The sequence below is a fragment of the Pinus tabuliformis genome, chromosome J, assembly GCF_031772625.1.
Source record: "Pinus tabuliformis cultivar Carrire ecotype Pingquan chromosome J, CPIR1, whole genome shotgun sequence".
In the NCBI taxonomy this organism is placed as follows: Eukaryota; Viridiplantae; Streptophyta; class Pinopsida; order Pinales; family Pinaceae; genus Pinus; species Pinus tabuliformis.
Window position 1 is genome coordinate 735,947,908 of NC_142295.1, and position 72,089 is coordinate 736,019,996.

The 72,089-nt window shown below is 38.2% G+C and overlaps 2 pseudogenes; both read right to left on the reverse strand.

Annotated features, from left to right (window-relative positions):
- Window positions 1–12,553: 12,553 nt before the first annotated feature.
- LOC149228826 (expansin-A8 pseudogene) lies at window positions 12,554–12,955 on the reverse strand (annotated as a pseudogene).
- Window positions 12,956–26,485: 13,530 nt separating this feature from the next.
- On the reverse strand, window positions 26,486–26,887 carry LOC149228827 (expansin-A8 pseudogene; annotated as a pseudogene).
- Window positions 26,888–72,089: the final 45,202 nt, after the last annotated feature.

Sequence of the window (72,089 nt, forward strand, 5' to 3'; positions counted from 1 at the left end):
TCCGTGTTGTGGTTCATCTACCTTGGGTTTCTTATCTTTGTCCATTGGGTTTAATATATTTCCCTTCTATTTACAATGTGTTTTGGTTTTTACTATTGATCCCTTTTCTTAATTGCTTCATATCAATGGTGATATTTTTTTATGGTTTACATACCTTGCTTTATCATATCAATTTGTTATGTTTGTTAATGTTTTCCACCGATATTTGAAGGGTTTAATATTTTTGAATGGTTTAGTGTTTATGCATGAATTTAAAAAATGATCAATACTTCTATATAAATCTTGTTGTTTCTTGCAATTAAAAAATTATCATGATAATTTCTTTGTCTTACATTCAATTTCTTTGTCTTGGTTTCTCATCATTTCAATATATTTGTCGATTGTAGAAGTCAAACAAAAGAGTGAGCCTTTTCAAAATATTACATGGGTCTTTTATTTCTTGGTTGTGTTTTGGTTGTTTGTTTGTTTACTGTAACTTGATTTTGGTCTCTTTTCTCTTGGTTTTTAATGCTCTTAGATTTATGCCCACTGCTTTTATTTTTTGTTTTGATAAAACAATATATGAGGGTTTATATACTTTTGTTGTATAATTTTAATGTTTTTTTTTTCTTTCTTCTCTCCATAATTTGAATTCTATTTTATTTATGTCGAAGAAATTGTTTATTTCCTATTAAAGAAAATAGGAAAAAGAAAATTTTCAACCTATTTTCCATTTCTTTATATTTGTTTCTTCCTTTGATTGTGCATTAATGTTTTTACTATCTTTGTCTAGTTGAAAAGCAGATATGGAAAACCATGATGGGATGTAATACATTGAGGCGATCAAATATATTACTTTAACATTAATTTTTGTTTCATATATTCACAAAAGGCTATATAAAAAGCATGGATTCCATCCTTTTATTGATGAGCATATTCGTGTCTTGGGTGTAATGAAATAAAATGTGCAAAATCAAATGTCCAAACGTTGTATCATTTGCACATTAGAGAAGTTGGGAGGAAAACTAGAAGGGTTTGGTTGGAGAGTGTTAAGTATTGTGATTATTTTCATGTTGATTTGAGCTAGTGTTTTTCTAATCATCATCCAGGGTGTGGTTTGGAAGAGGCTTGCATGAAATAATTATGTTTGTGAATTTGCAAATGTTCAAAGTGTGAAATAAATTTCCCTCTATATACAAATTTCAATCCAATGTGAATAATTTTTATATTTTCCGAGTTGAAATGTGAGAAAATTTGATTTCCTTGTGATTGATGTTGTCATGTGTTATATTGTTTGTCAATTTTATTTGGTTCTTGATTTTGATTTATAGGATAATAAACCCAACTTTTGCTATTGTGAAAAATATTGTTTCTCTCAACAACTTGACAATTTGAAATATTGTCAATGATGGTTCATTGTTGCTTTATGTCGACGATTGTGTGAAGAGAAAAATAAAGCATGGAAAACCATTGTCTGGAGTTCTATTGTGGAAAATCTTGTAGGAAAGTTGCTCAACCATACCCGACTTTTGCATTCTGAAACTTCTTCTTCGGTGCAAAATGTTTCGTTGTGAACTGTTGTTGAAGATGTTTATTTAGCTCTTTAAATATTTATGTCTTCACTTTATGAGATTTGGGCTTATGTTTACTACTACTCACTTGGGTTTATAATCCCTTTGGTTTTCGATTTTGATCCCATGGGTTTATTAATGTAATGATCCATATTCCTAGGATTTAATAATATTGATAGGGGTTATATTACTTGTCATTCAATTTAATATAAATATCTTGTGTTTTCAATCATGGTCAACCCCATGGTCAACAATGGTCCAATGTTACAATCATGGTCAACATGGTCAACCATTGTTCAATGTTGCATTATGATAAAGACTGTCTTTGGATTGTCGGCATGTGGAAATCAACCAAGGACAACGATGGTCAATCATGTATATTTTAGGGTTTAAAATATTTATCTTAGGTTTTGTATACCTCAAATTTATAATTTTTGTTTATTGGGTTAATTGTTCCCTTGGGTTCATTAATGTAAGGGTTCATATTGCTAGGTTTTAATATTATTCCCTTCGCTTTAATATTATTCCATTGGGTTTATAATCCCTTCAATTTTCAATATTAAACCCTTCGGCTTATAATCCCTTCAAGCGTCGTCAACCTTTCTCCAACGTCTCCATGTCAACCATTGTCAATCATGTATATTTTAGGGTCTACAATATTTATCTTAGGTGGTATATACCTTGGGTTTATAATTTTTGTCCCTTCATTTTATTATTCCCTTCGGTTTATAATATCAATCCCTTGGATATATTAATCTAAGGGTTGATATTCCAAGGGTTTATAATTATTCCCTTGGGTTTAATATTATTCCGTTGGGTTAATAATGCCTTCGATTTTGAATATTAATCCCTTGGTTTTGTAGGATAGTTTTGTGGAATGCATTTTCATTTATAGGATAGATTAGTCAACATGCATTTTTTAGGGTTTGTAATAATTATCTAAGGGTTTATATACCTTGGGCTTATGTCCGTTGGGTTTATTAATGTGAGGGTTCATATTGCTAGGGTTTAATATTATTCCCTTCGCTTCAATATTATTCCATTGGGTTCTCCATGCCTTCCATTTTCAATATTAATGAATTTAGTTTATAATGCCTTCAAGAATAGGGTTTATAATATTTATCTTAGGGTTTATATATGTTGGGTTTATCATTTGTGTCCCTTGCTTTTACTATTCCATTCAGTTAATAATATGAATCACTTTAGTTTATTAATCTAAGGGTTGATATTCCTTGGGTTTAAAATTATTTCCTTGGATTTTGGTATTATTCCATTGGGTTTATTCTTCGTTTGATTTTGGATATTAATCCCTTGGGCTTATGATATCAATCATGGTCAACCATGGTCAATCATGTTCAACCATGGTTGCTTGTCACATTGTGACAAAGATTGTCTCGACATGAAAAACAACCATTGCTAACCATGAGGACCAACATTAGTCATGGCCAACGAATGTCAACCATGGTAAAATGTCACATTATCACAAAGATTGTCATAATATGAAAGTCAAACCTATTGAACAATGGTACATTGTCGTATTGTGACAAACATTGTGTCGATATGAAAATCAACGAAGCATGGCAAACCATGCGGCAACACCGCATTGTGACAAATCTTGTCTCCATATGGAAATCAACCATGATCAAACATGGTCAACCATGTCTATTTCAGTGTTTATAATATTTGTCTTAGGGTTTATATACATTCGCTTTATAATTTTTATAACTTGTGTTTATTATTCCCTTGCGCTAATTACGAATATGATTAATATTGTTCCCTCTAGTTTACAATCGCTTTGGGTTTTAATATTCACCCCTTGGGTATATTACAAAACTTTGGTTTATAATATCAATTCCTTTGGTTTATTAATCTAGGGTTCATATTTGCATAAACTGCATTTATTAATGTGGTTGCTTAAAAACTCAATCTATGAATAGTAAAAACCGAAGGGATTAAACATTCATTAATAAACATTACTATAGATCAATGAACTTTAGTTAATATACATTGGTGTGCATACCAATAATGTACACACACTAAAGTGCATTGATGCACAATAATGTGCATTTAAATACATTATTATATAGATTAACATTTATATAGTTAATGTACATTAATGTAGATTTGATATATATATATATATATATATATATATATATATATGTGGACAGTAATGTATATTAATATTCATATTTATGTTTATTTATAAATGTGGTTGATATAGGCCTATCAACTTTTATCAACCATATTTATTAATGTGGTTGTGCTAGTATTAAAATTGTTTTATTGGACATCACCAAATAAGATCAATAAAAATGAGTTGTGTAAAGACTTAATTATTATTAAATAGATTGTAAAATTTAAATTTTTAGTCCAAGTCTCATCAATACTATAGCATGGCTTCTCATCAATTTTATTTCAATTTTAGCCAATATTTGGAGAAAATGCTTAATATTCCAATTTTCCAGTAAATTTAAAAATAATTTTGTAATTTTCTGAATCTTATTTCTAACCCTTATTCTTTGAACCAACTGTGTTAGAACATAATTCCCCTGTTTTTATTTTTAGTGCCTCACAAATAATTTTGTGAGTGGCCATTGCATAGGTGAGTGCTCTGGGGCTGTTATGCAATTGCATTGCCCAATGATGCTATAAATAACACTATTGCAGGTCTTGACCAGAAAAGGGGTTGAATGAGAATGAATCTCCAATTAATATATTATAACTCCTCTGATGCTAAATATATTTGCAAGATAACTCACAAACAATGGGTGCTCTCGGCACAGTCCTCGTCCCTCTTCGGCAAACTTGATAAACGCTCTAATGTAGAAGCAAACAATACCCCTTGCAGATCAGATGTGTGGTAGCTCAAAAATATGTGCTATCCCACGGGATGTCATATTCATGGAGCCATCACTAAGCTTTTTCTCATCTTTACCGCACACTCTTTTTAATTGGCCGCTCAGTGAAGGACTAGAATAAGACTTTGCACATTTACTTTAGATTAAATTAGATATTTAATGCAAAAATTCACGAAATAGGACACTAACGAAACACAATCCTCCAATTCAATCCCCACTTTCATGGAAAAGTTAAAATTTGCAGAATTTAAATCTTTACGAACTTGTTCAAGACAAGGTACAAAAACGATTAAAATTGGAACTTTCAGTGCATGAAAATAACCGGAGAGGCATCCTTTGCAGAGTTCAGAAACACAATAAATGACAAAGGCACCCTTTGAAAAGCTCAGGCATTCATTCTTCAGGAAAATAAAGTCTGATTTTTACAGAATATCGATGAAATCGATGCTTCACTCGGTGTAATTGCTATGCGTTTTATGTAAAATTATAGCAGAAGCAGATATCTCATGTCCTGTCAAAAGAGAAGGGGAGGTGTGTGGAGGCCTCTGCATTCCACACAGCGATTCCACCCAGCGCCACCTTGTCCAATTCTGAGTTCTAAGAGCCCGCCCAACAAACTTAATAGCCACTTCTTTACAGAATTTTGTACAAATTCAACCTAAAAATATCCAAAAAAAAAACATCCAAAATTATGATCGGTGTTTATATTAATGAAAGTTAAATGCATGTAATCCTTCAGTTCGATTTAATGCGAAAATGGAATTTGTCACTTTACGCATATAACCCTTCCGTTCTTCTTACTACGAAAAGGACATTTGTCATTGTGTAGAGTTGTTGAAAGGGGCATCTTTTGAAAGGCCTCTTCTAAACAATATAGAGGCCACCGGCCAAAATACTCGATGTCAAGCTGCAACGCACTTTCCGCACAATCAAGGATTTTTACTAGATATCCACCATTATTATTTAGTCAGTCATGTATAATGATTTGGATATTATTATCGAGAATCATATTATTATTGACACTATATCAGTTCTTCATTATTATTTACAAAGGTAATTTATGATAAGTATCACCAACCTTATGAAACAAAATTCAAAATAACTATATGGTCAAACAATCCAAATGTGGTAGATTTAACAAAATTTAAAATAAGTAATATTGCAATATTGTCTAGGTTTCCAAGAGCAGTAGAAACCCCGAAAATATAGAGAACTCGCATAAAAAATTTATGCTGTAAATTCAAGAAAATTCAACCTAACTAATATTTTCCAGTAAAAAATTAATATTGTCTAAGTATGAATGCGGTAAATTTAGCGAACTTGAATTCATATCAAAATTTTACAAGTGAACCTGAAATCACATCAAAACTTTACGAGGCAGAGTCCAGTCTAGTGTATTTGACCTGACATTACATTGGTTCTTCCTCATGCAAAAGGAACTTCACTTCTAACAAAAATTGAGAGACTGGTACTTTCTGCCTCTACCAATTGGCAAAAGAAAATCAATTTGAGTTATTAAAAAACGAGTATGGAGTGCCGACTCCACACAGATGTGGTTTTAATTGTCACTGCATATCTCCGCACTGTGTTGGGTATTTTCGATGGGGAAAATACCAAAACCAAACACACAGACACCACAGAGCCAATGCTCTGTTGCCACTGTTCCAGGATCTTTGCACAGCGAAGCTATTAAAAACAAATATGCTCATAACAGCTCATTACACAGCCACAAAAACATTTTCTATTGCTTAAAAATAAAAACTGTTACAACTTTCATCCTCTACGCAGAGAGGGATTCACTGGAGAAACTGTCTCCTTCATTTCTGGTCTTCCACTGCTATGGGTGTTACAAAACAGCTTCAAGCTACCTCTTGCTTTTGCAATGAGCAAGCAATACAATACAATTCTGTTTTAAAATGATTTCCGCACTGCTGTGCGTTTAAAACAAAAAAAAAATTACATGCGCACCGAGCGCAGCCACCACACTCACACACTAAAACTATCGCACACAGGGACTACACTCTAAACTACAACACATATAAAAAAAAACTGCATAACTATTGCCATACGCAGGCTTACATAGCGATATATAAAAACATATATAAAATGGGACGTGTGCCCATCACCATATTAAACATATGCCCATAACCATAATAAAGGCCGCCACCCAATTCTACGTAGGCACATTAAAAACCATTAACTTCATCACCTACGGCGGTCAACGCAAAAAGAATTCCACGCAAAATGTGATTTGACGTGGGCCCGTGCACCTTCGGGAAATCGACGGCAGAGATCGGGCGCCCTGATCACTTGGCTGATCCAACGAGGTTCGCACACCAACCTCGGGCAAACCAAACGACCTTTACCGTCCGGGGAAAGTGGTTTCGTCGTTCGTACTGGGGACGCGTGGCGGAGTGTGATTGTGTCGGCTCCCTTCATACGGAAACAGCCATTTGCCAAAGGCGGTGCGGGGAGACCGGGCGGATTCGTTCTGGCGGTTTTGGGTGTTGGTACGGCTGCTGAGTCGGCTGCCCACATCCGCCTGCTGCCTGCAGTTGGAATTAACATTCCAACACTCCCCTTTAATTTCAACTGCTGGGCATTCAGTTATACCCAAGCACTTCCTCACATAGAGGGATTCCTCAACACTGCTGTTACAAAAATATCATCCTCACATAGAGGGATTCACCAACTGCTTCTGATGCAGTTCACAAACAAACAAAGTTGTCTTCCTCTTAATAGAGGGATTAACCTGAAACTGTGCTTAAGAGCACCTTCCTCATGACAGAGGGATTTGCCAAACTATGCTAAAGAGCATCTTCCTCTCAACTGAGGGATTCACCAAATGACTGCATCAAATGCAGTTCCAAAACAAACAATCATTGCACTGCTGTGTGTGCAAACTCATTACAATGTTCTTTTATGCTGATGCATATTCTCTGTTGCACTGTTGTGCCATCTTCTTTACTGTGTCTACCCCACACTGCTGTGTCTACACTTGCACTGCTTGTGCACTTTTCAAAGACAAAATACTCTGTCTTTTCTGGAACAATTACTATGTCCCACCTTACAAATTTACACTGTTGTGTGTAAATATTTCTTACATTCACTGCTGTTGCATATATTGCATTTCAATTCAATGAACAACACATTCATTACACTTACATTTACTGCTGTAAACAAAATTTTCTTTTACATGTGCTACTGTCCATTACCTTTCATTTCTTCAACAAAACTTCATGCTGCTGCATTTTCTTATTTGCATTGCTGTGTGCTTCTCCTTCTTGCCATCATGCTGCTGTCCATAACTTCTTGCTGCTGCATTTTTCATATTCACTGCTGTCCATACCCATAACCATAGACTGTCATCCCTGGGTTTTTATTTGCTGCTGCGTTGCCTCTGCAATTTGCACTGTGGCTGCCTTTTGTTTCATCATACTGCTGTGTGCCCATACTCTTGGCACTTCATTCTCCACAAAAAAAATAACACGGACTGCTGCCTTTTCTTATGCACCCTTGCTTCACACAATCTTAGTCTTCATTTTTTTACACAATGCACTACTGTGCAATTCCTTTGGCTTTCTGCTGCCACACACATTCTTATACATCCAGTGTGCATTAAAAATCTGCTGTCCCTGTTTTTCTTTATGCATTTCTTTGCATGCTGCATTGCATATGAAGAAAAACATTACATTTTTCACTGTTGTGTATTATACTCACTCTGCTGTGAGTATGTTCTCTCATATTACATAGAAGGAAACTACCTTCCATTGCTATGCATTTCAATGCATGTGCTCCATAACAAAAATTTCCAAACTGCTGTTTTGTATTTTGTCTTCCCACTGCTGTGAGGGTTTCCATGCTTTGCATTTTTCTCTTATCTCACTGGTGCTCTTTACATTTCAGCACTGCCATCTTTTCTTCTTTATGCATTTCTGTGCATATTGCATAAAAACAAAGCAAAAACATTGTTGATTTCATCACTACTGCATATTACCTTTCAGAGGGATTAACAAAGATTTCATTTGCAACTGCTGCGCTGCAATACATCCTCCATCAACAAATGACTGTTAATACAGTTCAGCAAACAAAAAAAATTTCAAGCTCCCCTTTAATGTGTGCTTGTCTTCTTTTGGCAGACTCTTCTCAAAACAAATTTAGATCAGTTGGGGAGTTCAAGGGGTTTTCAGATTGCCTTTCCTTCCTTCTCCATACTTGTGTAACTTTCTTCTTTTGTGTGGGTCTAGCTTGCATAGCAGCCCATCTTAAGTTACAATCTCGTGCCATATGCCCAATGTTATGACACTTAAAACATTCTACATTTTTCATGAATAACATTTCATGATTCCTTCTAAAATTGTTTCTTGGAGATTTTCGGAGACCACAACATTTATCTTTATGAAATGCTCTACAGTCTTTTGCCATATGGCCAAAGTTTGAACAAGCATAACAATAACCATAAAATGAACTTTGGTACCTGGGAGATGGAGGTTTTCTTGATGTACTTCTGAAGCCTTGCTGCCTTGAGATCCTTTGATGATAACCATTGCCTCTTGCCTCTTTGACATCAGCTACATTTCTTCTTGGAGCTGGTTTTCCACTTGGAGCAGGATTTCTTCTATTGCTGCCTTCATTTTTCTCCTTGCCTTTGCTGGAACTAGGAGCATCACCATCTCTTTCTAGCTTCTTCACATCTGCTTTGCTTAAAGCATCCTCATGCTTGTTTGAGGGTTCACCTACATACCCAAGTCCTGATTTATCAGATGGAGATCTGTGATAGCTGAGCATGTCATCCAAAGCTTGAGAGCTCTTCATGATCTTGTTCATCCCTTCAACCTTCTTCCTGAGGAGGACAATCTCTTCTTCTAACTTTTCACATTCATTATTTTTCTTTGCTAGTTGTCCCTCAGTTTCTTCCTTGCTACGAGTAGCTTCAGCTGCTACTATTTTGAAGGAGATAATATCAGTCTTCATTTTGGAGACTTCTTCATCATTTGCTTGACTGCTCTTCACTTTCTTTTCAGCTCCTTGTGCCTGCTTCCTGGCTTCTTGTAGTTCTGACTTAAGGGAGGAGACCTCTACCTTATACTGTCCAATCTCTTCTACAAGCTTACTCACTCTCATGTGCCTTTGTTCAAGTTGACTTGACAAGGCGTCTTCTTGCTTCTTTGCTTCATTCAGCTGATTTGTCATAGATATGACTTCTTCATGATGTTTCTTCTTGCATTGGTCAAGCTCCTTCTTAAGCTTGGCAAGCTCTTCATCCCTTTCTCTTACCTGAAGCTTGATGAGGTCAACCTTCTCACTTTCAGCTTCCATGATGGGTTCAGAAATTTCTTCCTCACTGTTGGTCATGGTCAGTGCTCCCTTTGCATGAAGGTCATGCAGTCTGTCCCATATATCCTTTGCTGATGTATATTTTCCTAGATTCCTCTTCACAGAATCAGGCAGTCCATCCAAGATAGTCTTTGCTGCTTGTGCATCATACTCCATGGATTCTTTATCCATCTTGCTGTCATCAATCACTGACTCCCAGACTTCAATCCCCTCAGACATTAGGAAAGCCCTCATCATTATTTCCCATACATCAAAGTTTCCATCAAACTTTGGAACTTCAAATAGAATGTATTCTAATGGATTGCCTTTTAGTTTAGTAGAGGAGGGAGACACATTTTTAGCAGGCTTGGAGGCTTTCTTCTTTGACCTTGCCATTCTTAAATACTTGACTGTGTTTTTTTTAAATCACTGACTGTTTCTTTAACAAATAACAGAAAGGAAAGCTTTGAGAAATACCTTAACTCTTTTGGTTGTGGCTTCACACTGCTGGAGAGGTTTGACTGCTGCAACAACACCTTCCTTCAGCTTCTTTGAGTCTTCAAAGAGCCTGGACTAGCTCTGATACCACTGTTGGGTATTTTCGATGGGGAAAATACCAAAACCAAACACACAGACACCACAGAGCCAATGCTCTGTTGCCACTGTTCCAGGATCTTTGCACAGCGAAGCTATTAAAAACAAATATGCTCATAACAGCTCATTACACAGCCACAAAAACATTTTCTATTGCTTAAAAATAGAAACTGTTACAACTTTCATCCTCTACGCAGAGAGGGATTCACTGGAGAAACTGTCTCCTTCATTTCTGGTCTTCCACTGTTGTGGGTGTTACAAAACAGCTTCAAGCTACCTCTTGCTTTTGCAATGAGCAAGCAATACAATACATCTCTGTTTTAAAATGATTTCCACACTGCTGTGCGTTTAAAACAAAATAAAAATTACATGCGCACCAAGCGCAGCCACCACACTCACACACTAAAACTATCGCACACAGGGACTACACTCTAAACTACAGCACATATAAAAAAAAACTGCATAACTATTGCCATACGCAGGCTTACATAGCGATATATAAAAACATATATAAAATGGGACGTGTGCCCATCACCATATTAAACATATGCCCATAACCATAATAAAGGCCGCCACCCAATTCTACGTAGGCACATTAAAAACCATTAACTTCATCACCTACGGTGGTCAATGCAAAAGACTTCCACGCAAAATCTGATTTGACGTGGGCCCGTGCACCTTCGGGAAATCGACGGCAGAGATTGGGCGCCCTGATCACTTGGCTGATCCAACGAGGTTCGCACACCAACCTCGGGCAAACCAAACGACCTTTACCGTCCGGGGAAAGTGGTTTCGTCGTTCATACTGGGGACGCGTGGCGGAGTGTGATTGTGTCGGCTCCCTTCATACGGAAACAGCCATTTGCAAATGGCGGTGCGGGGAAGACCGGGCGGTTTCGTTCTGGCGGTTTTGGGTGTTGGTACGGCTGCTGAGTCGGCTGCCCACGTCCGCCTGCTGCCTGCAGTTGGAATTAACATTCCAACACACTGTGCATGGCATTTTGATTATTCTAAATCGATTCAGCAAAAGCGAGAGGAAATATTGTGATATGTTAAAGCAATGATCCTTACATCTCCACAAGTGCGAAGAAAGATACAATCCAAAATGCTAGAGGAAGAGGGATTTTCTAAAATATGTACCTTTTGCTTATCCATTATTTCCCTTAATTATTGTCAGTTATGAAGACATCATAACCATTTTTATATATCAATTATTCATAATTATGTTATATATCAATTATTCATAATTATGTGAGGGAAAAAGTGTTTGGGAGGAGCCATGTGCTAGAAGATGCATTTACTTAAAACCTCCACACTTCCACCTCCCTGGGTATATTAGTTATTACCAAATTTTTTAATCATGAAAATTAGTCGGTAATCAATATAGAGGCACATGATAGCGACTATTTACAGCCTTCAATTACTACCAAGCATTTTAATCTTGCAGATTAGTCATTAGGTGAGTTAAAGCATATTTGGTTTACTTACCACTGTAATTCTACACAACTCCCATAGTTGGTTGGTTAATCAACAAAGGAATGCTAACCCAAAGAAAAACAATATAAAACGTTATGTCTATTTAAGACGTTATGTCTATTTAAGACGTTATGTACCATTTGCACACTTGTGCATATTTGTACTAGTTTTCTTACTCATAAAGGGTCTATGTTCATTAAAAAACATAAAAAATGAAACTCATGAATTGAAAATGTCGAAGATCCTCTACAAGTTTATAGCCGAGTGGTTTTCTTGTGCTGAAGAGATTTATGATACCATGATAACTCATGAACCGAAAATGTCTAAGCTCCTCTCCAGGCCTCCAACAGAGCGGTTTTCTTGTGCAAAAGAGGTTTGTGATACCACAATAATGCATTTGCCGATTGATGGTGAAACGAATTGCTGTCTTCTTCAAGCAAGGGACCCTGCATGTTAATCCCACAAAAATTAATTAATATACAAACGTATACTGATAACGTTGTTTTCATAGGGATGATTTTATTGTTCTTGAAAGACACAAATATGAAATTTACAATAAAGTCACAAGCTACTTTGCTATAACGTTGTTTTCATAGGGATGATTTTATTGTTCTTGAAAGACAAAAATATGAAATTTACAATAAAGTCACAAGCTACTTTGCTACCATGCCCGACTGGTAAGAAAAATATTATTTTGATTATGTAGGCTACGAAGAATTGAGGTTTAGACATAAATTAGGAATGGGCTATCTAATTACTAGAGGATGGGGATGATCCCACTCTTGCACTTAGTGATCTTTTCAAATGCGCGTTCAGCGATGTCGGAGTACTGCAATAGTGGATTGCACCATCCACCATTGTTGTTGTGGAGAGCCTTCTTTGGCGGGCAGAAGTTTGTAGCAGTGACCATCATAGTCCGAAGAAAACACCATTGGGGATCATCATTATATTTCATTTCATAGCAAGCTCCGCAGCTGAACCCGTTGTTGAACAAAGAAACGCTAAGTGCAGCAGTATCGGTTTCAGAACCTTGGTTGTACAGATTCTGATATAAGCACACCCCTCTGGTGTTGGGTCCTTTATGTTTGAAGGAATAGTGCTCGCGAAGGATGTTTTGAACAAAACTTAAGAAAACATAGCACTGGAAAATCAAAGCCATAGTGAAATGTTTTGGATCTCGCACAATGGAATATAAGGGCATGTGTCGAAGAACTAGGAGTCGATTTTGATGCAGTCAATTGGAACTTGCGCAGTGGAATATAAGGGCATGTGTCAAAGAACTAGGAGTCGATTTTGATGCAGTTAATTGGAACTTGCGCAGTGGAATATAGGGGCATGTGTGGAAGAGCTAGGAGTCGATTTTGATGTAGTCAACAGAGAACAGAGGTAATAGCCGTAGGTATTGGAAAACCATGGATCAAGCTAGTGAGGTATCTAAGACTAAATCAAGCCATTGTGACTATAAAAGAAGACAAAAGGAAGCGAGAAATGCTACAAGGTTTAGATCATGTTGGGAATATTGTTGAAAACGTAATTTCAACAGCGTATGTACTGCGCCTTAGTTGACCCGTGAAGGAGCAGTTAATGCACCCAAAACTGCTCAGCAAAACCACCTATCAATTTCGGACCGCCTTCAATCAGCAAGCAGTTTTCGTATAATCGAGCCCGATCCAATTATCCTCAGCCACATGGTCCTCTATATACGTCAGCATAACTGACATTTCGGAGCCTAAAGTTCAGCATAAAAGGGGCTCCCGAAATCGCCGTCAACCGTCCGATTCAGCTCAGCATTCTCCACCGTCCATCAATCCAACTTTAAGTTTTAATTTTAATATTTTTATTTCTTACCGAGGTATGGGTAAGAAAAGCACGTAAGTTTTTTTTATTTGGTAGCAGATGTATAGTATATGAAATATGTTTTAATGTGTGTTGACCATCTTTTATATAATGCGAAGGCGAATATTGCATAGCAGTGCATAGGAGAAGAAGCAGGGGAGATTTTCTTCTGAAGTGAAGTTAATTTTTGTATGTGTGAACGCACAGTGCGAAACAAAAATCCAGGTTGAAATGTAATTTTTGCTGGTTGCCCAAATGAAGGGAAGAATGAAGAATCGTATGGTGTGAGTAAAGAATTTTTTTTTGTGAATGTAATGTAAAAATTTACTGCATATGTAAAATTATTTTTACAGCAGTATATGTAAAATGTTTTTCACAGCAGTGAATGTAAAATGAGAATTTTACCCAGCAGTGTAAAATCTCAGGAGAAGACAGAGTTTTATTTTTGTTGGCTGAATGTATTTTTGGTGAATCCCTCTCAGCAAAGGGGATGAATATGTATCAGGAATTTTGTTTTAATGAATAGAAATCTTTTTCTCGGTATGTAATACTCTGGTCTCAAATAATTTTTTTTTAAAGCTTCCCTGTGTCAAAGATCCTGTGGAGAGAAGGAAACAGAGCATTGCCTCTGTGTGTTTAGTTTTTTTTGTTTTTGGGATTTTACTAGAAAAATCCCCAACAGTGGTATCAGAGCAGGCTTAGGCTCTTTGAAGGTGTTCAAGAAGCTTAAGGGAGGAGTCTTTTGTTGCAGCAGTAAATCTTCTCCAGCAAAGTGAAGTCTCAGGCAAAAGATTCAGGTATTCTTCAAAGTTTTCTTTTTGTTACTGTTGAAATAGTGAGTGTTTTAAAATACACAGTCAAGAAATTGAAGCATAGTTGAGGATGCAAGGAATGGCTAGCACCAGCACTAGTATGTGTATGTTTAACACCCAGTTCCCACAGTTTAATGAGAAGAACTATGACTACTGGTCAATAACCATGAGAGCTTTATTTATCTCTCAAGATTTATGGGAATTAGTTGAATATGGGTTTTAAGAACCAGCAGATGAAAATCAATTTAACAACTTAACTCAGGCAGAGAGAGATCTGCTGAAGAGCAATAGGAAGAAGGATGCAAAATCAATTGTATTGTTGTATCAAGCAGTGGACCAGAGTGTGTTTCCAACGATAGCAGCAGCTAAGACATCCAATGAAGCATGGCAAACCCTCAATATAGCCTATCAAGGCATGGAGAAAGTGAAGACAACAAAACTACAATTACTGAGGAGAGATTTTGAAAATCTGAGCATGAAGAAGTCAGACACCATTGACTCATTTTTCACACATATAATTGGTCTGGTCACACAGATAAGGACTCATGGAGAAACCCTTGAAGAAAGGAGGATTGTGGAGAAACTGTTGAGGGTCCTACCCTCAAAGTTTGATGTGATTGTCACCACCATAGAAGAGACAAAAGATCTCTCAAACTTTTCAGTTGATGAGCTTCATGCATCACTGATAACACATGAGCAGATGTTGAGTAGAAATGAAAACTCATCTCTAGAGCAAGCCTCCAAGACCCAGATGTCTTTTGGAAGAGGAAGAGGTCAAGGCAGAGGAAACAAGAGAGGAAGAGGCAGAAGCCAGAACAGAGGTGGAAGGAACAGTCCAGCAAATGCTCAAGGAAGAGGCAGCAATCCAAATCAGAACCAAGGCCAAGGCAGCAGCCAACAAAGAGGACAACATCATGCTCAAGGACAAAGGTATGAAAAATCCAATGTCCAATGCTATTATTGTAAAAAATATGGGCATTATGCCAGTGAATGTAGGAAGAAGCAACATGATATGAGTAATAGACAAAATGCAAATGTCACTAGAGAAAACATGAGCCAAGATAATGTGTTGTTAGCTTGTAACATGGCTGAAACAAACAGTGAAGACATATGGTTTTTAGACTCAGGTTGCAGCAACCATATGACAGGAAACATAGCCTTCTTTTCTGCCCTAGATAAAAATGTGAAATCAGAAGTCACACTAGGAACTGATAGCAAAATTTCTGTTATGGGAAAAGGAGAGGTAAAAATATTTACAAAGCAAGGAGAAAAGAAAATCATAGCAGATGTCTACTATGTCCCTGGAATGAGATGTAACGTCTTGAGTATTGGACAACTTGTTCAAAAAGGTTACAATGTTTTCTTTGAAAATGATGTATGCACCATCATGGATATAGCACCCAGCAAACGATGCATTGCTGAAGTGAAGATGACAAGGAACAGGATGTTCCCTCTTAGAATAAGGGCAGATTTGAAAAACAAAGGAGAAATTGCAGCAGTCACCCAAGAGGCTTTCCAAAGTGTGTCAAAGGATGAAAATTTGTTGTGGCACTTGAGATTTGGACATCTCAATTTTGGAGGTCTAAACTTGTTAAGCGGAAAATGAATGGTAAGAGGATTACCATTGATAGAGAAACCAGACAACCTTTGTGAAGGTTGCATTTTGGGGAAACAACATAGAGAAAGTTTTCCATCAGGTAAAAGCATAAGGGCAAAGGCACCCTTAGAGATCATCCACTCAGTTTTATGTGGACCAATGCAAGCTCCATCATTAGAAGGTAGCCAATATTTCCTAACATTTATTGATGACTTTACAAGAAAAACTTGGGTATATTTTCTTAAAAACAAAAGTGAAGTGTTTGAAAAATTCTGAAATTTCAAAGCACTTGTGGAGAACCAAAGCGGGCTGCATATAAAAGTTTTGAGAACTGACAAAGGAGGTGAGTATATCTCCAAGGAATTCCTACGATTTTGTAGAGAAAATGGAATTCACAAACAGTTTACAGCTAGGTACACCCCACAGCAAAATGTTGTTGCTGAAAGGAAGAATAGGACTATCATGGATATGGCGAGGAGCATGCTGAAGGCAAAGCATTTGCCAAATGATTATTGGGCTGAAGCCGTAAATTGTGCAGTGTATATTTTGAACAGGTGTCCTACAAAACCAGTGTTGAACAAAGTGCCGGAAGAAGCATGGAGTGGGAGAAAGCAAGGTGTCACCCACTTGAAAGTTTTTGGATGTGTGGCCTATGCACACATACCAGATCAGCTAAGGAGGAAGTTGGACAGCAAAGGGGAGAAATGTCTTTTCATTGGATACAGTGAGGAATCCAAAGCTTACAGGTTGTATATCCCATCTACCAAGAAATTTTTTGTCAGCAGAGATGTTCAGTTCATTGAAGAGGAAGCTTGGGATGGAAGCATAGAGAAAACAGTGAATGTTAAAAACTGTTTGTCTCATGATGAAGATGATGAGGAGGTGGCTGAAATGCATCCCCAAATAGCAGCGCCAACACAAGGACGACAAGGGACACCATTGAGGATAAATGAAAGTGCTTCTCCAAGCACACCACAAGGAGGAAATTCAAGTGCATCTTCAAGCACTTGCACACCAAATGAAAGAGGTAAGAAGTTTAGAAATCTAAGTGACATTTATGATGAAGGAATGAATTCCTTATTTGCCTTGTATTGTCATGTTGATGATCCTATTCATTTCGAAGATGCAATTAAAGATAAGAAATGGATAGAAGCTATGGATGAAGAGATGAATGCCATAGAGAGAAACAAAACATGGGATTTGGTTGAGCTACCAAAAGGTAAAGAGGTCATTGGAGTTAAATGGGTTTACAAGACCAAGAGAAATGCTGAAGGTAAAATAGAAAGACACAAGGCAAGGCTGGTTGTCAAAGGGTACAAGCAGCAATATGGGAGAGATTATGAGGAGACTTTCGCACCGGTTGCAAGAATGGAAATCATGAGAGCAGTGCTGTCCATAGCAGCACAAAACAAGTGGAAAGTTTACCAAATGGATGTCAAGTCAGCATTCCTAAATGGAGTGTTAATGGAAGAGGTTTACATTGAACAACCTCTAGGCTATGAGTAGAAAGGTGAAGAACACAAAGTGTGCAAATTGAAGAAAGCTCTTTATGGGCTGAAGCAAGCGCCAAGAGCATGGTACAGCAGGATAGATTCCTATCTATTGAATAATGAATTTGACAAGTGTGAAGGAGAAACCACCGTCTACATCAAAGAAAAAGATGGTAAAATTTTAATTGGTGTCTTATATGTTGATGATGTTATTTTCACAGGTAATGATGATCAACTCATTGAGAATTTTAAATCAGTCATGAAAGAGGAATTTGAAATGACTTACATGGGTTTCTTGAGATACTTCTTAGGCATAGAAGTAGATCAAAATGAAAAAGGAATTTTTATCTCACAAGCTAGATATGTAAATCAAGTGTTGGGAAGATTTAATATGCAAGAATGCAAAGCAGCGATCACTCCCACAGTAACGGGATTAAAACTCAGCAGAGAGGATAGCAGCAAGGGTTTTAATCCTAGTTTGTACAAGAGTATTGTTGGCAGCCTTATGTATTTAACAGCAACTAGGTCTGACATAATGTTTGCTGTTAGTTTAATTTCCAAATTTATGGAGAGGCCAAAGGAGGCACATTGGCAGGCAGCAAAAAGAATTTTAAGGTATGTCAAAGGTACCAAAATGTTTGGCATTTTATATACTATCTCATAACATTTAGATTTAATTGGATACAGTGATAGTGATTGGGCTGGAAGTGTAGATGATCAGAAAAGCACTTCCGATCATGTTTTTCATATGGTTTCAGGAGCCATTTCATGGGCTTCTAAGAAGCAGTCCATTGTAGCATTGTCTACAACAGAGGCTGAATATGTGGCAACTACAGTAGCAGCATGTCAAGTAGTTTGGATGAGAAGGATGTTGAGGAGCTTAGGCCAAGAGCAGGCAAAAGCGACAATGATCTTTTGTGACAATAGCTCAGCTATTGCATTGTCAAAGAATTCAGTGTTTCATAAGAGAATGAAACACATTGATACAAGGTTTCACTACATCAGAGAATTAGTGAACAATGGAGAAATTATCCTAGAACATTGCAGGACTCAAGAACAGGTAGCAGACATTTTGACAAAGCCATCGGATCAGAAAAGCTTTGAATTTTTGAGAAAGTGTTTGGGTATGACCGAATGCCCAGTAGTTGAAATTAAAGGGGAGTGTTGAAAACGTAACTTCAACAGCGTATGTACTGCGCCTGAGTTGACCCGTGAAGCAGCAGTTAATGCATCCAAAACCGCTCAGCAAAACCACCTATCAATTTCAGACCGCCTTCGATCAGCAAGCAGTTTCCATATAATCGAGCCCGATCCAATTATCCTCAGCCACGTGGTCCTCTATATACGTCAGCAAAACTGACATTTCGGAGCCTAAAGTTCAGCATAAAAGGGGCTGCCGAAATCGCCGTCAACCGTCCAATTCAGCTCAGCATTCTCTGCCATCCATCAATCCAACTTACATTCGAGCCTGCATCAAATGAATATTACGTGGAGTAAACGTTTTTTTTTACCAGCATTTCAGAAAATATTTAATGAAAAGTTAATGCTAGTCGTAGATGTTAGGTATACGTTTTAATTTTAATATTTTTATTTCTTACGGAGGTATGGGTAAGAAAAGCACGTAAGTTTTTTTTATTTGGTAGCAGATGTATCGTATATGAAATATGTTTTAATGTGTGTTGACCATCTTTTATATAATGCGAAGGCGAATATTGCACAGCAGTGCATAGGAGAAGAAGCAGGGGAGATTTTCTTCTGAAGTTAATTTTTGTATGTGTGAACGCACAATAGTGCGAAACAAAAATCGAGGTTGAAATGTAATTTTTTGCTGGTTGCCCAAACGAAGGGAAGAATGAAGAATCGTATGGTGTGAGTAAAGAATTTTTTTTTTGTGAATGTAATGCAAAAAATTTACTGCATATGTAAAATTATTTTTACAGCAGTATATGTAAAATGTTTTTCACAGCAGTGAATGTAAAATGAGAATTTTACCCAGCAGTGTAAAATCTCAGGAGAAGACAGAGTTTTATTTTTGTTGGCTGAATGTATTTTTGGTGAATCCCTCTCAGCAAAGAGGATGAATATGTATCAGGAATTTTGTTTTAATGAATAGAAATATTTTTCTGGGTATGTAATACTCTGTTCTCAGATAAATTTTTTTTAAAGCTTCCCTGCGTCAAAGATCCTGTGGAGAGAAGGAAACAGAGCATTGCCTCTGTGTGTTTAGTTTTTTTTTTTTGGGGATTTTACCAGAAAAATCCTCAACAAATATAGGCAGTGCGTGTATAAGTTGGGACTGTGTTGTAGTGTTTTCGTGTTATGTAATGTTTGAGATGTGAGCTTGTAATTTCGTGCTTCCATATTCTTGATCGATTTTGGTATCCACATGCAAGTAAATGAACTCTATTGTTTAATAATATATGGAGGATGGGAATTTCGATATTTAGTTGTCTATTTTATGGGCCTTTTAAATTTTTTATGCATATGTATATTTAATGTTAAGTTCATGATTCAAATGGTTGTAAATGAGTGTGGTCTAATTAGTCAAATCTATATCCCCTACATCCTTTTATAGTTCCTTCTTTATTGGAAAGGGGTAAGAATGTCGAGGAAGTGTTAGACTACCAAGACATCTTTGTTGGCACCCTCGGTCTAACCCTGACTCAAGCTTAAATTAAACTTTTTCGCTAACAAATGGTTTTCTTAATGGATTTAGATCACCACAGAATACTCATCATGATATCCAAAAATGAAGGCATGAAAGGGTTGATTACTTTATTTTGTAGCAGGAAGAACTGAGACACAAGAATCTGAATTGGGTCAAAGAAGAGACATTGTACTTTGAATGTGCTTGTGACTAGTATGAGATATTCTGGTGTGAATTCGCATAGAAGTTAGAAAATTGGCTGACTCACTTCCACTATAAATAGCAAGTTGCACTACAGTTTAGGATGTGTAGAAATTGGACGAGAACCGATCTAACCGATCTTCATCTCTTGGATACAAATTTAATGAGAGTTGTTGACTTTTGTGCTAACGCATCTCTTGAAGGTTATATCGTTGAATTTGTGATTGAGAAGTACCACTCCTCTCACGCAGAAGCCATATTAAAATTTGGAATACGAGAAAGGTTGATAAAAGAGATCCCTCTCTCGATTAAAGTATTTCTAGTTGAAGAAAATTTGTTGGTGTTTCCACAAGCTTAAATGACAACTTAAGTCTCTAGTACTAGGGGAATGGATTAGTAGAGAGGAATGTCATGTTTCTGCCGAAGGATGAAGGAGTTCCTATAATGGATCAAGAAGAGGTGAAGAATGCCGGGGATTTAAGAGTGTTGTGGAGGGCAAGAATAACTGAAGAGTGGTGTTAAAGAATGTTGCTAGAAGTTAGGGCTAGAAGAAGGTATTTGCACTGCATAGGCGGCGTTGTAAGGAGTTCGGTGATGTAGAACAAAGAAATTGAGACTCTAGAGTTTTATAATGGAAGCAAGGAAGCAGATTCTTCTCGTGGAATAATATGAATGACCAGTGGAAGCAGAATGGAAGGATCAAAAGTGGTTACTCTAATGCACTAGGAGTTGGAAGGATTTAGGATGCTTGAAGCAGATGCTCGTCTGACTAGGATACTAGATGAAGATGCTCTGGTAGATGATTTTCAATTCATGATCAGGCATATTTTCTTAAAGGATGAATCAATACCATAATGTAGAACTCCACAATCGAGCAAGATGACTCATCCTCTCCCTGACCTTCCCCAACTGCTATATCAAAGTCTGGATTTTCTCTTTTCTAAGGTATACAAATTTGTTAAATTTCAGCTATCGCTTAAAGGTAAAAGTATTTATAGTGGTGTTAGTCAACCAAGTATAGCTAGTTGTTCTCAATAGAGTTTCCAATGATTCATACTTGTTTCCTCAACACATGTAACTATGGTTGGAGTCCCAGCTGGTTCACTTACTGGATACCCAAAGTTTGTAGGAAGGGGAGGTGAGGATGTTGAGCAACATTTGTATTTGTGTGAAATTTTTTGGAGAGCTTATCAAACTGTGGATACTACTAAGCTCATTGAATTCCAAACTACATTGTGGGATCGAGCATAGAGGTGGTCCATAAAATGTGCCAATGCTAACCACAACGCTAGTATCGATTAGGTTAAACAAGAGTTTATTCAAGAGTTTAAGTTGCCACAGTTGAATCAATAAGGATTGGAGGGATTTTTGGATATTAGCCAACAGGAAGGGGGGTCTTCTTGAAAATGTATGCAACGATTCAAAGATGTTATTAGTAAATTATTGTATCCTATTAATCCCCATATTGTTTTATCAAGGGTCTATTGCCAATGGATTTTATTCCACTATTTGAACAGAAGATTAACATGCGTCAAGATTCTTTGGAGTAAGAAATTCAAATTGAGGCTATGGCTAGTTATTCGCAACATTACAGAATCGGTGGGCCTTCAACAAATACTTATATTATGGGCCTTTTGAATCAGATAGCGACATTGATAGACAGGTTAAAATATCTTTCACCTTTACGTCTTGCGAGACCTCATGTTTGGTGTACCCACTGTCAAGTTGAGGGGCATCATGCTACAAAGTGCCATTCACTGCACTTTGGGACCTCTGTCGCCGCAATCTCCTAGAGTTTCGAAAATATCATCTTCTCTTCCTTATGAGGGTCATACACAATTTTAGTCATTTCCCAACACTCAAGGTATGTTCGTAAACAATTATTGTGAGATTTGTCAATGTTTTGGTGATTTTCCCCAGTTATGTCCTATTCTAGAAAAGTATTCCAATGTTCCAAATAACTTGTTTTGTGAATTTTGTGGATCACCTAATCACCCTACGAATCAATGTCAGTCCTTGGATTCTTTAACCGATCGTCTGGACCGGTCTACTTTTCGAGTGAATTAGACTCCTCGAGGGTGAGGTGGTGGATCTCCAAGGGGAGGAAGGATGGGTGGAAGAATTCCAATTAGATGTTATAATTGTTATTAGGAAGGACAGGTTTCTCGAGAATTCCCTATGCCACAAAGACCTTGGTGTTACTACTGTCACATGAATACCCATGCAACTGAAGATTTCCCTAAACTTATTGGTCGGTGGGAAGAACACAACTAGGCTAAAGGAGCCAATACAGTTTCTGTAGAACCCTATGACCCTAGTCCTACAATGCTATAAAATATCAATATTGTTATCATGGGAGGGAACAAGACAAGAATTGATATTGGAACTTCTGATTAGCATGCTATTATAAGACTTGCATCTCCTAGGAAATATTATTATCCAAATTAGAAGAAAGAGTATTATAGGGATGCAGCCGAACTTTTTCGTCAATTAATTTAGTCACAAGAACATCGTAGTGAACAAATAGGAAAAGTAAGGATACATGAGGAGATGTAGTCGACAAAATATTTCGAATTGATAATGGATTCGTTTAAGTTATTCTTAAAAATTATGAATGATGAACAACTCACTGGTCAATTGTGGAAAAGGTTGAAGACTATTGTTAAGGATGATGTGTTCTCTAAGGAATCGATTTTTCCACACCTACTTGAGTGGGATTCCGGATGGGTTCAAAGGACTAAGAAGCAGATTGGAAGGGAGTTCTAGGTATAGGCTTAGATTACAGGGTTTCAAATCAAGAAATATGTGTTGGATTTGGGGTCGAATGTTAATATTTTACCGAGAAAAACCTAAGAAGCTCTCGGAAAAACCATGTTGGTCTATTCCCATATTCATTTGCGAATGGAAAACCAATATTGCATTATTTTATTGGAAGATTATAGGATGTTGAGTTTGATATAGATGGTGTTAAAACTTATGCATATTTCAAAGTTATTGATATTATTGGGGATAAATATCCATACCCGGCTTTATTGGGAATTATCTGGTATTTTGAGAATTATTTAGTCATTGATTTGAAGTGGGAGATTATGAATTTTGAAGTGGATGGAATGTGTGTTATACAACCTCTTGATCCTTATCAATGTTCAATATTTATCGAACTTGTGGATGATGTTGAATCCCCTAATTTAGTGGACCAATTATATCAACTAACCGTTGGGAAGCGAGAAGATTATATTAACCCCACAATAGTTGGTTCTATCAGTTGGAGGAGTATTCAAAGTACTAAAGTTGGCTCTGAGGCTGCAATGGAAGATTGGAAACAAGGTGCTCATGAAATCCACTCCCGACATTGTGCTACTGTTCGATGTGTCTGTTGGATTAGTACTGAGGTACGCGAGCATCCTATTTTTAATGATTCTAATTTTGTTGTAAAATTTATTAAAGAAATTTACTCTTGCATAGAAGAATGTCAGAAGATCCCTGTAATGAGTGTTTCTTTGCAAGTGACTCCCACGAGATGGTGGGAAACTCATTGATATCAACTTCAAGAATGGAACACTGTTAAAATTGTTTTGTCATATTGATTTCTGCACTGAATGAGCTTCTAAGCAATGTCCCTATTTATAATGGTCATACTTCTCTCCATGACCATGTTGCGCATTGTTGTTCTGTATAGTGGGTTGATGGCATAGCGGTTAAAATGTGTCCTCATCTATTTATTCACTCTTTGGGGAATATTTCGTAAGCTTGGTATTTGTAGGAGGAGCTCAAAGATGAGACAATAGATTGGGTTGTTTTAACAACTTAGTTTTGTAGAGACTTTTCTTTTTCTGCTGCTAATAAATGGATGATGCAAGCCCTTAGAGCTATTAGAGGAGTCTTGTTTTCAAGTGAAGATGCTTTAGCAGAATGTAGTAGGTATGGATACTTTGCACACTAGTATGACTCAGAGTTTCATGGAGTAAAGCTAACAAATACTGAAATGAAGATTCGGAGGAATTAAGGCACTTAGCCTACGAAGAGTCTAAAGGGGAGAAGAAAATTAAAGAGGATCCGATATTTGATGCTCCACATTTGCAACTGCTTAAGTTAAATGCATGTAATCCTTCAGTTCGACTTAATGTGAAAATGAAATTTGTCACTTTACGCATATAACCCTTCCGTTCTTCTTACTATGAAAAGGACATTTGTCATCGTGTAGAGTTGTTGAAAGGGGCATCTTTTGAAAGGCCTCTTCTAAACAATATAGAGGCCACCGGCAAAAATACTCGATGTCAAGCTGCAACGCACTTTCTGCACAATCAAGGATTTTAACTAGATATCCACCATTATTGTTTAGTCAGTCATGTATAATGATTTGGATATTATTATCGAGAATCATATTATTATTGACACTATATCAGTTCTTCATTATTATTTACAAAGGTAGTTTATGATAAGTATCACCAACCTTATGAAACAAAATTCAAAATAACTATATTGTCAAACAATCCAAATGTGTTAAATTTAACAAAATTTAAAATAAGTAATATTGTAATATTGTCTAGGTTTCCAAGAGCAGTAGAAACCCCGAAAATATAGAGAACTCGCATAAAAAATTTATGCTGTAAATTCAAGAAAATTCAACCTAACTAATATTTTCCAGTAAAAAATTAATATTGTCTAAGTATGAACGCGGTAAATTTAGCGAACTTGAATTCATATCAAAATTTTACAAGTGAACCTGAAATCACATCAAAACTTTACGAGGCAGAGTCCAGTCTAGTGTATTTGACCTGACATGACATTGGTTCTTCCTCATGCAAAAGGAACTTCACTTCTAACAAAAATTGAGATACTGGTACTTTCTGCCTCTACCAATTGGCAGAAGAAAATCAATTTGAGTTATTAAAAAACGAGTATGGAGTACCGACTCCACACAGATGTGGTTTTAATTGTCACTGCATATCTCCGCACTATGCATGGCATTTTGAGTATTCTAAATCGATTCAGCAAAAGCGAGAGGAAATATTGTGATATGTTAAAGCAATGATCCTTACATCTCCACAAGTGCGAAGAAAGATACAATCCAAAATGCTAGAGGAAGAGGGATTTTCTAAAATATGTACCTTTTGCTTATCCATTATTTCCCTTAATTACTGTCAGTTATGAAGACATCATAACCATTTTTATATATCAATTATTCATAATTATGTTATATATCAATTATTCATAATTATGTGAGGGACGAAGTGTTTGGGAGGAGACATGTGCTAGAAGATGCATTTACTTAAAACCTCCACACTTCCACCTCCCTGTGTATATTAGTTATTACCAAATTTTTTAATCATGAAAATTAGTCGGTAATCAATATAGAGGCACATGCTAGCGATGATTTACAGCCTTCAATTACTACCAAGCATTTTAATCTTGCAGATTAGTCATTAGGCGAGTTAAAGCATATTTGGTTTACTTACCACTGTAATTCTACACAACTCCCATAGTTGGTTGGTTAATCAACAAAGGAATGCTAACCCAAAGAAAAACAATATAAAACGTTATGTCTATTTAAGACGTTATGTACCATTTGCACACTTGTGCATGTTTGTACTAGTTTTATGATGTTACTCATAAAGGGTCTATGTTCATTGAAAAACATAAAAAATGAAACTCTTGAATTGAAAATGTCGAAGATCCTCTACAAGTTTATAGCCGAGTGGTTTTCTTGTGCTGAAGAGATTTATGATACCATGATAACTCATGAACCGAAAATGTCTAAGCTCCTCTGCAGGCCTCCAACAGAGCGGTTTTCTTGTGCAAAAGAGGTTTGTGATACCACAATAATGCATTTGCCCATTGATGGTGAAACGAATTGCTGTCTTCTTCAAGCAAGGGACCCTGCATGTTAATCCCACAAAAATTAATTAATATACAAACATATAATGATAACGTTGTTTTCATAGGGATGATTTTATTGTTCTTGAAAGACAAAAATATGAAATTTACAATAAAGTCACAAGCTACTTTGCTACCATGCCCGACTGGTAAGAAAAATGTTATTTCGATTATGTAGGCTACGAAGAATTGAGGTTTAGACATAAATTAGGAATGGGCTATCTAATTACTAGAGGATGGGGATGATCCCACTCTTGCACTTAGTGATCTTTTCAAACGCGCGTTCAGCGATGTCGGAGTACTGCAATAGTGGATTGCACCATCCACCATTGTTGTTGTGGAGAGCCTTCTTTGGCGGGCAGAAGTTTGTAGCGGTGACCATCATAGTCCGAAGAAAACACCATTGGGGATCATCATTATATTTCATTTCATAGCAAGCTCCGTAGCTGAACGCGTTGTTGAACAAAGAAACGCTAAGTGGAGCAGTATCGGTTTCAGAACCTTGGTTGTACAGATTCTGATATAAGCACACCCCTCTGGTGTTGGGTCCTTTATGTTTGAAGGAATAGTGCTCGCGAAGGATGTTTTGAACAAAACTTAATAAAACATAGCATTGGAAAATCAAAGCCATAGTGAAGTGTTTTGGATCTCGCACAATGGAATATAAGGGCATGTGTCGAAGAAATAGCAGTCGATTTTGATGCAGTCAATTGGAACTTGCGCAGTGGAATATAAGGGCATGTGTCAAAGAACTAGGAGTCGATTTTGATGCAGTTAATTGGAACTTGCGCAGTGGAATATAGGGGCATGTGTGGAAGATCTAGGAGTCGATTTTGATGTAGTCAACAGAGAACAGAGGTAATAGTCGTAGGTATTGGAAAACCATGGATCAAGCTAGTGAGGTATCTAAGACTAAATCAAGCCATTGTGACTATAAAAGAAGACAAAAGGAAGCGAGAAATGCTACAAGGTTTAGATCATGTTGGGAATATTGTTGAAAACGTAATTTCAACAACGTATGTACTGCGCCTGAGTTGACTTGTGAAGCAGCAGTTAATGCACCCAAAACCGCTCAGCAAAACCACCTTTCAATTTCGGACCGCCTTCGATCAGAAGCAGTTTCCGTATAATCAAGCCCGATCCAATTATCCTCAGCCACGTGGTCCTCTATATACGTCAGCAGAACTAACATTTCAGAGCCTAAAGTTCAGCATAAAAGGGGCTCCCGAAATCACCGTCAACCGTCCGATTCAGCTCAGCATTCTCCGCCGTCCATCAATCCAACTTTCATTCGAGCCTGCATCAAATAAATATTACGTGGAGTAAACGTTTTTGTTTGACCAGCATTTCAGAAAATATTTAATGAAAAGTTAATGCTAGTCGTAGATGTTAGGTATAAGTTTTAATTTTAATATTTTTAATTCTTAAGGAGGTATGGGTAAGAAAAGCACGTAAGTTTTCTTTATTTGGTAGCAGATGTATCATATATGAAATATGTTTTAATGTGTGTTGACCATATTTTATATAATGCGAAGGTGAATATTGCACAGCAGTGCATAGGAGAAGAAGCAGGGGAGATTTTCTTCTGAAGTTAATTTTTGTATGTGTGAACGCACAGTGCGAAACAAAAATCCAAGTTGAAATGTAATTTTTTGCTGGTTGCCCAAACGAAGGGAAGAATGAAGAATCGTATGGTGTGAGTAAAGAATTTTTTTTGTGAATCTAATGTAAAAATTTACTGCATATGTAAAATTATATTTACAGTAGTATATGTAAAAATTTTTTCACAGCAGTGAATGTAAAATGAGAAGTTTACCCAGCAGTGTAAAATCTCAGGAGAAGACAGATTTTTATTTTTGTTGGCTGAATGTATTTTTGGTGAATCCCTCTCAGCAAAGAGGATGAATATGTATCAGGCATTTTGTTTTGATGAATAGAAATCTTTTTCTGGGTATGTAATACTCTGTTCTTAGATAATTGTTTTTTAAGCTTCCCTGTGGCAAAGATCCTGTGGAGAGAAGGAAAGAGAGCATTGCCTCTGTGTGTTTAGTTTTTTTTTGTTTTTGGGATTTTATGAGAAAAATCCCCAACAGTGGTATCAGAGCAGGCTTAGGCTCTTTGAAGGTGTTCAAGAAGCTGAAGGGAGGAGTCTTTTGTTGCAGCAGTAAATCTTCTCCAGCAAAGTGAAGTCTCAGGCAAAAGATTCAGGTATTCCTCAAAGTTTTCTTTTTGTTACTGCTGAAACAGTCAGTGTTTTAAAATACACAGTCAAGAAATTGAAGCATAGTTGAGGATGCAAGGAATGGCTAGCACCAGCACTAGCATGGGTATGTTTAACACCCAGTTCCCACAGTTTAATGGGAAGAACTATGACTACTGGTCAATAACCATGAGAGCTTTATTTATCTCTCAAGATTTATGGGAATTAGTTGAATATGGGTTTGAAGAACCAGCAGATGAAAATCAATTTAACAACTTAACTCAGGCAGAGAGAGATCTGTTGAAGAGCAATAGGAAGAAGGATGCAAAAGCCATTGTATTGTTGTATCAAGCAGTGGACCAGAGTGTGTTTCCAAGGATAGCAGCAGCTAAGACATCCAATGAAGCATGGCAAACCCTCAAAACAACCTATCAAGGCATGGAGAAAGTGAAGACAACAAAACTACAATTGCTGAGGAGAGATTTTGAAAATCTGAGCATGAAGGAGTCAGAAACCATTGACTCATTTTTCACACATATAATTGGTTTGGTCACACAGATAAGAACTCATGGAGAAACCCTTGAAGAAATGAGGATTGTGGAGAAACTGTTGAGGGTCCTACCCTCAAAGTTTGATGTGATTGTCACCACCATAGAAGAGACAAAAGATCTCTCAAACTTTTCAGTTGATGAGCTTCATGCATCACTGATAACACATGAGCAGAGGTTGAGTAGAAATGAAAACTCATCTCTAGAGCAAGCCTTCAAGACCCAGATGTCTTTTGGAAGAGGAAGAGGTCAAGGCAGAGGAAACAAGAGAGGAAGAGGCAGAAGCTAGAACAAAGGTGGAAGGAACAGTCCAGCAAATGCTCAAGGAAGAGGCAGCAATCCAAATCAGAACCAAGGCCAAGGCAGCAACCAACAAAGAGGAAAACATCATGCTCAAGGACAAAGGTATGAAAAATCCAATGTCCAATGCTATTATTGTAAAAAATATGGGCATTATGCTAGTGAATGTAGGAAGAAGCAACATGATATGAGTAATAGATAAAATGCAAATGTCACTAGAGAAAACATCAGCCAAGATAATGTGTTGTTAGCTTGTAACATGGCTGAAACAAACAGTGAAGACATATGGTTTTTAGACTCAGGTTGCAGCAAACATATCACAGGAAACATAGCCTTCTTTTCTGCCCTAGATAAAAATGTGAAATCAGAAGTCACACTAGGAACTGATAGCAAAATTTCTGTTATGGGAAAAGGAGAGGTAAAAATATTTACAAAGCAAGGAGAAAAGAAAACCATAGCAGATGTCTACTATGTCCCTGGAATGAGATGTAACCTCTTGAGTATTGGACAACTTGTTCAAAAAGGTTACAATGTTTTCTTTGAAAATGATGTATGCACCATCATGGATATAGCACCCAACAAACGATGCATTGTTGAAGTGAAGATGACAAGGAACAGGATGTTCCCTCTTAGAATAAGGGCAGATTTGAAAAAAAAAGGAGAAATTGCAGCAGTCACCCAAGAGGTTTTCCAAAGTGTGCCAAAGGATGAAAATTGGTTGTGGCACTTGAGATTTGGACATCTCAATTTTGGAGGTCTAAACTTGTTAAGCAGAAAAGGAATGGTAAGAGGATTACCATTGATAGAGAAACCAGACAGCCTTTGTGAAGGTTGCATTTTGGGGAAACAACATAGAGAAAGTTTTCCATCAGGTAAAATCATAAGGGCAAAGGCACCCTTAGAGATCATCCACTCAGATTTATGTGGACCAATCCAAGCTCCATCATTAGCAGGCAACCAATATTTCCTAACATTTATTGATGACTTTACAAGAAAAAATTGGGTATATTTTCTTAAAAACAAAAGTGAAGTGTTTGAAAAATTCCGAAATTTCAAAGCACTTGTGGAGAACCAAAGCGGGCTGCATATAAAAGTTTTGAGAACTGACAGAGGAGGTGAGTATATCTCCAAGGAATTCCTATGATTTTGTAGAGAAAATGGAATTCACAAACAGTTTACAGCTAGGTACACCCCACAGCAAAATGGAGTTGCTGAAAGGAAGAATAGGACCATCATGGATATGGCAAGGAGCATGCTGAAGGAAAAGCATTTGCCAAATGATTATTGGGCTGAAGCCGTAAATTGTGCAGTGTATATTTTGAACAGGTGTCCTACAAAACCAGTGTTGAACAAAGTGCCGGAAGAAGCATGGAGTGGGAGAAAGCAAGGTGTCACCCACTTGAAAGTTTTTGGATGTGTGGCCTATGCACACATACTAGATCAGCTAAGGAGGAAGTTGGACAGAAAAGGGGAGAAATGTCTTTTCATTGGATACAGTGAGGAATCCAAAGCTTACAGGTTGGATATCCCATCTACCAAGAAATTTTTTGTCAGCAGAGATGTTCAGCTCATTAAAGAGGAAGCTTGGGATGGAAGCATAGAGAAAACAATGAATGTTAAAAACTGTTTGTCTCATGATGAAGATGATGATGAGGTGGCTGAAATGCATCCCCAAATAGCAACGCCAACACAAGGACAGCAAGGGACACCATTGAGGATAAATGAAAGTGCTTCTCCAAGCACACCACAAGGAGGAAATTCAAGTGCATCTTCAAGCACTTGCACACCAAATGAAAGAGGTAAGAAGTTTAGAAATCTAAGTGACATTTATGATGAAGGAATGAATTCCTTATTTGCCTTGTATTGTCATGTTGATGATCCTATTCATTTCGAAGATGCAATTAAAGATAAGAAATGGATAGAAGCTATGGATGAGGAGATGAATGCCATAGAGAGAAACAAAACATGGGATTTGGTTGAGCTACCAAAAGGTAAAGAGGTCATTGGAGTTAAATGGGTTTACAAGACCAAGAGCAATGCTGAAGGTAAAATAGAAAGACACAAGGCAAGGCTGGTTGTCAAAGGGTACAAGCAGCAATATGGGAGAGATTATGAGGAGACTTTCGCACCGGTTGCAAGAATGGAAATCGTGAGAGTAGTGTTGTCCATAGCAGCACAAAACAAGTAGAAAGTTTACCAAATGGGTGTGAAGTCAGCATTCCTAAATGGAGTGTTAATGGAAGAGGTTTACATTGAACAACCTCTAGGCTATGAGAAGAAAGGTGAAGAACACAAAGTGTAAAAATTGAAGAAAGCTCTTTATGGGCTGAAGCAAGCGCCAAGAGCATGGTACAGCAGGATAGATTCCTATCTATTGGATAATGAATTTGACAAGTGTGAAGGAGAAGCCACCGTCTACATCAAAGAAAAAGATGGTAAAATTTTAATTGGTGTCTTATATGTTGATGATGTTATTTTCACAGGTAATGATGATCAGCTCATTGAGAATTTTAAATCAGTCATGAAAGAGGAATTTGAAATGACTGACATGGGTTTCTTGAGATACTTCTTAGGCATAGAAGTAGATCAAAATGAAAAAGGAATTTTTATCTCACAAGCTAGATATGTAAATCAAGTGTTGGACAGATTTAATATGCAAGAATGCAAAGCAGCGATCACTCCCACAGAAATGGGATTAAAACTCAGCAGAGAGGACAGCAGCAAGGATTTTGATCTTAGTTTGTACAAGAGTATTGTTGGCAGCCTTATGTATTTAATAGCAAGTAGGCCTGACATAATGTTTGCTGTTAGTTTAATTTCCAGATTTATGGAGAGGCCAAAGGAGGTACATTGGTAGGCAGCAAAAAGAATTTTAAGGTATGTCAAAGGTACCAAAATGTTTGGCATTTTATATACTGTCTCAGAACATTCAGATTTAATTGGATACACTGATAGTGATTGGGCTGGAAGTGTAGATGATCGGAAAAGCACTTCCGATTATGTTTTTCATATGGGTTCAGGAGCCATTTCATGGGCTTCTAAGAAGCAGTCCATTGTAGCATTGTCTACAGTAGAGGCTGAATATGTGGCAGCTACAGTAGCAGCATGTCAAGCAGTTTGGATGAGAAGGATGTTGAGGAGCTTAGGCCAAGAGAAGGCAAAAGCGACAGTGATCTTTTGTGACAATAGCTCAGCTATTGCATTGTCAAAGAATTCAGTGTTTCATAAGAAAATGAAACACATTCATACAAGGTTTCACTACATCAGATAATTAGTGAACAATGGAGAAATTATCCTAGAACATTGCAGGACTCAAGAATAGGTAGTAGACATTTTGACAAAGCCATCGGATCAGAAAAGCTTTGAATTTTTGAGAAAGTGTTTGGGTATGACCGAATGCCCAGTAGTTGAAATTAAAGGGGAGTGTTGAAAACGTAATTTCAACAGTGTATGTACTACGCCTGAGTTGACCCGTGAAGCAGCAGTTAATGCACCCAAAACCGCTCAGCAAAACCACCTATCAATTTCGGACCGCCTTCGATCAGCAAGCAGTTTCCATATAATCGAGCCCGATCCAATTATCCTCAGCCACATGGTCCTCTATATACGTCAGCAGAACTGACATTTCGGAGCCTAAAGTTCAGCATAAAAGGGGCTCCCAAAATCGCCGTCAACCGTCCGATTCAGCTCAGCATTCTCCATCGTCCATCAATTCAACTTGCATTCGAGCCTGCATCAAATGAATATTACATGGAGTAAACATTTTTTTTTTACCAGCGTTTCAGAAAATATTTAATGAAAAGTTAATGCTAGTCGTAGATGTTAGGTATAAGTTTTAATTTTAATATTTTTATTTCTTACGGAGGTATGGGTAAGAAAAGCACGTAAGTTTTTTTTATTTGGTAGCAGATGTATCGTATATGAAATATGTTTTAATGTGTGTTGACCATCTTTTATATAATGCGAAGGCGAATATTGCACAACAGTGCATAGGAGAAGAAGCAGGGGAGATTTTCTTCTGAAGTTAATTTTTGTATGTGTGAACGCACAGCAGTGCGAAACAAAAACCCAGGTTGAAATGTAATTTTTGCTGGTTGCCCAAACGAAGGGAAGAATGAAGAATCGTATGGTGTGAGTAAAGATTTTTTTTTTTGTGAATGTAATGTAAAAATTTACTGCATATTTAAAATTATTTTTACAGCAGTATATGTAAAATGTTTTTCACAGCAGTAAATGTAAAATGAGAATTTTACCCAGCAGTGTAAAATCTCAGGAGAAGACAGAGTTTTATTTTTGTTGGCTGAATGTATTTTTGGTGAATCCCTCTCAGCAAAGAGGATGAATATGTATCAAGCATTTTGTTTTAAAGAATAGAAATCTTTTTCTGGGTATGTAATACTCTGTTCTCAGATAAAAATTTTTTAAAGCTTCCTTGTGTCAAAGATCCTGTGGAGAGAAGGAAACAGAGCATTGCCTCTGTGTGTTTAGTTTTTTTTTGTTTTTGGGATTTTACCAGAAAAATCCCCAACAAATATAGGCAGTGCGTGTATAAGTTGGGACTATGTTGTAGCGTTTTCGTGTTATGTAATGTTTGAGATGTGAGCTTGTAATTTCATGCTTCCATATTCTTGATCGATTTTGATATCCACACGCAAGTAAATGAACTCTATTGTTTAATAATATATGGAGGATGGGAATTTTGATATTTAGTTGTCTATTTTATGGGCTTTTTAAAATTTTTATGCATATGTATATTTAATGTTAAGTGCATGATTCAAATTGTTGTAAATGAATGTGGTCTAATTAGTCAAATCTATATCCCCTACATCCTTTTATAGTTCCTTCTTTGTTGGAAAGGGGTAAGAATGTCGAGGAAGTGTTAGACTACCAAGACATCTTTGTTGGCACCCTCGGTCTAACCCTGACTCAAGCTTAAATTAAACTTTTTCACTAACAAATGGTTTTCTTAAGGGATTTAGATCATGTGACCACGGAATACTCATCGTGATATCCAAAAATGGAGGCATGAAAGGGTTGATTACTTTATTTTGTAGCAGGAAGAACTGAGACACAAGAATCTGAATTGGGTCAAAGAAGAGACATTGTACTTTGAATGTGCTTGTGACTAGTATGAGATATTCTGGTGCGAATTCGCATAGAAGTTAGAAAATTGGTTGACTCACTTCCACTATAAATAGCAAGTTGCACTACAGTTTAGGATGTGTAGAAATTGGACGAGAACTGATCTAACCGATCTTCATCTCTTGGATACAAATTTAATGAGAGTTGTTGACTTTTGTGCTAACGCATCTCTTGAAGGTTATATCATTGAATTTGTGACTGAGAAGTACCACTCGTTCTCTCACGCAGAAGCCATATTAAAATTTGGAATACAAGAAAGGTTGACAAAAGAGATCCCTCTCTCGATTAAAGTATTTCTAGTTGAAGAAAATTTGTTGGTGTTTCCACAAGCTTAAATGACAACTTAAGTCTCTAGTACTAGGGGAATGGATTAGCAGAGAGGAATGTCATGCTACTGCCGAAGGATGAAGGAGTTCTTATAATGAATCAAGAAGAGGTGAAGAATGTCGGGGATTTAAGAGTGTTGTGGAGGGCAAGAATATCTGAAGAGTGGTGTTAAAGAATGTTGCTAGAAGTTAGGGCTAGAAGAAGGTATTTGCAGCGCATAGGCGGCGTTGTAAGGAGTTCGGTGATGTAGAACAAAGAAATTGAGACTCTAGATTTTTATAATGGAAGAAAGGAAGCAGATTATTCTCGTGGAATAATATGAATGACCAGTGGAAGCTGAATGGAAGGATCAAAAGTGGTTACTCTAATGCACTAGGAGTTGGAAGGATTTAGGATGCTTGAAGCAGATGCTCGTCTGACTAGGATACTAGATGAAGATGCTCTGGTAGATGATTTTCAATTCATGATCAAGCATATTTTCTTTGAGGATGAATCAATACCATAATGTAGAACTCCACAATCGAGCAAGATGACTCATCCTCTCCCTGACCTTCCCCAAGTGCTATATCAAAGTCTGGATTTTCTCTTTTCTAAGGTATACAAAAATGTTAAATTTCAGCTATCGCTTAAAGGTAAAAGTATTTATAGTGGTGTTAGTCAACCAAGTATAGCTAGTTGTTCTCAATAGAGTTTCCAATGATTCATACTTGTTTCTTCAACACATGTAACTATGGTTGGAGTCCCAGCTGGTTCACTTACTGGATACCCAAAGTTTGTAGGAAGGGGAGGTGAGGATGTTGAGCAACATTTGTATTTGTGTGAAATTTTTTGGAGAGCTTATCAAACTGTGGATACTACTAAGCTCATTGAATTCCAAACTACATTGTGGGATCGAGCATAGAGGTGGTCCATAAAATGTGTCAATGCTAACCACAACGCTAGTATCGATTAGGTTAAACAAGAGTTTATTCAAGAGTTTAAGTTGCCATAGTTGAATCAATAAGGATTGGAGGAATTTTTGGATATTAGCCAACAGGAAGGGGAATCTGCTTGAAAATGCATGCAACGATTCAAAGATGTTATTAGTAAATTATCGTATCCTATTGATCCCCATCACCAGAGATATTGTTTTATCAAGGGTCTATTGCCAATGGATTTTATTCCACTATTTGAACAGAAGATTAACACGCTTCAAGATTCTTTGGAGTAAGAAATTCAAATTGAGGCTATGGCTAGTTATTCGCAACATTACAGAATCGGTGGGCCTTCAACAAATACTTATATTATGGGCCTTCTGAATCATATAATGACATTGATAGACAGGTTAAAATATCTTGCACCTTTACGTCTTGCGAGACCTCATGTTTGGTGTACCCACTGTCAGGTTGAGGGGCATCATGCTACAAAGTGCCATTCACCGCACTTTGGGACCTCTGTCACCGCAATCTCCTAGAGTTTCGAAAATATCATCTTCTCTTCCTTATGAGGGCCATACACAATTTTAGTCATTTCCCAACACTCAAGGTATGTTCGTAAACAATTATTGTGAGATTTGTCAAAGTTTTGGTGATTTTCCCCAGTTATGTCCTATTCTAGAAAAGTATTCTAATGTTCCAAATAACTTGTTTTGTGAATTTTGTGGATCACCTAATCACCCTACGAATAAATGTCAGTCCTTGGAATCTTTAACTGATCGTCTGGACCAGTCTACTTTTTGAGTGAATTAGACTCCTCAAGGGTGAGGTGGTGGATCTCCAAGGGGAGGAAGGATGGGTGGAAGAATTCCAATTAGATGTTATAATTGTTATCAGGAAGGACAGGTTTCTCGAGAATGTCGTATGCCGCAAAGACCTTGGTGTTACTACTGTCACATGAATACCCATGCAACTGAAGATTTCCCTAAACTTATTGGTCGGTGGGAAGAACACAACTAGGCTAAAGGAGCCAATTCAGTTTCTGTAGAACCCTATGACCCTAGTCCTACAATGCTATAAAATATCAATATTGTTATCATGGGAGGGAACAAGACAAGAATTGATATTGGAACTTTTGATTAGCATGCTATTATAAGACTTGCATCTCCTAGGAAATATTATTATCCAAATTAGAAAAACGAGTATTATAGGGATGCAGCCGAACTTTTTCGTCAATTAATTTCTTCACAAGAACAGCGTAGTGAACAACTAGGACAAGTAAGGATCCATGAGGAGAAGTAGTCGACAAAATATTTCCAACTGATAATGGATTGGTTTAAGTTATTCTTAAAAATTATGAATGATGAACAACTCACTGGTCAATTGCGGAAAAGGTTGAAGACTATTGTTAAGGATGATGTGTTCTCTAAGGAATCGATTTTTCCACACCTACTTGAGTGGGATTCCGGATGGGTTCAAAGGACTAAGAAGCAGATTGGAAGGGAGTTCTAGGTATAGGCTTAGATTATAGGGTTTCAAATCAAGAAATATATGTTGGATTTGGGGTCGAATTTTAATATTTTACCGAGAAAAACCTAAGAAGCTCTCGGAAAACCATGTTGGTCTATTCCCATATTCATTTGCGAATGGAAAACCAATATTGCATTATTTCTATTGGAAGATTATAGGATGTTGAGTTTGATATAGATGGTGTCAAAACTTATGCATATTTCAAAGTTATTGATATTACTGGGGATAAATATCAATACCCGACTTTATTGGGAATTATCTGGTATTTTGAGAATTATTTAGTCATTGATTTGAAGTGGGAGATTATGAATTATGAAGTGGATGGAATGTGTGTTAGACAACCTCTTGATCCTTATCAACGTTCAATATTTATCGAACTTGTGGATGATGTTGTATCCCCTAATTTATTGGACCAATTATATCAACTAATCGTTGAGAAGCGAGAAGATTATATTAACACCAAAATAGTTGGTTCTATCAGTTGCAGGAGTATTCAAAGTACTAAAGTTGTCTTTGATGCTGCAATGGAAGATTGGAAACAAGGTGCTCATGAAATCCACTCCCGACATTGTGCTACTGTTTGATGTGTTTGTTGGATTAGTACTGAGGTACGCGAGCATCCTATTTTTAATGATTCTAATTTTGTTGTAAAATTTATTAAAGAAATTTACTCTTGCATAGAAGAATGTCAGAAGATCCCTGTAATGAGTGTTTCTTTGCAAGTGACTCCCATGAGATGGTGGGAAACTCATTGATATCAACTTCAAGAAGGGAACACTGTTAAAGTTGTTTTGTCATATTGATTTCTCCACTGAGTGAGCTTCTAATCAATGTCCCTATTTATAATGGTCATACTTCTCTCCATGACCATGTTGCGCATTGTTGTTCTGTATAGTGGGTTGATGGCCTAGCGGTTAAAATGTGTCCTCATCTATTTATTCACTCTTTGGGGAATATTTCGTAAGCTTGGTATTTGTAGGAGGAGCTCAAAGATGAGACAATAGATTGGGGTGTTTTAACAACTTAGTTTTGTAGAGACTTTTCTTTTTCTACTGCTAATAAAAGGATGGTGCAAGCCCTTAGAGCTATTAGAGGTTGTTTTCAAGTGAAGATGCTTTAGTAGAATGTAGTAGGTATGGATACTTTGCACACTAGTATGACTCAGAATTTCATGGAGTAAAGCTAACAAAAACTGAAATGAAGATTCGGAGGAATTAAGGCACTTAGCCTACGAAGAGTCTAAAAGGGAGAAGAAAATTAAAGAGGATCTGATATTCGATGCTCCACTTTTGCAACTGCTTAAGCTGAAAAAATGAATGTTGGAATAGAAGATAGGCCAAAACTTGATCCAGTGGAGATTACTAGGACGATCAACCCACGTGGGAATTTTCTTATTTGCTTAAAGAATATGAGGGTTTATTTCCCTCTTCCATCTTATAATTGAAGGGAATTAAAGGTGTTCTTGGTAAGATGAAAATAACACTAAATTTAGATGCAAAACGCATTAAGCACCGACCTTATAGGTTGAATCAGCAAGTCAAGAGAAATTCAAGAATAAAATTGACAAAATCCTAGTTGTTGGCTTCATATTCTCTGTTGATGAAGCTGAATGGAGAAATCCCATTATTATCTAGGATAAGAAGGATTCACATGAAATCTGGGTGTGTGTTGATTATCGTAGCCTAAATCATACATGCGTGTATGACAATTTCCCAACTTGTTTCAATGATCAAGTCTTGGATAATGTTGGGGGCAATAAATGCTACTATTCTACTCACCATTTCTCGAGATATCACAAAGTTCATATTGCAGAAGAAGATAATAATAAGACCACATTCACTACCTAATGGGGATCCTATGCGTATAATGTTATGCCTTTTGGGTTGAAGAATTCTCTAGTTGTTTTCTCCTGTATTTTTATTTCTTCTTTCCATGAATATATACACAAGTTCCTGGTAGTTTACATGGATGATTATACCTTTTATAGTTTGCCCAAGAATCACCCTAGCTTATTGAGGGTTATGTTTGATAGGTGTAGGCAACTCCAAATATCATTGAACCTAAAGTAATGCATTTTTTTTTTGCATTTTGGAATATTATTGGACCATATTATTTGCAAGGAGGGAGTATATGTGGATCCTGCTAAAGTTGCAATGATACTAAATATGTTGCCACCCACCTTAGTTCGACAGTTGCATTCCACTTTGGGACATACTGGTTATTATCACAGATTCATAAGAAATTATGCTTCAATTGTAGCTCTATTTTAAAAGATCCTTAAGAAATCTAAGTGCTTTATCTAGTCCGCTAAATTTGATGTTGCATTTGATACATTGAAGTTGAATATTGCAAGTGCACCTATTTTAGTTTATCCTAGTTGAAACAAGCAATTCCATGTCCATGTTGATGCATTTGGGATTGCTTTGGGCACTACCTTGATGCAACCAAGTGAAGGAAACTTTGATCATCTTATCTATATTGCAAGCAAAAAAAATTCCATTGCAAGGAGAAACTATACGACTAGAGAGAAAAAAGCGTTAGGCATGGTATAATCTCCCAAAAATTTCCAACACTACTTGTTAGGAGGCCCATTCAAGTTATTTACATACCATTCAATGCTAACATATCTAGTCAGTAAGCCTCTACTTGAAGGGAGGATTTTACAATGGTTATTTCTTTTTCAGGAATTTACTTTTGAGGTGATTATCAAGCTAGGAAGGTCAAATGCCGGGCTAGATAATTTTTCTAGATTAGAGTTAGGAGAGTCATGGGGACAGATTGATGATTAGTTTCCGGATGCTGACTTATTCGAGATTGAAGTTTTTCTTGATTACTTAGAAGATATTGCCTCATTTATAGTTATAGGTCAATGTCAATCTAATTATACTACTCTACAAAAGAAACATCTAGTGGTCAGAGCAAAAAACCATCAACTTATTGCGGGACAATTATATAATATGGGGCTTGATCATATCTTACATTACTATACCCTTGCTCACAAACATGAAGGGGTATTATGGGAATTTCATGCTGGAGTTGTAGGGAGACATGTTGGAGGCAAAGCTACTGCTGGAAAGGTATTACAATATGGTGTTTGGTGGTTGACTCTATTTAAGGATGAAAAACAATATGCAAAGGCTTGCAATGTCTGTCAATGGGTTGATCGACTGCCACTTTGAGATGAAATACCCTTGTATTCGGTGCATTTTCTTGCTCCAATTTGAAAATTGGGTTGTTGATTTTATTGGACTTATCCACCCTCCTTCTCATCACATAAATGCTCGATATATCATTATCGACATAGATTATTTGACACATTGGCTGTAAGATGCTTCGGTTAAAGACTACACTACTGATACGACTACTTGATTTATGTTTGAGAATATTATTACCAGGTTTGGCTTCCCTCGCCTCATGACAAGCAATCAAGGTTCCCATTTTATTACTTAAAAAATTCAGACTCTATTGCAGAATTTCATGATACGACATCATAAGAGCACTCCTTATCATCTTCAAGCTAATGGGACTGTAGAAGTATTTAATAAAATATTGGAGAGAGGACTTACTAAGATCTGTTCCACAAATTGAAATAATTGGGATGAATAGGCTCCTACTACTTTGTGGGCCTACATAGCTATGGTCAAACAATTGCATACGTATAGCTCGTTTGAATTATTTTATGGCAAAGAAGTTGTTTTTCCTGCCAAGTTTATTCTTCCTAATCTTTTCGTTGCTCATGTAACTCAAATATCTGAAGATGAATCCATTCTTAAAAGAATAAATGAATTATTGCAACTAGATGAGTCTCAATTTCTTTCTTATTTTCATCAAACTATTGAGAAAGAGCATCAAAAGGCTTGGCATGATCGCCACACCAAAAAAAAATCATTTTCGGTGGGAGATAAGGTATTAGTCTAGGACAACATGTATCACAAGCATCCTGGTAAGCTCGGAATGCATTAGTTTGGTCCTTTCTATGTTGCAAAAATTAAAGATTATGTTGTTCGAATTTCTCAATTAGATGGTACACCTTTTTCTGGATGGGTGGATTGTGCTCATCTGAAACCCTACTTTTATGCTTAAACTTAAAATAAAGTGTACTCTCCTTGTGAGACTAGTAGGTAGGAGTTAGGATAGTTGTGTCAATAAATACTTTCTTAGCTTCATAGGTTGTATTTTCCGTCGTTTCTGCAAGTGTGGTCTCTTTTTAGTTGCGCCTTGCTACAACTAATTGTGGTTGGGGAAATTTTGTTGTATATTATTTTGTCATAGCCTTTAATTCTTGTCTTGTCTGTGATTATTCCCAATAATGCCCGAGTTAGTTACCAAATCCGTATCTCAATTCTCGATATGATTTTATTATAATATTAATTTTCCTATTACGTCACTGCATTGCTTAGTACATGTCTGAAACACTTTTCATTAATTCAAATTTAAGTCACACTTCCTGCGCCTAATGGCTAAGTTCCCCTCTCATTGATTTTTCTATATATTCCCGCATGTTGTCTTCACTTTCATATTTTCCCTTCACGCATTTTCAGTTTCCTCTCTAGCTCCACTACCACCTATCCGTCAACCTTCTTTGACTTCTCGTCCTCCTATTTGATTTGTGTACACCCATAATCCCACAAACATGGTTTGCCAGGCTAAAAATTTTGTCAGTATATACCCTATTGATTCTCGTTTTCACTATGAGGATGATCTATTGGGGAAGTATGATAAATCCCACCTTGTTAATGATGACCTCTCTGACCACCCCTTGTTCCCTGTGCTCCAAATTGATGTTTTTATGGTTCCAGTACTGGCCATAATGATCACTACACCATGAAAGTCAAAACCATTTTCCATCAATTAAAGCATTCCGCCACTATTCTTCGTGGGATTTACCTATGTTTGGCACCACTAGTGAGATTATGCACTGCAAAACATTACTCATCAGTCGGATTTATGGGGGTTCTCTTTGGTTAGATCATGAATACTCCATTCATGCAATATCTATCCACAAAATCACAGAACTGTCTGCCTATGGTGTTGATGTTCATCGGCCTTTAAGAAAATAGCTAAGCATGGAAAGTAGATAGATGAAAAAAATTTGTATAAGAAATACGGTACCACCCACAAAGGTCAAGAATCTGTTTTAGATATGATCGACAATAAATAAATTCAGATATCTACTACAGTTATCGCCACTAAGCTCATGTACCACTATACCATAGGAGAATGCTCATTGTTTATTATCTCTGTTGTATAAGCCTATTTCGTTGTGATCAACTAAATTGTTACAACTATCTCCTTCGTGAATTAGTTGAAGCCATAAATCATATTTGTGCTCAATCCAGTTACTTTATTTTTTGGTTTCTACTTATTCCCCTTTCCATGTTCAAATGGTGTGCTCCATGGGGTCGTAACCTCACCACAATTGCAGAAGATGAACCTCTTGATTATATGCATGCATCTTGGTGCAACACTAAAGATACCATAAACAAAGAGTTCAATGACCTTGCATTTAGCCATTGGTTCAACAAGATGGTCATCATGACAAGTTCTATTTTGCAGGTGTCACTCCCTCTATTGGAACCGTACTCTGTTATGGTCTAGTTTGGGATATCTCATAGTTCTTTCTATCATCAGTTGATGCATGTTTCTCCAGACACTTTCTATATGCATCCACTACAATTCTACATTAGCAGGAATAATTTCCACTCTAAAGATGGCACTTGGCCTGGGGTCATCACATATCAGCAAGATGGACAAATCTTCTACAATTTTGACACAATGAAACCTATTGAGGAGGCCCCTTCCACTTTGCGCAAGCATTCTCAAAAGGTTCTAGAGGATCTCCAGCTTCTGTTGAAGAAACCTAAGGAGTGTACAAGCTTAGCATATGATACTTGGTTCGAGGTAGGTTCCAATTCTCATCAAAATCTTCAAATACATCAAGTTTATCCTATATCTATTGCACTGCATGTTATCACATCTACCATTCCACCCACCACCATTCATAGTCCCCTTTCACGTCACCAGTTCTGTAGCACTATCTCTCCTTCAAAATTCATTAACCTTGATTTTGAAACCCTATCCACCCGACCATGTTGTTCCCGGTGATGAAGAAAAACCTTTGTCTCTGCATACAACTTCTGAATAACGCCTCATTTTTCCCCGACCTCCTTATTCAACTTCCTTGACTAACATATCATCCTTGATGACCCATAAGAGATATAAACTGTCTCTGCCATTGTTTCTTTTTCTCATTTCACCACTGTTAGCCTCCTGTTGCGACAGGTGTTCATTTTTCATGATTGACATTTTACATGCCAAATATGTCATACTTTGCATACTGCAATGTTCCATACTTACAGAAGAGACCAAAGAAGAAGCCATGAAGTGTGTTAGTCCAAATGCCACTGCTGAGTTCCAAATTTTTGTGACTTAACCATTTTTAAAAGAATTTTCTATAAAAGGGAAGGCCAAACAACTTAATCTTGGCCTCCCTAGGTTTCAATATCCTGTTTTAGAAAATAGAAAATGATATCTGTCCAAACAGCTTAATCTTGGCAGATCTATAGATAGGTAGAGAATCAAAGAAGCCCAACTGCTTAATCTAGGCCCTTGGCAGAAATAAGTATAGACTTAGATAGGAGAACAGAAAAAAGAAAAAATTGTAAAGCTGGGTCAGCAAGTGTAAGTGCACCCACCAAAAGAAGAAAAAATGTTAGGAAAGTAGGATGGGTAGGCAGTTTTCGAGGTTGCAGAATGATGATCCATGATAAATTTTGTGTTTCTAAGTGTTGTATCTTTTCAGATCACAGTCAGGATGCAGTTTTTCATCTGGAGGAACTCAAACTGGACATAACTAACTCCCTTCTCTTCTTATTCCCCAAATCACTCACTAATTTTCCCAAAGAGGTCAAGATCTGCTTGAGCCTCTTAGTCTCATCATGTTCCATAAACATTTTCCTTGGTGAAGATTTGCCTCACTCAAGGATTTCCATTCTTCTTTTACAAAGTTCTATTTCCCCAAAATAGCCTAAGGTTCCTTACCTTAGTGCTTTCTCATCATCTTCATATTAACCACTAACTCTATTATGTAAATCCCTATCTGTTTTTCCCTTCCCCTACAAAATCTATGTAAATAACTCCCCTATGTACGTACCCCACCTCATAGCACTATCACTATGTATTTTTCAGTCTTGGGACACAGTAGTCCACCTGGGACTATTGTGAACCCCTATTGTGAACCCATCCGTGTCATGAAACTGGGATTGGTCTAAACCTCTGGTTAGACCAAGAACCTTTACCCACCTCGCTGCCCTTAAAACCCTATAACTTTACCCCTCCTCATTTATTTGCACAAAGATAATGTTTAAAGTTTTATTAAACATTAAATTTTGTTCTCCCTTGCTTGTATAAACCCACAAAACCAAAGTATAAACCCTCCCCGCGGCGTTTATGAAGATCCGAATATTCGCGCGCCCGTCCATTATTTCCCCGCCGATTCACCTATCCCGTCCACCATCGGATTGGGCCCTCCCCATCCGACGGCTCTTGGCGATTTCAGAGGCGCCGCGCTGCTCGGCCATTAGCTTCCGATGGCGAGGCGGTTTCTCCGTTGTACTAAAGACACTTGTCCACTATCTATTGCATCGGAAGGGCTCTGACAGATACCGCCCCCGTACAGAAAGCGGTCTGATGAAACCGCTTTCCGCCTTCTGTATACGCGCCCCATGTCACTTATCTAGTTCTACGTGTCTGCCTCATCACCACTGCCACGTCATCCATCGTACATGCTGACGTCACCCTGCTGACGTCATCTTGCCACGTCATCTGCCGTACAATGGTCCCACCTGCTGACGTCATGCTGACATCATCATCAATTTTGAGGCAAAAGGCGAAAATCGTGCTTAGGAAGCCCGGATTCAAATTCCGAGGTAGTTTTTCATGCGCGATTAGTGCTAATCGCGCATGGCTACGGGAAAAGGGGCGAAGTGGAAAGACCCTCATTGCGCAGCCCCCAGCAAGCCCAAAAGGCGCCGAATGACGCGTTTTTCTTTGCGAGGCATGTAGAAAGGATCAAAAGACAGTTCTAAAAGAAACAGAGGGCCGAACAGCAGCCATTAAGTTTTGATTTGACCCACAGCGAAAGAGAGAACCGGCCCGATTCATTCTTCAAAGAGTATCAGAGGAAGGATGAAGCGACAAAGAGTATCAGTTGAATTTTTTAATGAAAATATTCAGTTACCAAAGAAGGTCAATGTTGAATGGCCTCCAACAAAGTCAAATCAGGAGGTGGAAGCCCATCCCAGCTCTCAAATCACAGTTAAAGCACTTAAAGCCACCGAACTACAAAGGAGAAGAAGTCCATGCACAGTTATTGCAAAAGCACTGCACCAAGCCACTAAGGACAACACATTAATTCAGTTTTGATACGGCTGCCCTCAGCGCAGCCCATAGATATTTTCTTGCATTTATTTCTGATAGGTTTAGGTTAAAGTAATCTTTTACTTTCAAACCTGTTTAGGTCACAGCTGTAATAAACAATTTTGGAGAATTTTCCCTATATATACTACCCTCTGTATTGTTTCAAGGGTTGGTCGATTGATAACGTTTCATGAGAGACTCGCACTGTATGTCTGAGACTTTTTCTTTAATCAAACATTGCTAGAGAGATTGAAGGAATGACTATCTGATGTGTTGTTAATGGTCTCTGAAGACTAAATGATGGAATTATTGTGCTGAAACATGAATCAATAAGTGCTTCTTACCTCTGTTTTCATTTTTCACCATCTAAATAGCAAAAAGAAAGATTAGCTTAGAACTTGTTTAACTGCACTCTAGGCTCAATTTCTGTTGTTTCTTTATGTTTTCATCTAAAATGAATTGGACATGAATATGAATTCCCCGTGGCTCATATTTATCCTAATTCACATGTGTTTGACAGTTAGCTAAGGATTCTTGACTGCCGTTAGATAGAGCTCATCTGCCCTTCTGTGTTAAAATGTCTGAGAGATTCTTAATTGCCTCTCCTTCCTTAGCATTCTTTCCATCCTTTAGACTTTGAAAATTGTTCTATGTGCAGCTACCTTGCTCCTTATTCCTCTTGTGACCAGGAAAATGCACCAGCAGTCTTACTCCTTGACTCCATGCCCAATGGTTTGAAACTTTCACACTATACCTCCCTCTTTACCTGAAAACATCAATCTTCCCACCAAAACACAAACGAAACCCCAGAACTCAATAGCTAGCCTAAAATCATCATCAACAGAGCTAAATCAGAAAGAGAGAGCCCTCTGTGATTGCAGGTGGGCTAGAACCTGCAGTCCAAAGTTGGTTTGTGGTTACCTCGGCCATATCCCTTTACTCCAACCTGAGGGACAACCTGAGTGATAACATAATGGCGACTCCGCTGGGGACCTCCTCAGATAAATTCACGTAATAGGTTGGAAGGATCCACTGAGAAATCAATTTTCTAATTGATTTATATTCTTTAAAAGTACAGATGAAGCATGAATGTCAGCCAGGTAGCCTTTGAATCTGTTTTTGCTTTGCACTGACAGAAGTAGACAAAAGCTTCTTCAGTCAATCTTCATGCTAGTTCTAAGTTATACATGGCCATTCCAAAATTTGATCAGTCCCTTGCCGATTCTAAAATCATTCCCAGAAATATACCAAAAAACAAATTTGGAAGCTGGCTCCTAAGAAGAATCCACGATACACAAGGTCAAATCTAGACCCAAATCCCCCAGTTGCTTTGGACAATCCGAACTTAATCCCAAAGATTCTTAGGAAGCAAGAAAGACAACAAGATTTTGCTGAGTTGAGTCCTAAAACAGCTCTCCCAAGTTGTGTTCCAACTTCTGTTGAGTTTTTATTTCGTTCAACCCCTACTTCCCCTTGTTCATCATCCACATCTCAAAGCACTCCATCCACACCTCCATTCATTGCACATACTACAAATACCACAACTGTTGTTCTAGTTACTTATGTTATCCTTGTTATCCCTGTTGTTCCCGTTATCCCCGTTGTCCCACTTATCCCTGCCAATATGGCTAATAGATATGCACCTCTGCAACTACTCGCTAATCCTGGGGCTTTACCTCAGGAGTGCCAATCTAAAATTACCTATTTTGACAGTACAGGTCCTTTCACAGCCCTTCATCATACCAAAAAGATGCAAGACTATTTTGAAAACTACGAAATAGATGATGACAGCGTGAGAATGAGAATTTTTGTTCAAAGTTTAAGAGGTGATGTAAGAACTTGGTTCAGATCACTTGCTGCAAATTCCATAACTACTCCGGATGAGCTTTACCAATCCTTTACCAACAGATGAGAGAAAAAGAAAGACCCCTTGCACATACTAGATGAATATGATACAATTAAAAGAGGTCCTCAGGAGACTGTTTTGGAATACTGTGCAAGGTTCAACAATGTCTATAATTCAATACCACTGAACTTAAGACCCCCACCCGACCCATCCTTGTATAAATTCCCTGACGGATTCGACCTAGATATGGCATACTAGTTAAAAGAAAGAGCTCCTCAGACCCTTGCAGATATGCAAAATGTTGCTGTTAGTGTAGAGGCCAACCTAATTGCCAAAAGAAAAAGAGCTAGAGTGGAAAGAAGAACCACCTTTAAGGAAGAACCCTCAGCCTTTGATTAAAAGCTTCATGCTATTATCAGTGGCCTACAAAGGCTGGGAGAAAGAGTAGAAAGCGTTGAGAGGAGATCATCATGGGAAGGACAACAGTCCAATACCATAAGGAAACCAAATTTTAGGAAAAAATAGAACACAAATGTTGGTAGGTCAAGCCCAAACCATGACATAAGACCCCCTTTTCAAGATAACTATGTTGAAGGATCTACATCCAACGAGCAAACAGAAGACACTCACATGAATCTGATGGATCTAAAGGGTGAGCATCAGACTTTCCTAAGCCAAGAAGACCAAGATGAGCATAACCTAAGTCAATTTCAGACTAATTCTGGTGAGTCTTTTGATTTTAAACAAGGTTATGATACTATTGTGTATGAAGTACACCAAAAATACAAGCTGAGAACTAAGACCATTGACATTTCTAAACCTAGCAAAACAAAGGATGGCAAACAACCCAACAAGATTAAGAGCAAGGTTGTCATAACAGAACCAGCTGATACAACTATCCCAAACCCGCATCAAGTGACTGTAGAAGACATTACAGAAGCGCAACCTTATGTAGAACGGTTTTGGCCACCTTCTTCCTCTGAGAAAAACTCGAATAACGTTCCAAAAAGCCCTCCTGAAGTTGAAAAACCGCAAGCAATCAATCCCCATAACGCTGATAAACAAGAGAAAATAGTAGATAATCCAAATGAAATAGAAAAAACCGCCATTATCAACACCAAGACTCCATTGGAAAAGCCATTTAATTTAGAGGCAGAAATAGCTAAGTTGAAGATATCCACCCCCCTTTCAGAACTTGCCAAGCACGATGTATATAGGCAAAAAATTCAAAGATCACTTCAAATACCAGAGAATAAGGATGATGTAAATATTCTGGATGATACCCCTGAACTGTTGTTTGGCCCAGAAGTTAATGGAAAAACAACCTATGTACCTATTCCTCCCTTTTATGTCAGTTTGTATATACATGACAAAGTTTTGCAGAACTCTATGTTTGATTCAGGAGCATCACACAATCTGATGCCCAAAGCAGTTATGGAAAAGCTGAACCTTGATATCACAAGACCCTACAAATATTTGTACTCATTTGACTCAAGTCAAGTCAAGTGTTTAGGCCTCATTAAAGACTTGTGTGTCTCCTTAGTCCAGTATCTGAATAAGACCATCCTCATGGATGTGGTGGTGGCTGACATCCCACCAAAATACGGTATGCTCCTGTCAAGATCATGGTGAGCAAAGCTCCAAGGATCCCTTCAACTAGACCTCTCCTATGCTACTATTTCAGTCTTTGGGCAACCAAAGAGATTGTACAGAGAAACAATCATGAAATATGTGGTAAGTAGTGAGAGTAAGCCTGAAAATTTTCCCATTTACTCAATTCATTCTGATATGGATTCCTTTATTTTGTTTAATGACAATACATATTCTCCAACTGATGATGAGCCTTTGGCTATAGAACAACAAACACAAATCAATGAAGAATCGGTTGCACATACCCATGAGACTGTCACAACAATTAATGCAACCAGCATCCTAGAACAACCTCCCGAAACAGAAATTTCAAATCTGCCCACTGCAAGAATGACTGAAACTCTTAGTACTAAACACAAGCAAGAAATCACATGGCATTTAGAGTTTGATGGCTCGGTCAACAAGTTAGGAGTAGGGGCAGGTGTATGGATTCACAATACACATAACAATCATGCAGAAGGTCATGCCTACAGACTGAATTTCAAATGCACAAATAGCATGGCAGAATATGAGGCTCTGCTTTTAGGCCTTAAACTACTCAAAGATCTAGGAGCTGCAAAAGTGTCTATTTTAGGGGACTCTGACTTAATCATACAGCAGATGGAAGGTAATTTTGTAACCAATGACAATAGAATGAGGGCCTATAGGACTGCTGCCACTAATATACTTAATGCGTTCACAGAATTCAAGCTTGCCAAAATTTCAAGAGAGCATAACATTCATGCACACATCCTAGCCACCTTTGCTAGTACATGTAAGCTTCCTTTTGAGCCAAACCATCACTTTACTACCAAAATAAAACATAGGCCTGCTATCCCAAATAACGTTAAGACTGGCAAGTTTTTGAAAATGATGCCTAGATCAAAAATTTCCTCACCCTTGAGCAGGAGTTTTCGAATATCAACATTGACATGGATGCTATGAACGATTTCCAACAGTAAACAAATGAAAACCAGCAGGCTGTAACAGCTGCAACAGCCAAACAAATCCTAAACCCCACTGCTTTTGACAAAACAAACATAGAACGGCTAAAACAAATGCATTTGGAAGAAATTGCCAAAACAGAGGTAGAGATCATTGACTTAAAGGACAATTTTCTGCCTGCTGGCCTAACCCCATTAGAAGACATGTTTGATGCTAATGATGTTCCCAGAAAGCCAAAATTACAACCATGGAACGCTACTATAGAAGAACACAACATTGGGACAACAGAGAATCCCAAAATGATCAAATTGTCCAAAAATTTACCACCCGATCAAAAGCCCAAGTACATTGATTTGTTTAAAGAGTTCCAAGATGTATTTGCTTGGAGTTATGAGGACTTGAAGTCCTATGACACTTCAATAATTCAACACACCATTCCCTTAAAACCAAACCAAAAACCTTTCAAACAGAAACTTAGAAGAATTAACCTTATGCTTCTTCCCATGATTGAGAAGGAAGTAAAGAGGATGTTTGAAGCTAGCACCCATCAGATTTTCTGAATGGGTATCCAATCTGGTTCCCACAAGAAAGAAGATAGGTGAGATTAGAATCTATGTAGATCTGAGAAATTTAAACCAAGTCTCCCTAAAAGACCACTATCCTTTGCCCAAGATGGATCACATCCTACAAAGAGTAGTGGGGTCATCTAGAATCTCTTTGCTAGATGGCTTTTCAGGTTTCAATCAAATACTTGTTCACCCGGATGACCAAGACAAGACAGCCTTTACCACACCGTGGGGAACATTTAAGTATGTTAAGATGCCATTCAGACTTAAAAACGCTGGTGCTACCTTTCAAAGAGCAATGGATATTGCTTTTGCCAAAGAAATACATGACTTCCTAGTTGTCTATCTGGATGATCTCACCCCATTTTCCAAATCGGATGAAGAACACCTCAAGCACTTAAGGCAAATATTCATAACATGTAGGAAATATGGCATTTCGTTAAATCCCAAGAAGTCCATGTTTGGCCTTGAAGAAGGCAAACTACTTGGACACGTCATATCAAAAGGTGGGATTAGAATAGATCTTGAAAGAATCCAAGCCATCCTCCAAATCCCTTATCCCAGAAACATAAAAGAGCTGCAAGCATTCCTTGGAAAAATCAACTTCTTAAGAAGATTTATCCCAAATCTAGCTGAACTGATACGACTATTAAACAATATGTTAAAAAAGGATGCCAAGGTAAAATGGTCTCTTGAAACCAAGCAAACATTTGAGAGTATCAAAACGGCCTTAACCCAAACCCTTGTCCTCACCAACCCACAATTTGACAAAGATTTTATCATTTTTTCTTTTGCATCTGATCATACTATAGTTGCTATCCTTTTGCAAAAGGATGAACAGGGAGCTGAAAAGCTGATTGCATTTTTCAGTCGAGCCTTAAGAGACGCCCCTTTGAAGTACGGAATCATGGAAAAGCAGGCCTATGCGCTCGTTAAGGCCATCAAGGATTTCAGAGTGTACATTTTATATTCACATGTGATTACCTATGTCCCAAGTGCTGTTGTAAAAGACATACTAACCCAAGAGGGATTAGAAGGCAAAAGAGGCAAGTGGATAGCAAACATCCTTGAGTATGACATAGAAATAAAACCAACCAAGCTGATAAAGGGAGAATTTTTAGCCAAATTGATGTCTGAAACAAACTTTCAAGCCTTAGACATTAACCAATTGGACAATGAATAGGAGCTGGTGACTCCACATATCAGTGAGACCTTTTTGCAATCTCCATGGTATGCTGATATATGTTTTGTACTGTTAAACCTGTTTGCTCCCCCAAGATTGTCCAGAACCAAGAAAAGATTTTTGAAAATGAAAGCTTTAAAGTTTTGTGTTATAGATGGTGCATTATTTTGGAGAAATCATGAAGGTATATTGCTTAATTGTTTAACCATGAGTGAAACTAGAAATGTCATGAAAGAATTCCATGCAGGTGACCGTGGAGGACATCTATATTGGAATTCCACTGCTGATAAAATCTTAGGAGCTGGTTTCTATTGGCCCTCTCTTTTTGCAGATGTAAAGAAGTTTGCCATGTCATGTCAAAAATGCCAAATCTTTGAGGGCAAAAGAAAGTTGTTGCCCCTGCCCCTGAAACCCATCTCAACCGAAAAGCCTTTTCAACAATGGGGTCTTGACTTCATTGGAGAAATCCATCCCTCTTCCTCTGGCCAGCACCAATGGATCCTAACAGCCACCGACTATTTCACTAAATGGGTTGAAGCTGTCCCCTGCAGGCAAGCCAATGACACCATCATCCAATTTCTTGAGTGCAATATCCTTTCCAGATTTGGCTGCCCTGAGAAAATTATTACTAACAACGCTGCTGCCTTCAAATCCAAAAATATTGTTAGTTTTTGCCACAAATTTCATATTACCTTGGGCCACTCTACATCCTATTACCCTCAAGGCAATGGCTTGGCCGAATCATCTAACAAAAGCCTCATCAACATCATAAAGAAAGTGCTAGAAGAGAACAAGAAGAACTGGCACAAAAATCGGGTAAATGCCCTATGGGCAGACAGACTTTCAAGCGAGAAATCCATTGGAATGAGCCCTTATGAGCTGGTATACGGCATGGAAGCCAGATTTCCATCATCCCTGGGCATTCCTACTATCATACTGTTACAGGAAATTCAGGCTGAACCAAATGACATTCAAAGAAGGATTAATTAGACCATTCATCTTTAGCAAACCAGAGAAAAAGTTTACGACAGAGCTCAAATTTTGCAAGAAAAACTCAAAAAGATGTTTGATAAGAGAGTTAAAGCTGAGGATTTCTACGTTGGTAACAAAGTTCTAAGGTGGGACTCATGAAGAGAAGACAATGGCAAACATGCCAAGTTTGATTTTTTATGGAAGGGACCATTCGTTATTTCTGTTGTTCAGGGAAATAACACTTATTTTCTCAAGTCTGTAGAGGATAGTTCTGCTGAAGAAGGCCCTGTCAATGGCCGTATGCTGAAACATTACCATGATCCCTTTTAAGGGATACAGTGCAGCTTTGTATGTATCTTTTGTACAGTCATATTTGTATATATCAACGTTTTGTTTTATTTTTCTGAATGTTAGAGGAGCAACAATAAATCTTGTGAAGACACAGCCAATACAAGTGTTCCAGTTTTAAAAGCTCTGTCTCTGTACTAATTTCAACAAAATAGCAAGAGTGGCACAATCACATAACAACAATTCATGGCAAAGGGGAGTTGTTTACAATCTTCAGTCAAAAATATCAAAACAGAGGAGTATTTTAGTTCATATCAGCACCCTTGGTCAAAGCAAAAGTAAAGCAAACACATCAGTTTTTGATCCATGTTTTGAGAATTTTTCAAAGGAAATGCTCAAGAAACATTCTACATAATAGCAAGCACGCAAAAGAAAGCAGGCAGTGCTATGCATTTCACAATATTTCAGTTAAGGAGAAGGGTGTTCATATTACAAAGTTTCAATTATCTAACAGCCAGCATAAAGAAGCTCCTTCAATCCACAGCAACCACAGAAGATCAAGGCAGTATGACCTGTTGTTCTTGGATTTTCACAAGGAAAAGCCATCCCCAAGTGGAGCCACTGTTAGCCTCCTATTGTGATAGGTGTTCATTTTTCATGATTGATATTTTACATGCCAAATATGTCATACTTTGCATACTGCAATGTTCCATATTTCCAGAAGAGACCAAAGAAGAAGCCATGAAGTGTGCTAGTCCAAATGCCACTGCTGAGTTCCAAATTTTGGTGACTTAACCATTTATAAAAGAATGTTATATAAAAGGGAAGGCCAAACAACGTAACCTTGGCCTCGCTAGGTTTCAATTTCATGTTTTAGAGAATAGAAAATGATACCTATCCAAACAACTTAATCTTGGCAGATCTGTAGATAGGTAGAGAATCAAAGGAGCCCAACTGCTTAATCTGGGCCCTTGGCAGAAATAAGTATAGACTTAGATAGGAGAACAGAAAAAAGAAAAAATTGTAAAGTTGGGTCTGCAAGTCTAAGTGCACCCACCAAAAGCTGGGTCTGTAAGTCTGAAAGTAGGCTGGGTAGGCAGTTTTCGAGGTTGCAGAATGATGATCCATGATCAATTTTGTGTTTCTAAGTGTTGTATCTTTTCAGATCACAGTCAGGATGCAGTTTTTCATCTGGAGGAACTCAAACTGGACATAACTAACTCCCCTCTCTTCTTATTCTCCAAATCACTCACTAATTTTCCCAAAGAGGTCAAGATCTGCTTGAGCCTCTTAGTCTCATCATGTTCCATAAAAATTGGCCTTGGTGAAGATTTGCCTCACTCAAGGATTTCCATTCTTCTTTTACAAAGTTCTATTTCCCCAAAATAGCCTAAGGTTCCTTACCTTAGTGCTTTCTCATCATCTTCATATTAACCACTAACTCTATTATGTAAATCCCTATTTGTTTTTCCCTTCCCCTATTAAATCTATGTAAATAACTCCCCTATGTACATACCCCACCTCATAGCACTATCGCTATGTATTTTTCAGTCTTGGGACATAGTAGTCCACCTGGGACTATTGTGAATGCCTACTGTGGACCCATCCGTGTCATGAAACTGGGATTGGTCTAAACCTCTGGTTAGACCAAGAACCTTTACCCACCTCGTTGCCCTTAAAACCCTATAACTTTACCCCTCCGCATTTATTTGCATAAAGATAATGTTTAAAGTGTTATTAAACATTAAATTTTGTTCTCCCCCGCTTGTATAAACCCACAAAACCGAAGTATAAACCCTCCCCGCGGCATTTATGAAGATCCGAATATTCGCACGCCCGTCCATTATTCCCCCACCGATTCACCTGTCCCATCCACCGTCGGATCGGGCCCTCCCCATCCGACGGCTCTCGGCGATTTCGGAGGCACCCCACTGCTCGGCCGTTAGCTTCCGATGGCGAGGCAGTTTCTCTGCCGTACTAAAGACACTTGTCCACTTTCTATTGCATCGAAAGGGCTCTGACAGATACCGCCCTCATACAGAAAGCGGTCCGATGAAACCGCTTTCCACCTTCTGTATACGCAACCCATGTCACTTATCCAGTTCTACGTGTCTGCCTCGTCACCACTGCCACGTCATCCATCATACATGCTGACGTCAACCTACTGATGTCATCCTGCCACGTCATTCGCCGTACCATGGTCCCACCTGCTGATGTCATGCTGACGTCATCATCAATTTTGAGGCGAAAGGCGAAAATCGTGCTTAGGAAGCCTGGATTCAAATTCCGAGGCAGTTTTTCATGCACGATTAGCGCTAGTCGCGCATGGCTACGGGAAAAGCGCCGAAGTGGAATGATGCTCATTGCGCAGCCCCCAACAAGCCCAAAAGGCGCCGAATGACCCGTTTTTCTTCGCGAGGCATGCAGAAAGGATCAAAAGACAGTTCTAAACGAAACAGAGGGCCGAACAGTGACCATTAAGTTTTGATTTTACCCACAGTGAAAGAGAGAACTGACCTGATTCATTCGTCAAAGAGTATCAGAGGAAGGATGAAGCGGAAAAGAGTATCAGTTGAATTTTTTAATTAAAATCTTCAGTTCCCAAAGCAGGTCAACATTGAATGGCCTCCAACAAAGTCAAATCAGGAGGTGGAAGCCCATCCCATCTCTCAAATCATAGTTAAAGCACTTAAAGCCACTGAACTACAAAGGAGCAGAAGTCCATGCACAGTTATTGCAGAAGCACTGCACCAAGCCACCAAGGACAACACATTAATTCAGTTTTGATACGGTTTCCCTCAGCACAGCCCATAGATATTTTCTTGCATTTATTTATGATAGGTTTAGGTTAAAGTAATCTTTTACTTTCAGACCTGTTTAGGTCACAACTGTAATAAACAATTTTGGAGAATTTTCCCTATATATACCACCCTCTGTATTTCTTCAAGGGTTGGTCGATTGATAACTTTTCATGAGAGACTCGCACTGTATGTCTGAGACTTTTTCTTTAATCAAAGATTGCTGAAGAGATTGGAGGAATGACTATCTGATGTGTTGTTAATGGTCTCTGGAGACTAAATGATGGAATTCTTGTGCTGCAACATGAATCAATAAGTGCTTCTTACCTCTGTTTTCATTTTTCACCATCTAAATAGCAAAAAGAAAGATTAGCTTAGAACTTGTTTAACTACACTCTAGGCTCAATTTCTCCTGTTTCTTTATGTTTTCATCTAAAATGAATTAGACATGAATATGAATTCCCCGTGGCTCATATTTACCCTAATTCACATGTTTTTGACAGTTATCTAAGGATTCTTTACTGCCCTTAGATAGAGCTCATCCGCCCTTCTGTGTTAAACTAACTGAGAGATTCTTAATTGCCTCTCCTTCCCTAGCATTCTTTCCATCCTTTAGACTTTGAAAATTGTTCTGTGTGCAACTACCTTGCTCCTTATTCCTCCTGTGACCAGGAAAACACACCAGTAGTCTTACTCCTTGACTCCATGCCCAATGGTTTGAAACTTTCACACTATACCTGCCTCTTTACCTGAAAACATCAATCTTCCCACCAAAACACAAACGAAACCCCAGAACTCAATAGCTAGCCTAAAATCATCATCAACAGAGCTAAATCAGAAAGAGAGAGCCCTCTCTAATTGCAGGTGGGCTAGAACCTGCAGTCCAAAGTTGGTTTGTGGTTACCTCGGCCGTATCCCTTTACTCCAACCTGAGGGACAACCTGAGTGATAACAACCACTATTGTTACCCTTCCACAATAGATTGTTATGCCTCTTACTACCACTTCCTCTTACCTATGCTCATCCAACATTTAATTCCTTTCCACTGAGAAATTGACTAACTTCATGAAATACCCTGAGCAATGTCATCAATTCATCTCTCTTCTTTCTTGGCGACATGATATTATTACTTTCATCTCGACCCTTATTTTCCATAGAATTACACACAATCCAAAAGCTCCCATATAGAGAGAGTCTTGGGTGCAAGATCAGTTAGAGCGTTTGGGCCAACCACTGCAATCAAGGCTCCCACCATCTGATATATTTTTGGTCGATGCCCATAGTGCATGGTCCTCACCACAACTATTTTAGTTCATTCATGCTTCAATTTCTCAATTGGAGCATTGGTTAGTTCAGATAGAGTCTAGGTGCACTAACCTTCAGGTCATTTGTGACAATGATGAACACGATCTCAATGCCATCATTGAAGTCCAGACACAATTTCATTTTGAGAAAGTGGGATTAGAAGCTAGCTTCACTTATGTTCATATGCAATTTCAGTCATTGTGGCATAAACTTCAACAGTTTTCTGCAGAGCAACCCACATACCTTGTCACTTGTTCCCCTCCTAATTGTTGCACTTTTATTGAAGCGACATGCAAGAAACTTATTTACAAACATGTATATCTCTAGGACACCGTCAATAATATGCAACGGTCTTTGTCAAATCCTTTAGCAAGATATCACAATCAGTTCACTAAGAAGCTCCAGACTGCCACTTTTATCTGCGCTACTCTACCCCAAGTTATGCAAGATTGTTAGCACATGTTCTATCAGATATCATATGGAAGTGGCATTGTCATGAAGAAGAGTGAAAATATTGATCGCTTGTGCGATAATGTTTATAATTTATTTCGACAAGAAATGGTGACCTCTGACCTAGAAGAACAGAAGAAGCTTCAAGATTAGGCAGATGTACTTGACGCCCAAATCAACTAGTTGGAAGATGTGACCCAAGTAACCAAGTGAGTTATTTGTGAACTCTGCGTAGAGGCTCATAATCATTTTATCACTTTGAGTACTTTTTCCATGGTTGCAGATCAACATATTTAGGAACTTATTGAGTCAAAACCTAGTGATCTTAGTGAGCAGACAATTACCGAGTTTTCAACTAAGGTTTCCACACTTCTAGTATCATGGAACTCCTCTGTTTCTGCATTCAAAATATTTAAGGAGTTATCTCTTCAGACCATTCTGGAGTTGGGTCCTTCTTTGGAAGGTACTGCAGCTGAGCCAAGTGAAAGCCATCTAGCACAGAGTCTGGAACCAACACCAATAGCACATTGACTCGATGATGAGTCAAATGGATGTGGTCGAGGCATCTTGGGTCATTCTTTTTTAAAGGAATAGCAGTTTCAAAGGACGTTTTGGACCAAACTGTTGTAAACAGAGTACCAAAAAATCAAAGTGACAACGAAATTTTTTGGAAGTTACACAGTGAAATATGAGGGCAAGTGTTGAAGAACTAGGATCCAATTTTGATGCAGTTAACAAAGAACTAAGGTAATGGCCTAGGTATTGGAAAACCATGGATCAAGCGAACAAGGTATCCAATACTAGCACAAGTAGGCGCGGCTATGAAAGAAGATAAAAGACAACAAGAAATAAGTTTAGACAGTGCCACAAGGTTTAGGTTGTGCTTGGAATATAGACAGTTCTTATATATTTTGGGATTGTGATGTAGTGTTTTGGTGTTATGTAATGTTTGAGATATCAGCTCGTGATGTCCTGTTTCTATATTTTCTATTGATTTTGATATCCACGCACAGGTTTGTACTTGACACAAGTTGTAATGGTGATGCTATAATGTAACTAAGTTCTATTGTTTAATAATATATGGAGGATGGAAACTATGATATTCAGTTGTTTATTTTATGGGCCCTTTTAAAATGTTCTACGTATGTACATTTTCTATTAAGTGCATGAGTTTAATGGTTGTAAATGAATGTGGTAATAGTTGCACCAGTTTCCTAATTAATTAAATCTAGATCCCCTACATAGTTTTATGATTGTGGTTCACCTCAAGTCAGAAGATACTTTGTTCCAAAAGGGTGAAAATTTCGGTGAAGTGCTAGACTACACGGATATATTTGTTGGCACCCTCGGTCAAACCCTTGGTCAAAATAAAATTAAACTCTTCTGCCAACACCTAGTGACAAAATTTCATGTAAATTAGAAGCTCCTAATTCATGCTAAAACATGCCGATCTTCATGAAATAAGTGTCTTTCTTTACCCATTATCCCACACCCATCACTGCCACCATAAAATATGGCATTAGTTGATTCCCAACAATAATATCTTTGAGCTGAAGTTAATAACCAGATGTTTGTCAAGAATGAGACCACTGGAATTCTCTTTACTATATCCATTGATTTGTAATACATCATATTATTAAAATAGTCAGACAAAAATACCGAGAGCAGTAACTCAACTTTCAATAAATTTAAAAGAGTCCTACCTTTTTGAAAATTTTGAGAATATGGAGCTATAATGATGACCTAAACGGAGGAGAAGGAATTCATTGCTTGAATATGCAAGGATTGTGCAGTAAATAAAGATAGATATGCCAGGACTCTATCATTTATGTAGCATTAGACACATTTTGTGTTTGGTATTAGTTCCACCATAAATTGATGTTTGAAACAATATGTTTTCTGTTTAGTTTTGTAGGACATGTGTGTATGAGCACGTGGCTTCAAAAGACCCAGCTTCACATGTTGCATGAATTATAATTTAGTTATTTAAATATAATTCGTTAAGCCATTGTGTGGAGGTAGATATGTGTGACTTTCACTGTGTGGAACTTTTCTTGTAATGAGCTTTTCTCCGCACAGGCAAACCTCCACACACCTTTAAATTTCTTTAAAAGAATGTGGGCCACATAAAACATCTACTACAAGAAAAAATATTAACATCTGGCATCTGCCACATGGGCTACATTATTAGTGTTAGACTTTGGTTATGTTTTTCTTTTTTCCAACACATGGTTGGAAAATTTATTAATTTGTAAAAGTAATAATTAATATCCTTAAAATTAAATGTTAAAATACAAAATTATAATTTAATTATTTAAATATAATTCGTTAACCCATTGTGTAGAGGTAGAGATGTGTGACTTTCGTTGTGCGGAGCTTTCCTCCACACAAGAAAACCTTCACACACATTTTAATTTCTTAAAAAAAAATGTGGGCCACATAGAACATGTGCTACAAGAAATAATATTGCCATATGACATCTGCCGCATGGGTTATATCATTAGTTTCATTCTTTTATTATGTTATTTTTTATTTTTAGTAGATGGTTGGACAAATTATTAATTTGTAAGAGTGATAATCAATATCCTTAAGATTAAATGTTCAAATACAAAATTATAATTTAATTATTGAAATATAGTTCGCTAACCCATTGTGCAAATGTAGAGATGTGTGACTTTCACTATGCCGAGCTTTCCTCTGGACAAGCAAACCTCCGCACACATTTTAATTAAAAAAAAAGGGTGGACCACATAATGTATCTTCTACAATAAAAAATCCTGACATTTGGCTTCTATTGCATGCGTTACATCAAAAGTGTTACACAAAAATATCGTCACCATGATTATTTGCAGTCAGTATGGGTCTATCATCACTTGTACTGTCCTCCTAAGCAAGTCTCAAACCTTAGTTCTTCAAATCAAGCTTTGGAAATGAGAGAAAGACATTAAAAATCAATGTAACTCTGGTTCCACACTTTCTCTCATGGTCACCTGCGGTCCCGCACCTTCTGTGTACAAAAACTGCGGACCTGCCTGCTCTGTCCCTAACGGTGTAGGTGCGTACCCCTGTGAAAGTCAAAAGGCGCAAGTTTTATCTTAAAAAACTCACTTTGGGTTAATTCTAGAGGTTTATAGAAGGAATTTTGATGTGGATTGTTCGCTCTGAGGTGGTTCATGCATCCCAAAAGAGGAGCTAATCCCTTGATGAGAGGAGCTATCCCTTTGAAGGAGGGCTTTATCCCTTTGAAGGAGGACCTAGTAACCTCCCTCCATTGCACTATAAATACAGGCATTGGGATGGTTGCTGGGGAGGTTAGAAGCTGAACATTTTTTAGGGTAAATGCTGGTGAAATCAAGACTTCCTAGTTGAGCTTAAGAGGAGAGATCACACATCTTTTTCGCTTCATAGGGGAGTGAGTGAAGCTTGTCAAAGTAGAGGAGACTTCTTGCTGGACCCTGGGAGGAGCTTGTACAACGTCAAGGCAAAGGTTGTAAAGTTCTTCTTGTTTTGAATTAATACAATCAAACTCATTTTTCTCAACAAGTATCTTATGTTATTTGTTTCATGGACTCCTTGACTTTCATGTTAAATATGTTTTATGCAATTGGCTTTTTAGGTGCTATTTAATTTGTTTGCCTTGTTTGTGTTTGCAGATTTGCGAAAAGGGGCTCACTTGGATCAAAGGAGCGAGGGCATCCACAAGCTTGCGTTGGACCTAAGGTAGGCCCTAAAAACACTTGTTTGCTATTTGTTTATCAAAGCATATTTAGAGAAAGATAGTGTCTGGTTGGTTTGCTTGTCATTAGGTCTTCTTTAGATTCTAGGAAGGTCTATCTTGTCCGCAAGATCGACATTTTCCGTGTGACAAAATGGCGACTCCACTGGGGACTTGATTGTTTTCCTTGTTTTACTTTGACCTGAGAAACTCTATTTTTGTTTTTGTTTTTGGCTTGTTGTGTGTAAAATTGGGTAGAGTTTATAGATCCAGGGTTATTTTTCGTTTCTCATAGCTTTGGGAGAGGACCGCACCCTAGCCGTTTGACACAGTGCGTACTTACCCGCAGCTTGGCTTTTAGCACAGAGCAGGACCGCACCTGTGCCAACTATGGGCCTGCGGACCCTGCCAAAATTTTGAAAACCCTAAGATTTCCTATGTTAGTCAGCTTAGTTTGTCTGTAGAAATTGTTATCCACTGCCCAAACCTGCATATAACTTGTCAGAAGCTTTCCTTGGATTGATTTTGTTAGTGTTAGGGTTTTAGGTGAAATTCCTAGGAGTTTTGCTTGTTGGGTTTGGTTTTCATTGTGGTTGTGTAGTGGCTCTGAGCTTAGACGCTGGAGGGACTTCAGATCACCTTAGTGTCTACCAGCCTTCTTATGAGTCTGACCATTTATGAAATCTCCCCTTGTTTGAGGAATCCGATTTGAGAGAAAACTTTGAAAAGCTTGTATTTGAAAGTTCATTTTGAAAAAGAAAACAAATTTGGTTGTTCTTGACTTATTTGTGATTCTGCATAAATTGGTCCTTAGCTTACATCTAGATAAGTAAAACATCCTTAAAAAAGACTTTTAGTAGGCTTTGACTTCAAATAGGTTTTTATAATTTGTAGATCTCAAAGTTAGTCATTTTCATTAGTTTTGAGTGTTTTATAAAAAATATATAAAAAAATCTCTTTTGAAAAAGTTTGTTTTTGTAGTGATTGAGTGCTTTGAAACGAAAAAGGGAAATTTCTATGAAATAACTAGTTGTCTCGTTTTGAGTGCTTTGGAAAGGAAAAGATCTTCTTTTAATTTGTTTAATTGAGAAATATTTGTGTTTACAAAGTATTTGCATTCTCAAACTCTTTCTTAGTTTAGAAGTTCATCGAAGAGAAAAAGATTGTTTAGATAATCTTCGGTGCATTTTTAGTGATTTTGAGTCGAGTCTTCATACCACGAGTTTCATCTCCGCACCTTTGGACTTAAACAAAAAACCACTAAAATTAACGTTTAAAGTAAAATTCACCTAGTAACATTTTTATTTCTAGGGCTCTGGTACACCAACTTAGCCTAGGCTAGTGTCTTGGAGTAGGAGAGTAATTAACTCTCCAAGACAGTAAAAACAAAGAAGTAGCTATATCTTGTGGTAGGGAAGAAATCCAATTGTTGCATTTATGCTCTGGGAAAGCTCCTCTTAAAGGAGAAGCATGAGATCGTGTCCGAACCAGTGTGGGAATCAATCCTTCCTCATTGGGAACGATGCCGGATATTCACGTATTAAAAACAGTAAACCTCGGATTAACCAATGTCAAGGAGCCTGGGGTCACTTGTTGGTAAACCTTGGATTATGTCAAGGAGCCTTCAAGGGGATTGAGCTGCTACTCTGCCCTTGCGTGCGTATCAGATCATAGACTGTTCCCCCAGGTGTATTTGTCTCAGTTGGTAACCTTAGTGGCCATATTCTTTAGGACTCCTCCTAAGGTGACAGTGGTGGGAAGATCCCACTGTACCTGGAGCAGACGTCGGCTAGACTCACTTGGATTTTCTGGGGGGTTCACTTCACTCGAGAAGGTTAAGTGGAGGAACTTGTGCCAGTCTATTCATTAAGCAGGTTGCCCAGGTAACTGTTCCAACCGCCATTTCTGTATTGAACTCTGTGACGTTTGATTTCATCACCAACTAGTGTTTTCAGTCCGGAAAGTTACTGTTTGGGTGTGTTTGATCTCCTAGATTCTTTAGGCGTGTGATTCAAATTTGTTTGGTTATTTAGAGACTTTAGGTGCTTTTCATTGAGATTTTACTTTGTTTGTGTGTGAAGTAGTTAAAAGTTTTCAACTGTGGCTGAATTACCAAGACAGTCTCGTAGACTTCGGGGCCAGTCTCCTGAGTTTGTAAACATGGCTGAGTTATTGAGGAAGTCCCGTAGACTTCGGGGCCAACCTCCTGAGGAAGTACCAAGCCAACTTGAAGGCTTAAAAGTCCTCGTAACTCCTAGAGACAGTAGAGTTGGGTCACCTGAGGAAGGAGAATCTTCTTTGATAGTACATCCTGATTTTCAACCATTAGTAGCAGAGTATAATCCGCAGTTAGTGTCTGTCTCTGAAATTGCTAGTAGCTTTTCATCTACTAGTGATATAGGTGAAGAACTCGAAATATCTGAGCCTGAAAGTGAATTTGCTGCTACTCCGACATCCGGGTTTGCTTCTCCAACTTCTAGTGGTCCTGGTTCACATAAGGTAGAAAGAGTAATCACCCAAGATCTTCCTTCTGGACTTATTGCTATTGAAGAACTTGCTCCGGAAGAAGAAGTAGGAATCCCTATCCCTAAAAATCAACCTGTTATCGAACTAAGGGAGCGTGAATAAACTTTTTACAGTCCACCTAGGAGTAGTTCGTGGTATCTTTCATTGACTAATTTTCTAGAAAACTCAGGGTTAAGTTTTTCACCACCTCGTGCTCCTTATCACCCAACACCTAGAGGTTTTTATACTCCCGTCAATATGGCAGGATAGTCATCCATGTTTACTCAATCGCCCGAATCTTTTTTTTACGGTGGTCCTTCTTTTCCCTCCGGGTATCAGTCACTTTCTGGTACTTTTTCGGGAGCATCTCCTCAACCCATTTCGCAAGGGTTATTAATGGGAAACAATGGTACTAATCCATTGAGCGTAGATGACATTTTTATGATGTCAGGTTCTATTCCCAATTCTCAACCTCAATGTGGCCAGTTACCGCCTGGGGGGCAGCCTCAATTAACGCCTAGGGGGCCACCTCAGGGTACACAATTTGCATCTGGGGGGCAACCTCAAGGATAGTACATACCTATGGGATAGTACATTCCTCAAGGTCAACCCCAGACTCAATATGTACCCCAAGGTCAACCCCAGTATCAATTTATACCTCAAGGTCAACCCCAGTATCAATATGTGCCTCAAGGGTATCAACCCCAAGGTCAATACTCGAACCAAGGTTTCCAACCACGCCAAGGTCAAACGTTTGTTCAAGGAATGGGAAATGTACTTTTCAATTATCAATCCTACCCTCAGCCCGGTTATGGTCCTCAGTATTCTCAACCAGTTATGGGTCAGTACCCTGGAATGAATATAGTATGGGATTCATCGTAAACCCAACAGGTGTTGCAACCAAGTGTACAGTTGTCATCTCCAACTGGACAACCCTTAGTTTCTGGTACACCCCAGCAATCGGTCCAGTCTAACATTCAAAATTCTGTACCTTCGGTAGTTTCTCAGCCTGGGCCTAGTACACCTCGTACTCCGCCTCAAACGACTACTACAACTGCCGCAACATCTATTCAATCTACCCCACCTACTTCTGGAGTATCGACAGCTCCGGTTTCTACTGTTCCTGTATCTACTCCTCAGACATCTTTACCACCGTCTGGATCTACGATTCAAACTTTGGTTCAGATGCCTGTAGGACAACCTGGTTTAAGTATGGTTGTCACAAGTCAACAACAATTCACCTATCAACCATACCAGGGATAGTACCAATTCAATCCTGCTGTGCAGCAGCTAGTCTATCAGTATCAACCGTATCTTGGGTACACTTATCAACAACCTCAACAACCCCAGTACGGTCCGGTTAATCCTGGTTTTTCGGGAGGATACAATATCCCGAACGCAATTCATATTCCTAGTTATCCTGGATATCCTCCTGCTGGGGCTGGTCTCATGACCCAGAGTTTTAGGGACCCTAATTGGCAGTTACCATTTATCGCAACTTTGGACTTACCTGACTTGTCGCGCCTAATGAATGATCCCATTAATTATCTCCCGTTTTGGCCGCCAATGCCGAATAAGTTGCCCAGTGACATTCCCAAGTTCGAAGGTAAATCACGAGAGGACCCGTCGAACCATGTGATGACTTACCACCTCTGGTGTGTGTCTAACTCCATTATAGATGATTGAATCCGTCTTAGACTTTTCCAGCGCACTCTAATTGGTCTCACAGCCAAGTGGTACATTGAGTTACCACGAGGCACTTTTTATAATTTTTGTCAGTTAGCTACCTCGTTTGTAACTCATTTTCAGTTTCCAGTCCGATATGACAATGGCACAGAATTGTTAACTTCACTAAAACAATCGACATCCACTTACATTTCAGATCATATTCATGAGTGGAGACGTCAACGTTGTTTAGTGAAGGTATTTATTCCGGATCAGATCTTGGCTGAGTGGTTTGTAAAATCTTTGTTGCCAAAGATCAATGAAGATGTTGCTAAAGTCAAAGTTGTTACTAAGGAGCAAGTCATTGCTCAAGCACAGTACCTTGACTTGGTCTATACTCAGTCGAGTACGTTACATGAAAAAATCCCCGATCTTCCCAAGCAAAATCAAATTGCTGTAGCTCCTTCGGGATCTCATGCCGCCGATGGTATGATTGGCACGGTTAACACTAAAAGTAAGAAGAAGTCTTCCAAGAATTCTCCTCCCATTATAACCTTGCCTGATTCCCCAACAGGAGATTCTTCTGCAGATATTTCCACCGATATTCATGTTCTAGAGTCATCTACAGCCAAATCAAAATCTCGTGGGAAGAAGAAAGGAAAGAAGAAGAATAAAATGGATAAAATTTCAAAGGAGAAACTTGAAAAGGTGGAATCCAATGATGAAAAGCGCAAACCTCGTTATCCTTGTCTCATTTGTGACGATGAACATTTTACAAGAGACTGCCCTCATCGTGCAGAGGTTGCGAAGATTGTCAAAGGTTCCCAAACTCCTGCTGTTTTGAAGGATCCTTTTCCGGCTCAAGACAGTAAGATGATAGGTTCATCCTCGAGTGCCAACGAAGAACCCATACTGATGATGTCCCATGTTAGGATTGCGACTCGATCGCAAGATTATGGTAGTAAGAGTCCTGTTGATGGTAAAGAAGCAGAATCTTCTCATTCTAATCCATCAACCTCAGCTCCCGGTTCCAATCCACTACAGATCGAGAAACCTAATCCAGACTTGGTAATCAAACCGCCCGCCAAGGGTATACTTCGAAAGTCAGCTTTCAATGCACATGCGAGAGCAACTCAGAATTATAACATTGTTGAGGATTTAGTTGTTTCACCCTCAGCAATGTCAGCTTTGGAAGTGCTGCAATCATGCCCAGCACAACGTAAATTACTTTTGTCAGCTATAGGAGTTGTTGATGTTCAGGACCCGAACCTAATAATTTTCGATCTAGAAAATAGTACACTGCGTTTGCCTCATCAAACGGCTTTCTAGATTCCAGTGATAGTCAAAAACAGGCGTATTCATCGAACTGTAATTGATGAGGGAGCCTCAACGTGTATTATGTCGATACAATGCTGGAGATCGCTTGGTTCTCTTTGCTAAATCAATCCCCGACGATTCTAAAGGCCTTTGATGGCCGTGGGTTTCATCCTTTTGGCATTCTACAAGATTTTCCTATAGGGTTGAAGGAAAAACAGTTAGTCTAGATGTGGAGGTGGTTGATGCCCCTCTAGATTACAACCTTCTCTTGGGTCAAAGTTGGTCTTACGCTATGACAGCGGTCGTTTCATCGGTCTTTCGAGTAATAAAGTTTCCACACAATGGAAAGATCGTAACAATAGACTAGATGGCTTACTTTTCATCCGACCGAGCCTCTCCGAAGAGTATTCAGCATGTTGGTAAAATGATTATCCCATATAAGGATATTGGAGTAGGATTAGTTAAAGATGTCGGTTTACTAGGAACTTTTCCTTTTCCTCCAATCAATGTATCATCTTCATTTGCAACCATTCATATGATTACATCAGACACCATTATTTATGATGATCCTTGGATCATCCCTTCTGAATCTGAGATAGACTCATTTGGTAATTCCATGCCTTTGAGTCCATATGAAATTGCCTATGAAGCCGTACAGTTTTTTGCCGACCCGTGTTCAACCGAAAATGACTTAATGAATGTGGTCCGTGAGGAATCACTTTTCACATCAACCTCGGATTTAACTACGTTTTCTGAACTTGTTCATTCTGATGAGAAAATTCGTGAAATCCTATGTGTAGATGATTTACCATGGGAAGATCTCCATCACAGATCTTCGTTTTTACCTGAGGATGATCGTTTTGAAAATGGTTTCTCATCAATTTTTACAACTGAATATGTCCAGGAACCTCAGAATCCAATGAAACATCTCGATTCAGAGTTAAATTTCGGAAACATCTCTCGAACTATTCCTATTGACATTTCGGTTAAGCCCAGAATTGTTGAGAACATTCATATAGGTGCCTCATGTATAGATGACGAAATTCAATTATATAAGGCCCTATTTCAAGAATTCTGCGACGTGTTTGCTTGGTCCTATGAGGAAATTCCAGAAATTGATCCCGTGATTGTTGTTCATGAAATCAAGACTTACACGGACGCTAAACCCGTCCGGCAACGTTTGCGTCAGATTCACCCACGAAAAGCTGCTGCAATTAAAGCAGAAGTTGAAAAACTGTTGAAAGCAGGTTTCATTTATCCGATCTCGTTAACGGATTGGGTATCGAATATTGTTTCAGTTAACAAAAAACAGGGAATAATAAGAATATGCATCGATTATAGGGACATCAATCGAGCTTGTCCAAAGGACAACTACCCAACTCCCTATATCGATCAAATCATTGATGATTGTGCTGGTAGCGAAATATTCTCCTTTATGGACGGTTTTTCCGAATACAATCAAATCAACATTCTTCCTGCCGATCAACCAAAAACGGCTTTCATTTGTCCATGGGGGACATTTGCTTATTGCAAATTACCTTTTGAGCTTAAGAATGCTGGAGCAACTTTTCAAAGGGCGATGTCTTATGCGTTCCATGACATCAAGCACATTGTGCAACCTTATCTCGATGACTTGCCTGCTTATTCATTACATCGAACTGATCACCTCGTCCATTTACGAGCAATCTTTATGAGGTGTAGGCATTATCGTATTCGGTTGAACCCACACAAATGTGTCTTCTGTATAGAAACGGGTCGATTGCTGGGGTTTGTAGTTTCAAAAGTCGGCATTCGTGTTGATCCATCAAAGGTCGAAGCTATCATCAAATTGCCTCCTCCTTCGAGTCTTCGCCAACTCCAAAATTTTCATGACGATTCATTCCTAACTATGCCGAGGTTACAAAGGGTTTTAACCGGTTGTTGAAACATAATACTCCATTCTATTGGCACGAGATAGCTCAGAAATCTTTTGATGCACTCAAACACGCGTTGACCCATGCACCGTTGTTGCATCCTCCCAACTACAGCCAGGATTACTTCTTATATCTCGCCGCTTCTCATTCCACCATTGGAATGGTCTTAGTTCAGGAAGATGAATCAGGAACTGAACATGTCATATATTACCTTAGTCGAACTTTAAATCCAACTGAGCTAAAATACTCACATGTGGAGAAATTGGCATTGGCAGCCGTTCAAGCTGTCCAACGTTTTCGTCACTACATTCTACTACATAAAACTACAGTAATTTCGGATTGCAACCCTATGATCTACATTTTGACCAAGCAATTTCTAGGGGGCAAGTACTCTAAATGGATCATTATCCTATAAGAGTTCAACTTGGAATTTGAGAAATCCAAGTCTAAGAAATCTTTAGTTTTTGCGGAGTTAATGTGTGACTTCCTGCATGCTGACACAAAAACTGTGGCGGAGGAGCCCATTGCATACAAATCCTTGTTTCTAATCAGCACTTTAGATCCGTGGTATGGGGATATCATTGTTTATCTCCAGACCCAATCCTTTCGGCCAGAAATTTCAAGGTCAAAACGTCAGAAAATTCGATTCCAGTCCCAACAATTCAGGATTATTGGAGATACTCTTTATCGCCATGGGGCGGATTCTGTTTTTCGACGTTGCTTAACTCACGAGGAAGTTGAAAGGGTTCTAAATGACTGTCACTCTGGAGCGTGTGGTGGTCATATGTCTGGGTTTGCCACAGCCCAAAATATATTGCACACTGGCTACTTCTGGCTGTCTTTATTTAAAGATTGTATTACGCCGGTCCGAAAATGCCACAACTGCCAGATTTTTGATCATAAGATGCGTGCTCCACCTACTTCTCTACACCCTATAATTTCCGTTGGTCCTTTTGCCAAAATGGGGTATCAATTTTATTACATGTAACCCTCCCTCGGCCGGGGGCATGCGTATATCATCCTTGCGGTAGATAATTTTACTAAGTGGGCCGAGGTGATGCCTACATTCGAGGTAGATGGCAAGATAGCTGCAATTTTCATGTTCGATCATATAATTGCTAGGTTTGGTGTCCCAAAAGCGATAATCATTGATCATGGGCATCATTTTCGAAACATTATGATGACCGAACTTACACGCCAGCTTGGTTTACGTAATGATAGTTCAACCCCTTATTATCCACAAGTGAATGGTCTGGTTGAGTCCATAAAAATTTTTTTAGTTATCATGATCTGACGAATCATTAGGATTCATCGGTCGAATTGGCACAACATGCTATTTTCAGCGCTTTGGGCATACCGAACTTCAGTAAAAACATCAACAGGGTTCACTCCTTTCCAACTAGTCTATGGTTTGGAAGCCGTGTTACCCATTGAATGCGAAATCCCATCACTGCAAATGGCCATCGAGTTACTTCCAGCCAATTCCGAATAGGAAAAGCGTTTGTTATACTTGGCTCAATTAGATGAGAATCGACGTGATGCTGCATTGGCGATCGAGACTCACGCAAAACGAATGAAAGCTCAGTATGATCGAAATGTGACCCCTCAAAAATTTTCGGAAGGAGATCTAGTCTTAGTTTATGATCAAGTTAATGATAAATTAGGCGCTGGAAAATTCGTTCCTATGTGGCATGGTCCCTATGTTGTTAAGCGAAAGATAGCAAAAGGGGCTTATGAATTGGTAGACTTTGATGGGGACTCTTTGGGTAAACCCAGAAATGGCCTTTACTTGAAGAGGTATTATGCTTAAGAATGGGTATGGAGATTTAGTTAGGATAGTTTTCTCCTTTTAGCTAGTGTGTTTTAGTTTAAATAGTGTGCTTAGCTTAGAAAGTGTTTTCCGTCATTATTCCTACTTATCTTGGTTTTACTCTTGATATTGCAGATGTGTATGCCTCTCCAAACATACATTGGTTTCGCTGATGGTGCTAGTCGTAATACACAGAACATCTCTTCCATAGCTTGGGTTATCTATTCTCCCTCTGACGAGTTAGTATCTATGCATGGGGTAAGCCTCGGTCAAACAACGAACAACATTGTCGAGTATAGTGTAGTGATTGAGTTATTGTCTGAATCTATTTCATTTGGGATTCGGAGCTTGATAGTGAGGTTAGATTTTGAACTCGTTGTATTACAGCTTAATAGAGTGTATGCCATTAGAAATCCAGTGTTATTAAGATTATTTTTGAGAGTGCGTCTCTTGGAACGTGAATTTGATTATATTGAATATCAGCACATTCCAAGGTCTTTAAATACATTAGCAGATGCAATTACTTCTCGAATGTTAAATAGACATTTGCAATAATCATACACGTAAATTTAAAACCATTCCATAGCATGATTTACAAGATAAGCCGGTAATAGTGATATATATATATATATATATATATATATATATATATATATATATATATAGGAGTGTGTCAAAAAATACATCGTCCTCGATCATAGGTTGAAAAACACCTTATGATCGGCAAAAATGATAGGTACAAAAAACAAAAATTTCATATGTGCCCACAATAGGCAATCATCCTATCACTGGTGATGATCTCTATAAGAAACCACTACACGGGCCACCTTGCAAAGGAACCTCCTAAAAGGTCCCGGGACTCCAATCACATAGCGCTAAAGTCGACGAGGAATGTCGTCTATAGTGGTCTCAGGAATATCTCCTGTCAAGCGCTCAAGATGACCGTCCAACTCGGCCAAAACCTTTGCTGATTCGTCCTGTGGGGCTGGCGCGGGTGCAACTGGTTGCCTCCTCTCGTAAGGCTGGAGAGTGGCTGGTCGCTGTGGACCCACATTTGCATTTGAAATTTTTACTATCAGTTTTGAGACGATGAAAAAATAACAAAAAATTAAAATAGGGAAAATGTTGAAAAGGATTTTACCTGACTCGTCCCACTGCTCTCCTGGTGGAAGAACCATGTCTAGGTCACCACGAAAATCTATCCCAGTGTAAGGGAAGTCCTGAATAGAAAAGACCTGGTTTTCCAGCCATTGGAAATACTCAAGTTTGAATCGAGCAACCTCTGTCCTCTCGTCCGGGTGATGGGCCATGACTGCGATCCATCGCATCAGTTTGGGCTCTCGAGGAAGCCCAGCTCCAACAGTAATGTGCTGTGGGATTAGCATAGGAACCCTCTCCAGGCCAAAACTCATGACCAAAGCCCCATAACCAAAGGTCTTTATTCGTCCGTTCTTGGCCCTGGTCAGTTGGCCTTTCAGATTGGCCAACACAGCATCGCACCAGTTGAAGATGGTGCCTCGAAAGCAATCAACTGCCATACGCATCTG